Source organism: Gossypium hirsutum, chromosome A04 (genome assembly GCF_007990345.1).
Source record: "Gossypium hirsutum isolate 1008001.06 chromosome A04, Gossypium_hirsutum_v2.1, whole genome shotgun sequence".
NCBI classification, from domain to species: Eukaryota; Viridiplantae; Streptophyta; class Magnoliopsida; order Malvales; family Malvaceae; genus Gossypium; species Gossypium hirsutum.
The window spans coordinates 55,115,438-55,187,526 of NC_053427.1; the positions used below are offsets into that span (position 1 = coordinate 55,115,438).

Below are 72,089 nucleotides of genomic sequence, written 5' to 3' on the forward strand. Positions count from 1 at the left end.
AAATAAGCCAGAATGTTCGCAATGTGGTAGACGTCATTTCAGCGAGTGCCAAGGTGAAAAAGAGAGTGTTTTAAATATGAGTCATTGGACCATTTCATTCGAGACTGTCTCGATTTAGAAGAGGGAGAGAAAAAGTAAGAAGTGAAGGCAAGTAGTGCTCTATTGAGGGGTAGACTGCAAGAAAAACCTGGAAGTGGGGCTAGTAGCAGGGTTGCACCAAGAGATGCTACAGTGAGGTCTGAGGGCAAAGCGCCTGCAATGACTTGCGCTATTCATGCCCGTGAAGAGACAGAGTCTCCCGACGTGATCACTAGTACTTTTTCTATTCATGATATATCTATTTTTTCTTTAATTGACCCGGGGTCGACCAACTTTTATATTTGTATTGAGTTGATACCTTGTATGATAATGATAGTAGAGTCAACTGAATTTGTGATAAAAGTGTCCAACCCTTTAGGAAAACATGTGTTTGAAGACCAAGTGTGTAGAAATTATCCTTTGGAAATTAGAGGTCATTGTTTTCTGGCTAACTTAATGTTATTGTCGTTTAATGAATTTGATATAATCCTTGGCATGGATTGGTTGACTTCTCATAGTATTGTAGTAGACTGTGGGAGAAAAGTTATTGAGTTGAAATGTGAAGACGAAAATTTTCTTCGGGTTGGACCAGATAAGTCGGATGGTTTGCCTGTAATAGTAATGTCTTTGACTGCTGAGAAATATTTGAGAAAAGGATTTGAGGCAAATCTCGCCTTTGTGTTGAACACTCAGGTATCTGAGTCGAAGATTTAATCGGTACCGATGGTTTGTGAATTTATAGATGTATTTCTGGAAGAATTTCTTAGATTTCCTTTAGTGAGGGAAATAGAGTTTAGAATCGAGTTGGTACCAGGCACGACACCTATTTCTATTACTCTATATAGGATAGCTCTTAGGAATTGAAAGAGTTGAAGCTACAGTTGCAAGAGTTAATAGATAAGGGCTTTGCAAGACCAAGTTATTCACTGTAGGGTGCCCCGATACTTTTTGTGAAAAGGAAAGATGGGTCGATGAGGTTATGTATCGACTATAGATAGCTCAACAAGGTAACAGGGAAGAGCAAGTATCCTTTGCCAAGGATAGATGATTTATTCGAATAGTTAAAGGGAGCCAAGGTGTTCTCCAAGATAGACTTGAGTTCTGGTTATTACCAGTTCAGAGTTAAAGAGCAAGATGTACGAAAGACTACTTTTCAAATGAGATACAGGCATTATGAGTTCCTCGTCATGCCTTTTGGCTTGACTAATGCCCTGGCGGTGTTTATAGATTTGATAAACCGCATTTTTCAACCGTATTTGGATAAGTTTGTAGTCGTTTTTATTGATGACATATTGATTTACTCGCGTGATGAGGGTGAACACGTGGAGCATTAGAGAATTGTGTTACAAACCTTGAGAGACAAGAAATTGTACGCCAAGTTCAGTAAGAGTGAATTTTGGCTTAAAGAGTTCGGATTTCTAGGACACATTGTGTCGGGTGATGGGATTAGAGTTGACCTAAGCAAGATCTCAGCTATTGTTGAGTGGAAACTGTCGAGGAATGTGACTAAGGTTCGAAGCTTTTTGGTATTGGTCGAATACTATAAACGATATGTAAAGGGATTCTCTATAACAGCTACGCCAATGACTTGGCTACTGTAAAAAGATGTCATGTTTGAATGGACAGAAAAGTGTGGACAGAGTTTCAAGAAATTAAAGGCTTTGTTGACCGAAACCCCAGTGTTAGTGCAACCTGAGTCGGGCAAGAAGTTTGTGATATATAGTGATGCCTCCTTGAATGGTTTGGGGTGTGTGCTTATGGAAGAAGACAAGGTTATAGCCTATGCCTCAAGACAACTTAAGCCACACTTACAAAATTACCCGACCTATGACTTGGAACTAGAAACTGTAGTGTTCGCATTAAAGATTTGGAGACACCATTTGTACGGTGAGAAATGCCGAGTATTCACCGATCATAAGAGTCTTAAGTACTTGATAACTCAAAAGGAGTTGAACCTATGACAATGATGATGGTTAAAGCTATTAAAGGATTATGAATTGATTATCGACTACCACTCGGGAAAGGAGAATGTGGTTGCCATTGCATTAAGTAGAAAATCATTATTTGCGTTAAGAGCATTGAATGCCAATTTGGCATTATTAGATGATGGTTCAGTTTTGGTAGAGTTGAGAACTAGACCGATGTTTCTGCAAGAAATCCGTAAAGCCCAGAGCAGTGACAAAGATTTGCGAGTTAAGAGAACTCAGTGTGAGTCGGGGATTGAATTAGATTTTTGGATTGGCACCGATGGATGTCTAATGTTCAATGATAGAGTTTGTTACCCAAGGACAATGAGCTTATTCAGAAGATTCTATAAGAAGTACATAGTGGTTGTTTGTCTATCCACCCGGGTAGTGTGAAAATGTACAATGATTTGAGGAAACTGTACTGGTGGTCGGGGATGAAAATAGACATTTCACAGTTTCTTTTCCAAATGTCTAGTGTGTCAGCTAGTGAAGGTTGAACACAAAGTACCTTCGAGTCTACTTTAGCCTATCACGATACCCAAGTGGAAGTGGGATTAGATTACCGTGGAATTGCCATTAACCCTGAAAAAGAAGGATGTTCTTTGGGTTATTATGGATAAGCTAACAAAGTCGACAAATTGCATACCATTGCGTACCGACTACTCCCTTGAGAGATTGGCTAACTTGTATATTTTTGAGATTGTCAGACTACACGAGATACCCTTGTCGATTTCAGATAGGGATCCGAGATTTACCTCGAGGTTTTGGAAAAAGCTACAAGAGGCTTTGGGGACTAAGTTGAGTTTTAGCACAACATTTCACCCGCAAACTAACGGTCAGTCGGAAAGAGTGATTCAACTTTTAGAAGATATGTTACAGTGTTGTGTTCTCGAATTTCAAGGTAGTTGGGAAAAGTACTTTTCATTGGTTGAATTTGCTTATAACAACAATTATCTAGCATGTTCGAAGATGGAGCCTTATGAAGCTTTGTATGGGAAAAAGTGTCGAACGCCCTTATATTGGACTGAGCTTAGAGAGAGTCAGATTCACGGGGTCAATTTAGTCAAAGAGACTGAAGAGAAAGTTAAAGTGATTCGTGACTGCTTGAAGGCCACCTCGGATAGACAAAAATCCTATGCGAATTTGAAATGAAAGTGAATTGAGTTTCAATTTGATGATAAGGTATTTTTAAAAGTATCTCCATGGAGGAAAATCCTCAGATTTGGTAGAAAAGGCAAGTTGAGTCCTCGTTTCATAAGACCTTATGTGGTTACCGAGAGAGTAGGGCCAGTTGTGTAACACCCCAAACCTGGCCTGGACGTTATGACCAGATCTGATGCGCCACATCGAAGCGTTCAAAACATTCCGTATTACTTAGTTTGGAAAAACTTAGTTGGTGCTGTGAAAGACACTTTTAAAAGTAGGTTAAAGTGAATGGAAGCTGTGCACCAGGTAGGAAACCAGGGAGGGAGAAGGTGAGTCCGTCGGACTGCTTAAGTACCAAGCTCCCTTCGGATCCAATCCTAGACATGCACACCGCCATTGCCACACTCTAACATCTCGTATAATTTGGAGAAAACAGTTTGGTTATGTCCATCATAAGAAAATGATTAAGGTTGAAAAACGTTTGCTTAAAATATTTATTTTCTTGGAAAAAAACATTTACTTTGCGGAAACTTTGCGCGTCATCGTGATCTTTTAAAAACAAGTAGTTTTTATAAAACAAACCCTAGTGCTAACCAGTTTAATAATCCCCAAAATAAAGTTAATTAAAAAGAGCGGCCTTATTACAACTTTAAGCATAATAAAAATAATCCAAATTAAATGCTAAACTTATTTAAAATCGGCAATCAATCTTCATGGCCACTCTGAATCCCGCCCAGCTCCAAGTCCACCAACTAGGGCTCACCTGCAAGGATGGAAGAGGAAGGGGTGAGTTTGGGAAAACTTAGTGTATACAGAAACCCATCCAAAGCCCAAATCAGCTCGAGCCCATTGGGCCTAAGCCCTATTCAGATAACAGTACACAGTGGACCGAAGCCCTTTTCAGAATACAGTAGCAAGGCCTTAGCCCTTCTTTTAACATAACAGTGTGGCCCATAGGCCCAATTCAGTAACATAAGTAACCATAGTAGTAATGAATGCAAGCCCAACTGGGGAGACTACTCAACCCACCAACCGCTACACTGCCCCGTACCAGCCCTACACTCCATGTGGGGAATATATCAACCCACCCAGCCCTACACTCCACAGTTGCAGCAACGCTGCTCAAATATCAGTAAGTTGAGGCAAAGCCTCCAGTACGTGGATGAACCACTTTCAATACTTCCTCCATCAATTACCCCAATCCCATGCAACAGATATTAATAAAGCATATCATGTACAATACAGTATTAATCAATCATGCAGTTTAGCCAATTTAAACCCTAGGGGTATTTCGGTAATTATGCTCTTTAGGGGTAATTTCGTACTTACGGAACTACACACATTATTTCAGTAATTTTTAGCAGTTTTATGCAATTTGGTTCCACCATCTAACTAACAGGCTAATTTGCCCATATCTTACCCATATTGGTCCGTAAGCCCATTGGGCCCAGTTTTGGCCCATCTGGCCCCTATTTCCGAAGTACGCTAAAATGTCACACGAACTTACTTACCACTTTGTGGTGCTAGATCTAACAATTACTCTATGTCTTGAGAGCATTCGCATACTCACAAGCCTATAAAATGCCGGAATTTCGGCATTTCGGCTTTTGCCGAATTGAACTAAGGAAGGGTGTTCGGTACACACCTGATTCGCGACGACTGCTACTGAGATCTCTTCCTATGTCCTACAATTGATTAGCACAGTTCTTATTTACAAACCATAATCACTAAACCCACAACCTACTTATCCATGACCGAACCATGTCCCTAAAAGCCTTTGAAACCTTACCTTTTTGCCAAAATCGATAGCTAGCTCCGAATCTGATTGTTCCAATGATTCACGCTTTTGATCCAACGCTTAAGAAGACTCTAATCATCGAAAGAAAACATCAGTTACAAACCCTTAAAGCCTTATGCTCAAATCGACAGCCTCCCTAATTTTTAGGGATTTCGGCTTTTCTTAACATCGTAAAATAAGAACAGATCTGAGATGATAAGTACTTACCCCTTACCCCTTTTTGATATCCACACAATCTGGTGTAGATTTATCTATCAAACGACGGTAGAACTCGACTCCCAAAGTCTTGAAGTTTCGGCTATAAGCCCCCAAATCTATGGTTTTTCAGCTTTTGGGTGATGAAAGAGATGACAATATGGAACTATAACCTTGAAGTAAAATTGCCGTCAGGTAACTAGGATTAAGAAAAGATAATCGTAGATTTAATAAAAACAAAAGAACATAGAAGGACCTGGCTTTGAAGAAATCGGCACAAACAGTGATCACAGGATTTCAGCTTTTGCGACTTCGGCAAAGGTGCTGATGAATAGCAGGTTTGATGAATGGTTTTGAAGAAGAAAAAATATAAAAAACAAGAATAGGGGAGGTGGTAGTTTTGGCTAGAGAGGAAAAGAGAGAAAAGAAAAACCTTAAGGTGTTTAAGCAGAAGAAAACGGCACCACTCATTACCCTAGGTGTCGAAATACTAACCTCATAACCCTCTGCCGATTTTCCCTCTTCAATTCCCAATATTCGGCCAACTCCTATCCCCTTAAGTCTCTCCCCTTATCACTCCTTAATCCAAGCGTTGGGACTAATCCAAACTCTCCTCAAGCAGAATCCACTTGGACTCCAACACTTACCCCTCCTGCACTTAAAATTAAATGCATCTATTTGTCAACACAGGGAATCGATCCCATGCCTCCCTCAAAGCTCCACACGCCACCTTTTTAGGAGCTTAGTGGCGTCACCCTTTCCACTTTACTAAGGCTCTTTTTATGATGCAATTTACCCATCACTCCACTTAAGGCCACTTAGCCAGAACCCCTAACCTTTTAAGTCCAAATTTAAAAAATTCAATCGGGTTTTGGCCAACACATGGGCCTTTTATAAGCCCATTTACCTACCCAAAATATTAATTTCACATCCAAATACAAAATTTTAAAGTCTTTACAAAATATTGAAAATCGCGCATAATTCCAAAAATCAGGATGTTACAAGTTGCTTACCGATTAGATTTGCCACCAAAATTGGAAAAGATTCACGATGTGTTTCATGTGTCCATGTTATGTCGATATAGACCCTTCGCATGCGATTACGCCGTTAGAGGTTGAGATTCTTCTGGACATGACTTATGGTGAACAGCCGATCAAGATTTTAGATCGGGAATTCAAACAGTTAAGAAATAAGAGTATAACACTTGAGAAAGTTTTGTGGCATAAACATGGAACCCGAGGAGACTATGAGAGATCAGTACCTAAACTTATTCACTGGTAAGATTTTTTAGGACAAAAATCCCTAAGGGGGAGAAATGTAATAGCCCAATTTTGGGGGCTAGTCAGAATAGTGGTCTCGAGACCATAATTCCAAATTTGTCTAAAATATTTTATCATTTTTTTGGAATCATTGCATGTTTACATTAGTGTACGAAAATTTTAGAGAGTTAATTTTGACGTTTGTGAGCCCAATTACAAAAGGACTAAATCGAATAAAGTGCAAAAGTTCTAATTTGATAGCTAAAGGTGTTATTTTATTAGAGAATCAAAATTGGGGGATTTTAAAGGGCAATTAGACCCTTAAAAGAAAGCATAGCTGACCATAGAATCAAAGAGGAGACAAAATTTTCAAATTTGGTGAGTTAGGTGGCTTATCTTAGGCTAAAATAGAAATAAATAAAGGAAGGATGATATCATTCCCTTTTCATCTTCTTTCTCTACCAAAAATCAGCCATTAAAGGGGGTTTGAAAGCTTAAAATTTTTAGCAACTTGAAGCACTCACAAGTAAGTGATTTCTATGTCCTTTGTTGATGATTTTTATACTTTTGAGACCCTTGAAGCATGAGCTTTCAAGTCTAGAGCTTTTCCATGAGAGCATCTTGGATGTTTTTTGAAATTTTATGGAAGAATATGAGCCTTGGGTGTGACATAAACAACTTTTGTGAAAGGTGTTGGCATGAAAACACCTAAAGGGACCATTTTGTATAAGTTGTAAAATAGATCAAAAATGTCTGAAATAGTGGGAACTTGGAGTTTCCATAAGAGTCAAAGAGGTTCGGCTAGTCCTGAGGAACAAAGAAATTCGATAAAAATTGATTTTCAGGCCGAGGGGTAAAATGGTCATTTTGCATAAGTCTAAGGGCAAAATGGTCATTTAGCCCAATTGTGAATTGTTGAGTACTTAGTTTGATAAGGTGACTTAATAAGTGCATTTTTTTATTTTAAATCAAGAAATACCGAGTTCGAACCTAGATCGGGTGAAAGCCAAGCTGTAATAGTCTGATTTAGATCCTAATCGGAATGGTGGTATCGGGACCATGAATCCAAGTTGGAAAAATATTTCTAAAAATATTTTTGGTGTTTATAATGTGTGAATTTGTGTGCACTAAATTTTCGTTATAAAATTTTATCGTTTGGATGCCCGATTTAAAGAAAGGGCTTAATCGCATAAAATGGAAATTTGATTGTTTAATAGAAAATGGCCGAATTGAATATGTATTTTTGATATGGAGTATTTAAGTGGCAATTTGACCATATTTAACTAGATGGACTGTAGTGGCCATGTTTTATAATGGTTAAATATTTGTTTATAAAGGTTATTTAGGTAATTCAATAAAACATTATAAGTTATAATATAATAAAACATAAAAAAGAAAACTTGCATTGTTCATATTATTTGACCGAAACTAGTAAAAGAAAATAAAAAGAGAAAGCACATGATATTCGACCATTGTTGATCCAAATTCAATGTTAGTTTGGTTTCGGTTTTTGATAATTTTTACGTTTTTGAGATCGTTGCTTCGAATTCTATTTGACCCATGCTAGAATTTCTGATTTTGATGAATGTTTTGAGTTATGCCATTGATGAATATTTGTGTTTTGTGATGTTTGATGATGAAATATTAAAGATATTTTTTAGATTAACATGTTTTGTTTTGAAGTTTTTGATGATTTTGAGTAATTATGACTAAATTATAAAAATAATAAATTAAGGGACTAAAATGTGAAATAAATGAAATATATGGATTAGTATGAGTATAAGGAAGATTCGTTCTATTTATTTTGTTGTGAGATTTTGCATATTTTGTGCTTTATGCAATAGGGACTAAATTATGAAAAATGTGAAATATTGGGGGTAAAAGTGAAATTTGCCCATTTGTGTGTTTTTGGATGAATTTGGTTGAATATTTGAATTAATAAGTTTAATTTATATTAAATTAGAACAAGAAAAGAGAAAATCAGATTTAGATCTGGGAAAAACTAAAGTTGTCGACTAGCCGATCCGTACTGGTTTTCATTGTCCGAGGTAAGTCTTTAAGCAATTAAACATCGTCTATTTTGAATGCAAAATAGTTTAATATGATGATTTTGAATTTATGGATTTAAAGTAGAGTTAGCCGAATATGATTAAGTATGAGAATAATGTATTTGAGCCTAATTCGACTGAGTTATAACATTTGAAAGTCCGTATGAATTATATGGCATATTTGGAATTTTCGATATATGAATTGTTTATGAGACAACTTTATAATAGTGATACTCAGGCTTTGAGCCTAGCACGCCTCGTGCTGGTGAACTTAATCGGGCTTTATGCCTAGCAGGTTTATTGCCGGTGTATAAAAATCAAAATTTGAGTTTAGCAGGCCTTGTGTCGGTGTGTGATACATGCTTAGGCCTAGCAGGCTTTATGCCAATGATTTATTATAAGTTTATGCCTAAAAGACTTCATGCTGATGTGGTATTTGAGTAAGTAAATCAAGCTAAATGGCCAGGTATGAATTGACTTGTTACCTATGTGAGATAAGGTAAGTAAGTACTTTAAATATTTGTGTTAAATCATGTATGATAGAGATGAAAAATATATGTGAGATTAATATGTGTATTCGGCCTTGTGACTAAACAATTTGAACATCAAGTAAATGATTCTTCACTATGTGTATATGTGTGACTATGTATATTCAGCCATATAGGTAATGTACATATGTGATGTTATATATGACCTTGTGTATTCATCCAAATAAGTGATGTTTGAATATGAAGTTAAATCTTGTTTTGAGAGCTTGTATAAATGAGTGGAAGTATATTCACATGTGTAATGATATTTAGCTTTGAAAGTTGGATGAAAATTTTTAAAATTTAACTTTATAAGTATTCGGCCAAAGTGATAGTTATGTTAAACATGTGTGGTTATGGAATGTATAAGTTATGACTAAATATGGCATTGATATAGTAAATTGGTTTAGTTTAAATTTAAGGAGTTGACTATATTATTGAGTTGTTATTTGCTTATGACTTACTAAGCTATGATAGCTTACTCTGTGTGTACATGATTACTTTGTTTTCTAGATTTTGGATTTACGTTACAAGCTCGAGAATCGTCAGCAAAGGTCATCACACTATCTACAGCTTCGGTATTTAAATATTTGAACTCGAATTATGGCATGTATAGGCTGGAGTGTGTGTTCAGTAAAGTTGAATTTTTGGAAATGTATGTTTACTAGCCATGCGAAAATGGCTTAACTATTTTGCTCGAATTTAGTTTTGGTTTGGATATGTTTTAAGTTCATTTTGGCCAATATGCTATGTGGTTCGAATAATTATAAATAAGTTACCTAAGTGTATGTTTTAGGTTATGGTTTTTAAGTGTGATATGAATTGATAATGGTTGAGTGAACTTGGTTGTGATCTAAGCATGTTTCGAAAGTAATGAGTATATTATATATATATGACATGTTTGAGTTATGTTTGATGTTGTGATCTTGAATTGTGAATTGAATAATTAAGTAATATGTTTGAGGTATTATAAATAAAAAAATGATCGGATTTAGTTTACATGATGTAAGTATAAATGATGGTTTTGGTTTATATGCTTCAGCAATGTGAAGTTCTAGGAACGTGATCGCGAGGTTTCATGATAGGTTTTAAATATTTATAATTACTCATTCTTGGACTAACTATTATCGCGATGTAGGCAAGTGTACCTATCAAACAGTAGTATAGTTTTAGCAAGACCGGATTACCGAACCCAAAGGAACTAAAAGTACTAGTAATAACTGTCTTTTTATTATCTAGCCTAAGAATAAACAGATTTTGTTTTAATTAACTAATTATCTAAAATAAGAACTCACAGAGAAAAGAATTGGGGAATTGCTTTTCGAAAAGTTGATTGAATGAAGACAATACCTAAAGAAAAACCACCTAGACTTTACTTGTTATTTTGGATCCGAATTGGATGATTTATTCATTCAACTTGTTCCGTAGAGATCCTTAAGTTATGTTATTATCCCTATTCAAGACTAATAACGTCTAATCCCTAGATTGAATAACCGAGACTTTTCTCTAATTAACACTCTAGGGTTGCATTAACTCAATCTATGGGTCCCCTTATTAGGTTTCACCCTAATCCAGCAAAATCTTGTCACCTATTTATAGGCGCGCAATCAACTCCGCTTAATTATGACAAAAGTACTCTTAGACAGGGTCTATTCCTCCTCTGAATAAGAGAATGTCTTGAATCAGTATCCTGGGATATCAAAACAGGAATTAAGAACACATAATTAAGAACAAGTTAAATATTTATCATACGATTCAGAAAATAATAACAAGGTTCGTCGTAGGTTTCATTCCCCTTAGGTATTTAGGGGTTTTAGTTCATAACTAAATAAGAAAACATCTCAGAAGAATAAAGAATACAAAACATAAAGAAAACCCAAAACTCCTGAAGGGAAATTGAGGAGAGATCTTCAGTCTTGATGATGAATCCTGGCTTCCGAGATGGATCAATTGGCTTCCTTGGAGTAATTCCTTACCCCCTCTTCTCCTTCCCCCTTTTCTCCTCTTCTAGAGTGTATTTATAGGCTTTGGAATGCCTATAAGCCCTTAAAAATGGCCTTTTTCGAATTGGACTCAACTTGGGCTCGGCAGGGACACGCCTGTGTGACACGCCCGTGTGCGATTACTTCAGGCCGTGTTCGAGCTTGTTAAAATAGCACGGGCGTGTGCTATTCCCGTGTGAATGCGCTTTAATTCTGCCAGATTGACACGACCGTGTGGTCTGCCCGTGTGAAAAGGTCCAGGCTGATTTTGTACTTTGGCCCATTGTTTCTATTTTTGCCCCGTTTCTCATTCCTTTCGCTCTCCTATGCTCTCCTAAGTATAAAATATGAAATTAAAGAATTAGGAGCATTGAATTGACCAATTCTAATGAGAAATCATCCATAAAATGCATTAAACATGGGGTGAAAATATGTATAATTTACGGTTTATCAAATACCCCTACAGTTAGGCATTTGCTTGTCCTCAAGCAAATTTCTCAAGTCATAATCAAAATAAATTCTTTTCAACTTATAATTTCTATCGATAATATCTCAGAATAATCCATAGATAATCATACATTGAGAATTCAACTAAAAGAATATAAAAGTTTCAAACATTCCAAGTTGAGTATTTAATCATGCAAACATAGGTGTCTCTCCGCATCTAAGTAATTACCTTTGATTCAGGATATCACAGAGTTTCACATCCTCACTAAAGATTCACTCAAACTAATCGAGGTGTTCAAGGACAATAAATGAAGCACTCAATAGTCAATAATGAAAAGTCATTACCATAGGCTTGCATGAAAGTCAAATCTCCACCACTATAATTTAAGATGATACATCAATCAAAAGGTCTTTAGAGGGTTGTAATGAGGCTTGGTTAGGGGTGTGGTCACAAGCTGAAAGAAAGGGTTAGAATTGAGATTGAATTGAAAAATTTCCTAACTAGAAAAAGAGTTAATCTTCACTTGCGTACAACAGAGCTTCTTCTCAGAATATGAAGTTACAGATATGTATACATAGTTGTTTTTTTTAATTACAAGTTAAATAATATAGACTAACTATTGAGAACAAAACATAGCTAGGCAATCCATTCAACTCACATCTAGACAAAAATAGGGATTAATTTAGGGGATTTCAACAATAATGTGTTAAAGGTTAATATTAAGGGTAATACAAGAAATGGCTTGTTAGGCTCAAGGGGGTTTACTAGGGGTTAATCGCGGAGGTAGGCTTTCATGGCATGAGTGGGTTAATCCTAAGTGCCTTAATCATTTTGACATATAAAATCAACTGGTGTGGTCTTGACATGCATAATCAAGCAAGTTCTATAATAACAGTTCAATACTGACGCGCTCAAAGCAATAATAAAAGTGAGCATGAAAGAATTAATAGATGCTTAAAAGACTCAAAACTCTCACAAAAATTATGGCTTTTTGATGTTTAGACTCGTGAATTCCAATTCAAAGTAATACCTAGACTTGGGGAAACAACCTATAATTTTAAATTCTTAACAATCAACTTATTATGCTTGATTCTCTAATGTTTTAAAGTTTAAACAATCAATGCATAAATTACTATATTTTAATTCAAGAAATATCAATCAAAATCATAAATCAATTAAAATTTATCCTAAATATGATATGAGAGTTTTTCAAGAGAACAAGGAGATTATTCAGGGATTTTTCTAATAATGAATGAATGCCCCCCACACTTAAGATGTACATTGCCCTCAATGTACAAAGATAGATATTAGATTATAAAAATAAGATAGGGTGTAACACCCCTTACCCGTATCCGAGGCCGGGCTAAGGTACGAGGCGTTACCAGACAAACATACAAACATTAAACTAAAATACGAGCCATAAAATTTTATTCATATTTCAAAGCGTTCATTCTCTTACACATAATCCCTTATTTGAGTCTACGGAGCCCAAAACATACTTTAGAAAGGGTTTGGGACTAAACTGAGAACTTACGAAAATCTTGGAAATTTCATGCTTTAAGGCTCCACACGCCCGTGTCCCAAAGTCGTGTTCCATACACGGCTGAGACACATGGTCGTGTCTCTGCCTGTGTGGAATATACCTAGGCTATTTTCCAAGCTTTGGTCAACCTTGATCTCTTACACACTTATACAAAATCAAAAGCATATAACATGGTATTCATTTAATGATTAAACATCCTCAATTAAACCACAAACATAGCATTTGTATGTCATCATACATGTGTCTCTCATACTCATTTTACCTTGTTTATTATAATACCACTTATACATTTATACCAAGATTATCATCTTACCAAATATCTTCAGCTTAATCATCAAGCATTCATATTTAAAGCTAGATCATATCTTTATAAAATACCACGATTCAGATGCGTAGAGTAACATGTTTGCCTGAAACATTTCAATTCAATTCCATACCCAACAAGCATTACATTGAGACTAGTCATATATATATATACATGTCATGATACATAACATTCTCTTTTTGTTTTCTTATAAACACATATCATTTATCTCATTATATCAATATTTCATATACCATAGTTTCCATGTATTCCAAATATATTTATTTTCCTCCTCCTCCTCTCCATTCCACATCCTTAATGTATATAGCATTCTTGTAAGTACGATTTCACAATTTACTAATAAATGTTCACATCAATCTGTCCACTCGAGTCATAGTCACTTAATTATTTATAATTAGAGCTACAGAGCTCCAAATTAAGGTCCGTAAATTTTTTATGAAACTAGACTCATATATATTTCCACCATAAAATTTTCATAATTTTTGATTCAGCCAATTAGTACAGTTTATTCATTAAATTTCCCTGTTTCACTTTCTGACAGTTCTGACCTCTCTTCACTAAAAAATAATTATCTCACAGTACAAAACTCGGATAATGTTCTTGTTAATTTATCTTGAAATTAGACTCATTATGGATTTTAAAAATATAATTTTGAGACTCTAATTATTTTTCTCCAAATTTTTGTGATTTTCCAAAGTCAAAACAGGGGATCACGTAATCATTCTGTATCAGTCTCACAAAAACATAAATATATCAAAATATAGAACTCCTTTGCTTTGTATGTTTATTTTATATGAAAATAGACTCATTAAGATTTAATTTGATATCCCATTCAGTCTCTGATTCAATTTATACTATTTTTGGTGATTTTCTAAAATCACATCACTGCTACTGTCCAAAACAGTTTTATTGCTAATTCACTCTTTCACACTTTCTTTGTATTAACCTCATTTTAACATACATATCACAAATAATTTTCACCACATTTCATACATCACAAGTATAGGTCCATGATCACAAGGTCACCATAAAATCATCCTCATGTATAACTTACTTGTTTATAACCTTACCACATCCTGGTCACTTAATGAACACATCATTCACATAACCAAGTTCCTGCACTTATTCATCACAAAACTCACAAAGCAATACATAGAGAGTCTCCCGTTGAACACTTCGGATCAATCCTCGATACTTGGTGGTTTCAGCACATAGCTCCACCCATCATATAGTTCGGCTCTCTTGTACACATGGTGAACACTTAGTACCACCCATGTGACCTAGCCAGTTTATCTCGTAGCTCTCTTGTCTACATGGTGTCCTTCACTTGGAACCACACATGCGACCTAGCTACATATATCCCGTAGCTCTCTTGTCTACATGGTGTACACATAGTATCACCCATGCGACCTAGCTACACCATAATGTCTTGTAGCTCTCTTGTACACATGATGTGCACTCAACGCTATACATGTGACCCAGCTACATACCATCTGTATCATCCAATCTTTCTGAAGGTTCAACCGGGATTTCTCTCTCTTTCGCAACAATTTCACCAATCAAGTAATTATCCACAAACATATTTCCAATATTTTTATAAAATATCATAATACAAGTAATAGTGATGTATTACTTACATATAAACTTACATCTCATTTAATATCAACGCAATAACATTAAATTACACATTGTCTTATTAAAAATCATATGAACTTACAAGTTCCCATAATATCCATAATCATAGAAATCACATTTATGTATGATAATTCAATGCACTTCATGTACCATAGACATATTTTTAAATCAATTCATAAACTTGGCACCATAATCATTTAATTTAACATAATTCAATTAATTCACTAAATTTAACTTTCAAATATAAATTACAGCATTATTGTTGTATTATTATCATACCAACTTACATACTTTCAACACCTCGGAGATCATAGTAAATATATCAATTTTACATTGAAACATGCATAAATTAATGCTTATTATATATATGAACTTACCTTGATATTAAAACGGCCATTTTACCAACTTTCCCAATTTTTAATTTTTCTCTCATTCTAGGTTCAAATCTTGTTTTCCGGGATCTAAAACATCATATTTTACTTATTTAATTAATGTACTATTCAAAACAGTCCTTAACTCAAACTTTGGAAAAATTACAATTTTGCCCCTAAACTTTTGCATATTTACACTTTTGCCCCTAGGCTCGGGAATTAAACTTCATCCCTTATTCTTATGTTTTATGACATGATGATCACTTTTCCCTTCTATGACAACATCAAATTCTCACTCTAACATATACTTATGACTATTAGGTATTTTACCTATTAAGCCATTTTGCTCGTTTTCACTTAAAACCGAGTAGCACAAGTTGTCTAACATAACTTAAAACCTCATATTGTATCATAAAACACCAGAATACACAAATTTTACCTATGGGTATTTTTCCAAATAGGAACCCTAGGTTGAATTATTGCTAGCATAAGCTAAATCAAGTTACCGGAACTCTAAAAACGTAAAGAACTTGAAAAACGAGGTTAGAACGGACTTACAATTGAGCTTGGGAAGCTTGAAAACCCTAGCCATGGAGTCTTCCTTGGTATACACGTCCATGGTGAAGAAGATGAGCAAAATTGGCTTTTCATTTTGTATTTTAATTCATTTTACCCCTAAATGACCAAAATACCCTTACTACTAAACTTTCCAAAAATTCCATCCATGTCCAATTTTTGTCCATAACTTAGAAATTGGTCAAATTCTATTTAAGGCCTCCTAATTAATTTTTCAAATCAATTTCATACTAGAAACTTCTAGAATGCAAGTTTTGAAACTTATTCAATTTAGTCCCTAACTTCGAATTTAGCACTTTATGCATAGAATTTCTTCACGAAATTTTCACACAATCATGCAATCATATCATAGACCTCAAAATAATCATAAAATAATTATTTATATCTCAGATTTTGTGGTCCCGAAACCTCTGTTCCAACTAGACCCAATTTTGGGCTATTACAACTCTCCCCCCTTCAGAGATTTTCGTCCTCGAAAATCTTACCGGAGTGAGGTTTAGTATCTTTCTCATAATTTCCAGCATTACTAACTATTTGTTTTCAAGACGATACTTTCAGAAACACTCTATCATCAATTTGAATCCCAAGATAACTCAGTAAACTCTGATATTTCTCTAACTCTATCCTTCACTTGTCAACCATTCTCAGACTCTAGTCATATCTATAATTATTTTATCATTGAACTCTTTGATTCCATAGTTAGGAACATAGTCAACATGATTCTCATGAATTTCCATTATATACACCTCATCGGTAAGGGGGTGAGGTCGTACAGTCTCTAACTCGATTCTGACATATATCTATATGACACATTTTTTTCATTATCCACATATGTCATTATAATCATACTATCCACTTCAAATAATTTATTATTCATACCTGTCTTACATAAAATTTCCAATTATCTCATTTCAAACAAGTGCACTCACTCATACATTCTATGAATTTTGAATAACTTTAATCATCACATTTACTAATTAATTTAGTCAAGCATGCAACAGCATATGAAGGCCAAACAAATATGAATAAATATATCACTATATAAACTTTCATCTCACATATTATCACATACACATATATCACGAATTCTTATTCATACCTTTCCGAGTTTAACACATCATAGCTACATTTTATTCAAATACTTCAATATCGCTATCAAATGGTCAAATGTAGCTCGGTTGGAGAATATTTCATTTTAAACAAAATAGTCCTTATTAGTGTCGGGAGACATCACACTATCACATATTTGTGGCATGTATAACTAAACTCTTACACTTGCTATGTTAGTCCGAGAATCGACTAAACCTACTCTGATACCACTAAATGTAACACCCCTTACCCGTATCCGAGGCCGGGCTAAGGTACGATGCGTTACCAGACAAACATACAAACATTAAACTAAAATACGAGCCATAAAATTTTATTCATATTTCAAAGCGTTCATTCTCTTACACATAGTCCCTTATTTGAGTCTACGGAGCCCAAAACATACTTTAGAAAGGGTTTGGGACAAAACTGAGAACTTATGAAAATCTTGGAAATTTCATGCTTTAAGGCTCCACACGCCCGTGTCCCAAAGTCGTGTTCCATACACGGCTAAGACACATGGTCGTGTCTCTGCCTGTGTGGAATATACCTAGGCTATTTTCCAAGCTTTGGTCAACCTTGATCTCTTACACACTTATACAAAATCAAAAGCATATAACATGGTATTCATTTAATGATTAAACATCCTCAATTAAACCACAAACATAGCATTTGTATGTCATCATACATGTGTCTCTCATACTCATTTTACCTTGTTTATTATAGTACCACTTATACATTTATACCAAGATTATCATCTTACCAAATATCTTCAGCTTAATCATCAAGCATTCATATTTAAAGCTAGATCATATCTTTATAAAATACCACGATTCAGATGCACAGAATAACATGTTTGCCTGAAACATTTCAATTCAATTCCATACCCAACAAGAATTACATTGAGACTAGTCATATATATATACATGTCATGATACATAACATTCTCTTTTTGTTTTCTTATAAACACATATCATTTATTTCATTATATCAATATTTCATATACCATAATTTCCATTTATTCCACATATATTTATTTTCCTCCTCCTCCTCTCCATTCCACATCCTTAATGTATATAGCATTCTTGTAAGTACGATTTCACAATTTACTAATAAATGTTGATATCAATCTGTACACACGAGTCATAGTCACTTAATTATTTATAATTAGAGCTACAGAGCTCCAAATTAAGATCCGTAAATTTTCCTTGAAGCTAGACTCACATATCTTTCCACCATAAAATTTTCATAATTTTTGGTTCAGCCAATTAGTACAGTTTATTCATTAAAATTTACCCTGTTTCACTTTCTGACAGTTCTGACCTCTCTTCACTAAAAAATAATTATCTCATAGTACAGAACTCGGATAATGTTCTTGTTAATTTATCCTGAAAATAGACTCATTATGGATTTTAAAAATATAATTTTGAGACTCTAATTTTAATTTTCTCCAAATTGTTGTGATTTTCCAAAGTCAGAACAGGGGATCACGTAATCATTCTGAATCAGACTCATAAAAACATAAATATCTCAAAATATAGAACTTCTTTGCTTTGTCTGTTTATTTTATATGAAAATAGACTCATTAAGCTTTAATCTTATATCTCATTCAGTCTCTGATTCAATTTATACTGTTTTTGGGGATTTTTCAAAATCACGTCACTGCTACTGTCCAAAGCAATTTTAATGCTAATTCACTCTTTCACACTTTCTTTATATTAACCTCATTTTAACATACATATCACAAATCATTTTCACCACATTTCATACATCACAAGTATAGGGCCATGATCACAAGGTCACCATAAAATCATCCTCATGTATAACTTACTTGTTTATAACCTTACCACATCCTGGTCACTTAATGAACACATCATTCACATAACCAAGTTCCTGCACTTATTCATCACAAAACTCACAAAGCAATACATAGAGAGTCTCCCGTCGAACACTTCGGATCAATCCTCGATTCTTGGTGGTTTCAGTACATAGCTCCACCCATTATATAGTTCGTCTCTCTTGTACACATGGTGAACACTTAGTACCACCCATGTGACCTAGCCAGTTTATCTCGTAGCTCTCTTGTCTACATGGTGTCCTTCACTTGGAAACACGCATGCGACCTAGCTACATATATCCCGTAGCTCTCTTGTCTACATGGTGTACACATAGTATCACCCATGCGACCTAGCTGCATCATAATGTCTTGTAGCTCTCTTGTACACATGGTGTGCACTCAGCACTATACATGTGACCTAGCTACATACCATCTGTATCATCAAATCTTTCCGAAGGTTCAACCGGGATTTCTCTCTCTTTCCCAACAATTTCACCAATCAAGTAATTATCCACAAACATATTTCCAATATTTTTATAAAATATCATAATACAAGTAATAGTGATGTATTACTTACATATTAACTTACATCTCATTTAATATCAACGCAATAACATTAAATTACACATTGTCTTATTAAAAATCATATGAACTTACAAGTTCCCATAATATCCATAATCATATAAATCACATTTATGTATGATAATTCAATGCACTTCATGTACCATAGACATGTTTTTAAATCAATTCATAAACTTGGCACCATAATCATTTAATTTAACATAATTCAATTAATTCACTAAATTTAACTTTCAAATATAAATTACAACATTATTGTTGTATTATTATCATACCAACTTACATACTTTCAACACCTCGGAGATCATAGTAAATATATCAATTTTACATTGAAACATGCATAAATTAATGCTTATTATACATATGAACTTACCTTGATATTAAAACGGCCATTTTACCAACTTTCCTAATTTTCAATTTTACTCTCATTCTAGGTTCAAATCTTGTTTTCCGGGATCTAAAACATCATATTTTACTTATTTAATTAATGTACTATTCAAAACAGTCCTTAACTCAAACTTTGGAAAAATTACAATTTTGCCCCTAAACTTTTGCATATTAACACTTTTGCCCCTAGGATCGGGAATTAAACTTCATCCCTTATTCTTATGTTTTATGACATGATGATCACTTTTCCCTTCTATGGCAACATCAAATTCTCACTCTAACATATACTTATGACTATTAGGTATTTTTACCGATTAAGCCCTTTTGCTCGTTTTCACTTAAAACCGAGTAGCACAAGTTGTCTAACATAACTTAAAACCTCATATTGTATCATAAAACACCAGAATACACAAATTTTACCTATGGGTATTTTTCCAAATATGAACCCTAGGTTGAATTATTGCTAGCATAAGCTAAATCAAGTTACCGGGACTCCAAAAACGTAAAGAACTTGAAAAATGGGGTTAGAACGGACTTACAATTGAGCTTGGGAAGCTTGAAAACCCTATCCATGGAGTCTCCCTTGGTATACACGTCCATGGTGAAGAAGATGAGCAAAATTGGCTTTTAATTTTGTATTTTAATTCATTTTACCCCTAAATGACCAAAATACCCTTACTACTAAACTTTCCAAAAATTCCATCCATGTCCAATTTTTGTCCATAACTTAGAAATTGGTAAAATTTCTATTTAAGACCTCCTAATTAATATTTCAAATCAATTTCATACTAGAAACTTCTAGAATGCAAGTTTTGCAACTTATTCAATTTAGTCCCTAACTTTGAATTAAGCACTTTATGTATAGAATTTCTTCACGAAATTTTCACACAATCATGCAATCATATCATAGACCTAAAAATAATCATAAAATAATTATTTATATCTCAGATTTTGTGGTCCCGAAACCTCTATTCCAACTAGACCCAATTTTGGGCTATTACATAGGGAGAGAAGTGAAACTTCTTGTATGATGAATTCCTCGAACTAGAGTTTTGGAGAGTGATTGGTTCGAGAGTGGAGGAGGATACTCCGGCGGTCGTAGAGGTTTATCAGGCCATAAGTCCTGCGCCAAAAGAATATTATATCTAGTGGTGGCTATGGTCGTGGTCGAGCAGGACATGGCAGTCGTGAAGAACCTTTCCCGGTGGAGTTTTAGTTCTGTGATGATGAGCTTAAGAGCTATATATAACTGTGATAAAATCAGGAACTTTTTAGGGGATATTAAGAAAAATAATTACTCAAAAAGAAAAAAAAATTTGATAATTAAAATAAAATTTCTAAAATCTAATAAAAATAAAGAGTAATTTCAATAAAAATTAAACATATAAAATAATAAATAAATATTTCTAAACATCTTCATCGCTGGATGGTTCGCGAGGTCGGACTGGTGATGAGATGTGGAGGTGCTGACAAATTTGTTATAGGGTAGCATCAATGTTGTTAAATTGTTGAAAACACTGATACTCGAATCTGGTAAGGCGCTCAGAGATGTCAGCATATGAAGCTGCCGCATGAACTGGACGAGAGGGTGGTGGTGGCTGAGTCGGTGGGTCCTCGTGCTGTAGGGGGACATCATCAGGAATGTCCTCGTAGGCTTCCTCCTCGGTAGATTGGGCGAGACGATAGGTTCCTCAGTGCCTCTCGATCATCCTCATGCTAAGCATGCTCGAGATGTCTTGTGGAGACATCTGGCCGATGTGGGTGAGGGATGATTCTTGGGCCGCGGTGTTGAGGAGCTCGAAGTGTCATGCCAGCCTAATCACGTAGGGGCCAATGGAGATGACCTGCTTCCTATGCCGCTCTGTCTGGTGCTAAATTGCAAGGGCGATGAAATAAGCAAGGTCGATGACGTGCCCTTACAACATGCACCCTAAGAAGTAGACGTCTGGGTGTTGACGATGCCAGTGCTCTCTCACCTCCCTGTAATCGTGTGAGCTAAAATAGCGTGTAAGTACCTCAGGAATGGTGGGAGAACTGATTCCTTGGAACAGCTAGGATTGTACGAGGCCGTGCTAGGGGCCAAAGTAATGCCAGCACTTTGAGGAAGAGAAATGCATGTGGCGACTGAGAGCATGTAGTTCATTCTCCTCTCGAAACTCCTCCTCTGTATATAGGCATAGAGTAGCACCAAACTCTAGGATGCTTAGCTGGCGGATTAATCCACCTAGGCGAAAATGGACTGTGCCGGGATCATCATACCTTGTTATTACGGTCTGGAGATGGAACGTTGAGCATAGTTCCATCGTGAGCTCGAGGTATGTCGGCTCGATAATCCCGAAGAACAGCTTCCAAAGGTAGGTGGTTAGGAGAGCCTAAGTCGCGTCAGCCATCTGGACTTGTTCTACAGCAGCCCAGTCGATACAGCGGCCCGCAATTAAGGGTCGGGCCCAAAGTATTTGGAACAGTTCTTCTTAGGGCCCTCGGGGAAACTGTAGAATAGGGTGACGGATTTCCACGGTTGGGCCCGTGGAAGAGGATGCCCCCTTCCTCTTCTACGAAGCAGGTATGACAGTTTTCTTTCCTCTTGACGATGACATGGTACGCTAAAGGAGAGAGATTGGGCGTCCAAAACGAAGTTGAAGGCGGCGCACGGGCTTGGCAGGGGGCCGTGTGGAGTTGCAGCGGCTAGAGTTAGGGTTTTTGAATAGGGAAGAAAGTGAATAGTGCAGGGTATTTATAGATTTTGGGGCACACGGCCATGGCACACACCTGTGTCCCCCAATTTCAGCCCGTGTGATTCTCGAATTTCAAATTTGGGTGCGTTAGACATTTAGTACACACCCGTGTTCCTCGGGCTTGTGGGTTCACGGCCGTTCTAGCTTTGTTCGCTTCTCCCACGCCTGTGTGTTCAAGCTCCACGCCCGTGTTAAGTTAATAGGTTCAACCACGGGTGTTAGACACGGGCATGTCGCATGCCCATGCTAGTTTCTCAGTTTCAACCACGGGTCTTCAACATGGGCGTGTCACACGCTCATATTATTTTGGCAGGCTCGACCACGGCCATGTCGCACAGCCATGGCGTTTTATTGTAGCCTGTGTTGGGGAAATCTTTTCCCTTGTTTTCACACAGCCTTAAACACGCCCGTGTGTTTGGCCGTGTCTCTGTGGAAACACCTGTATTCAAGATCTCTATTGGTAGGTTAGGAGTTGAATACAAAAATTTAAAGAAATTAATAATGTTAGTGCTCGGGTTGCCTCCCGAGAAGCGCTTATTTATAGTCTAAGCTAGACTTACCTCTTCAGTGAATGGTCATGGCAGTTTGAGGAGTTTATACTCCTCATTCCTCCTATCAATATCATAAAAATAAGGTTTTAATCGGGTGTTGTTTACCTTAAAAGTGCCGAACTTAGGATGACTCACCTCCACCATACCGAATGGAAAAATACTGAGTACCATAAGAGGGATTTCCTCATTCGGTGTGGTAGTGACAATGTGGGGATCTGCGGCATCTAGTAAGACTTTATCACCCACCTTAAGTTGATTTGGAGAGGTATTGGGCTCATTTTGGCGTAGTTTCGATTTATCGTGTATTCTCGATTTATGTGCTCGCCATTTGTCTAGCTCCTCTATCCGTAGCCTTCATTCTCCATGAATGTGTCCTCTATCATTTCTGGAACATGGCTCGTGAACTTATTTGAAGCTCAATTTCTGCAAAGTCATAGTCAGTTTTAGTAGATTGGTGTGGACTATTACCTTCAATGTTCGATGTGATGCCAGAATTACGAGCTTGAAGGGTGATCGTTTCGTCTCCCACACGAAGTGTAAGCTCACCTGTGCCAACATCAATAATTGTTTTAGCAGTTGTTAAAAAGGGCCTCCCTAAAATCAAAGGGGTGTTATTATCCTCCTCTATGTCTAGAACAATGAAATCGACGGGAAATATGAACTTATCTACTTTCACTAGTACATCTTCAATAATACCCCTAGGAAATCTTATAGTTTTATCTACCAATTGAATGCTCATCCTAGTTTGTTTAGGTTTCCCAAGACCTAGTTGCTTAAACATTTTGTAAGGCATGACGTTAATACTAGCCCCTAAATCAGCTAATGCATGACTTATATCTAAACTACCAATTAAGCAAGGAATTGTAGAACTCCCTGGATCTTTCAATTTGTGGGGTAGCTTATTCTGTAGAATAGCTGAGCAGACTGCGTTTAGCTCCACATGTGACGCTTCGTCCAACTTCCGCTTATTTAATAAAAGCTCTTTTAAAAATTTCATTGCATTTGGCATCTGCGACAAAACTTCAATAAACGGTAAGTTAATATGTAATTTTTTCAAAAGTTTGACGAATTTACCGAATTGTTCGTCTGAGCAATCTTTCCTTATCGCGTTAAGGTATGGAACACAAGGTCTATATTCTTCATTCAACTTTTTGTTATGACTTACCTCACTTTTACCTTTTCTCACCACAGTTTCTTACATCAATTCTGGCTCAGGCGCATTGAATCCTTACTTATCTTGAGTACTAATTGCGTTGAGGTGTTCCCTTGGATTAGGTTCAGTATTACTTGGTAAGCTACCTTGTGGTCGTTTGGAGATTAGTTTGGATAGCTGGCCTATCTGAGTTTCGAGCCCTTGGATCGATGCTTGTTGATTCTTAAGTGCTGTCTCGGTATTTTGGAAACGGGTTTTTGATACCGAGATTAATTTAGAGAGTATCTCTTCAAGGTTTGGTTTCTTCTCTTGTTGATAAGGTGGCTGTTGAAAACCCTGAGGATTTTGTGGCTTTTGATTCCCTTGACCACCCCAAGAGAAATTTGGGTGGTTCCTCCAACCTGCATTATAAGTATTACTGTATGGGTTATTTTGTGATCGAAAGTTATTGTTACCCATATAGTTGACTTGTTCCTCTTTGGTTGTAGGATTGAAGGATTGATATTCTATATGCAAACCTCCTCTACTTGAGTCATACCTCATTACTGGATGTACCTGCGTAGAACCAAGTAAACCATCAATCTTTTTATTGAGAAGTTCTACTTGATTTGACGGTATAATAACTGAGTCGACGTTATAAACGCCGGTTGATTTTGTTAGCTTAGTCCTCATGACTTGCCACTGATAATTATTTAATGACATTTCTTTAATGAATTCATAAGCCTCTTCAGGTGTTTTGTTGTTGATGGTTCCTCCAGCAACTGCATCAATCATCTATCTTGTTGCGGGATTCATAAGATTGTAAAATGTTTGAACTCGCAGCCATAGAGGTAACCCATGGTGAGGGCACCTTCGCAATAGGTCCTTGTATCTCTCCCATGCATCGTAAAGTGCTTCTAAGTCCATCTGCACAAAAAAAGAGATATCATTACGTAACTTAGTCGTTTTACCCGGCGAAAAATATTTTAGTAGAAAATTTTTGGTCATTTGTTTCCAAGTAGTGATGGACCCTCGTGGTAATGAGTTCAACGACTGTTTAGCTTTGTTTCTCAGTGAAAAATGGAATAACCGAAGGCGAATGGCATCATTAGAAATGCCATTAATTTTGAAAGTGTCGCAAGACTTTAGAACATTAGCCAAGTGAGTGTTGGGATCCTCATCCTGCAAACCATCAAACTGAACAAACTGTTGTATCATCTGAATTGTGTTAGGTTTCAGTTCAAAATTATTCACAGCAATAGCAGGTCTAACTATACTTGACTCAGTTCTTGTTAAAGAAGGTTTAGCATAGTCATACATAGTACGTGTAGAAGGATTTTGATTAGCCGCAATTGCAGGAGGTAGCTGATTGCCTTGGTTTTCAGCAATCTCTTCGGTTGGGGGTTGAGTATCATCTTCTTGCTCGTTCTTCGTGTATTTTAAGCTTCGCCTTATTTCTCTTTGGTTTCTACGAACTGTGCGATCGATTTCTTCGTCAAACAGCAATGGTCCCGACGGGTTTCTTCTAGTCATAAACTATGAAAACCTGTCAAGAGAAGGAAAAAGGAAGTTAATAAATAATAATAAAAGTAAATTAAATTGCAAGAAAGATAAATTGCTAAAGTAATAAAGATTGAGTGTTCCTAATATTTCAGATCCCCGGTAACGGTGCAAAAAACTTGATAGCGAGGTTTCATGATAAGTTTTAAATATTTATAATTACTCGTTCTTGGACTAACTATTATCGTGATGTAGGCAAGTGTACCTATCGAATAGTAGTATAGTTTTAGCAAGACTGGATTGTTGAACCCAAATGAACTAAAAGTATTAGTAATGACTGTCTTTTTATTATCTAGCCTAAGAATAAAGAGACTTTGTTTTAATTAACTAATTATCTAAACTAAGAACTCACAGAGAAAAGAATTGGGGAATTGCTTTTCGGAAAATTGATTGAATGAAGATAATACCTAAGGAAAAATCCACCTAGACTTTACTTGTTATTCTGGCTCCGAATCGGACGATTTATTCATTCAACTTGTTCTGTAGAGATCCCTAAGTTATGTTATTATCCCTATTCAAGACTAATAATGTCTAATCCCTAGATTGAATAACCGAGACTTTTCTCTAATTAACACTTTAGGGTTACATTAACTCGATCTATGGATCCCTTTATTATGTTTCACCCTAATTTGGCAAAATCTTGTCACCCTATTTCTAGGCCCGCAATAAACTTCGCTTAATTATGACAAAAGTACTCTTAGACAGGGTCTATTCCTTCTCTGAATAAGAGCATGTCTTGAATCAGTATCCTAGGATATCAAAACAAGAATTAAGAACACATAATTAAGAACAAGTTAAATATTTATCATACGATTCAGAAAATAATAACAAGATTCGTCTTAGGTTTCATTCCCCTTAGGTATTTAGGGGTTTTAGTTCATAACTAAATAAGAAAACATCTCAAAAGAATAAAGAATACAAAACATAAAGAAAACACAAAACTCCTGAAGGGAAATTGATGAGAGATCTTCAGTCTTGATGATGAATCCTGGTTTTCGAGATGGATCAATTGGCTTCCTTGGAGTAATTCCTTACTCTCTCTTCTCCTTCCCCTTTTTCTCCTCTTCTAGGGTGTATTTATAGGCTTTGGAATGCCTATAAGCCCTCAAAAGTGGCCTTTTCCGAATTGGACTCAACTGGGGCTCGTCAGGGACACGCCTATGTGACACGCCCGTGTGTGATTACTTCAGGTTGTGTTCGAGCCTGTTAAAATAGCATGGGCGTGTGCTATACCTGTGTGAATCATGCTTCAATTTTGCCAGATTAACACGGTTGTGTGGTCTGCTCGTGTGAAGAGGTCCAGGCTATGTTGATTTCGTACTTTGGCCCATTTTCTCTGTTTTTGGCCCGTTTCTCACTCCTTTCACTCTCCTATGCTCTCCTAAGTATAAAATATGAAATTAAAGCATTAGAAGCATCGAATTCACCAATTCTAATGAGAAATCATCCATAAAATGCATTAAACATGGGGTCAAAATGTGTATAATTTACGGTTTATCAGAACGATATTATAATATGTGAATTAGATGTTATATGATTTATTATTTGTATTTATGTAATGAGATGAATTGGCTTGATTTCATGACTTTTTTATAAGCATGTTGTATTGATTATTTTATTAAGGTATAAGATATATTTATATATACATATGAATTAATGCGTTGTAAAATGTAAATTATAATATATATATATATATATGCTTTCATGTGTGATTGCATATTTGTTTAGTAATGGAGTAAAATTTTAAAATGAAAATGGTATTAAGCATATGTACATTCGGCAAATGAGATAAGAATTGACCAAATTAATTGTATCTTTTGCTAATTAACATTAAAATGCTTATATATGAATTTGTTAAAGAGATATGAGTTTTGTGTATCTATGTTAAGATAAGTTTAATATTTAATTGGTCATATGATTTTTGTAATGTGAACATGACTTGTATAAATCATTGAATGTTAGTAAACTATGTTTTTTGGTAATGCCTCATAACCCCATTCCGGCGACGAATAAGGGTTAGAGGTGTTACATTTTATTAGTATCAAAGCTACAGTTTAATCGATTCTAGGACTGACGTAGCTTGTGAATCTAGCTATACATGCCATAATATATGCTGCGATAATGTGATGACCTCTGACATTTAAAAATGCGTTTTCGTATAGTATATGGATCCTAACAGAGCTGTAGCTGATGATGTCGAGAGCATAGCGCCTGCTCCCGCACAAGGGACAATGCCGGTTGATTCTAAACCGACCTCGAGTAACCAAGATGGAGAGGCTAAGTAAGCCTTTTACCAAATGATGAATGATTGGTTTACTCAATATATCTGAACTAACTCGGCTACACAATAACCTCCACCCCCGAATAATCCATCTCCAATACTTGTGGTACCTCCGATGATTGATCGATGAGATTTAACAAGCCTCCTGTTGATAAAATCAAAAAACACGAGGCTGAAGAATTCAAAGCTACTGATGTTGATGATGCTAAGCAAGCTGAATTCTGGCTTGATAATACTATCCGTGTGTTTGATGAGTTATCTTGTACCCTGGATGAGTGTTTAAAATGTGTCATATCTCTGCTACGAGACACTGCATATCACTGGTGGAATACACTAGTATAAGTGGTTCCGAAAGAGCGGGTGAGCTGGGAATTCTTTCAGACTGAGTCTTATAAGAAATATATCAGCCGAAGATTCGTTAATCAGAAGTGCAAGGAATTTCTCGAATTAAAACAGGGTCATATGACTGTGACAGAGTATGAGTGAAAATTTGTGAGACTCAATCGATATGCCCGTGAGTGTGTTTCAACTGAAGCTATCATGTGTAAAAGATTCGAAGACGGTTTGAACGAAAACATTAAATTGCTAGTTGCTATACTTGAAATTAAAGAGTTCGTAGTACTTGTTGAGCGAGCTTGCAAAGTTGAAAGCTCGGGAAAGAGAAAAGAAAAGCTGATTTTGAAGCTAGAGATTTTCGTAAAAGATCATCGGGTAAGACTTTTCAATTAGCATCGAAGAAGTTCAGAGATGATTCTAGTCGATCTAAGGATACTGTGGGCTTTTTTAGACGAGATCGAGACCGACCTCCTGTAAGTTCAAGAGCCACTTCGATAGCTAGTGCTGGTAATGTTTGACAGAATGGAGTCGAGTGCAAGCATTGTAGTAAATGGCATTCTGGAGATCGCAGATTGCATGATCTGTCTTGTTTTAAATGTGGATCGATGGATCATTTTATCCGAGATTGCCTGATGTTAGCCGAGAAAACACTGTTCAGAATGTGAGACCGAGTAATATGTCAGTACGAGGCATACCACACAGACATTTGGGTAATATAGGTGGTGGTGGCAGCCAGAGTGGAACGAAAGATACAATAGTTCATTTGAGGCTCGTATACCTGCCAAAGCATTTGCTATACACGTTCGCAAGGACGCTTCTTCCCCAGATGTTATTACCGGTATTTTCACTCTTTATGATACTAGTGTTATTGCATTGATTGATCCTGGTTCGACTCATTCTTATGTGTGTAAAACATTAGTATCCAGTAAGACTTTGCATGTTGAGTCTACTGAGTTTGTGATTCGAGTATCAAACCCTTAGGTCGATGTGTTCTGGTTGATAAAGTGTGTAAAAATTTCCCGTTGATGGTTCAAGATTCGTATTTTTCAGTCGATTTGATATCATTACCCTTTGATGAGTTTGATATAATTTTGGGTATGGACTGGCTGACTTTGCACGATGCAGTTGTTAATTGCAAAAGAAAGACCATTGATTTGAGATGTCAGAACGATGAGATTATTCTGATTGAATTTAATGATCTAAGTGGTTTACTAGCAGTAATATCTTCGGTGTTAGCTCAGAAGTAAGTGAGAAAAGGTTGTGAAGCTTACTTTTCTTATGTGCTTGATAGTAAAGTGACTGAAAAGAAGATCGAATCCGTACCAGTTGTGTGCGAGTATCCAGATGTGTTTTCTGAAGAATTTTCGGGTTTGCCACCTGTCCGAGAGGTAGAGTTTGGTATTGAGTTAGTACCAGGGATGACTCCAATTTTGATAGCTCTGTACCAGATGGCACCTACTGAACTAAAAGAGTTGAAAGTACAGCTGCAAGAGTTGACAGATAGAGGTTTCGCGTAACTGAGTTTCTCTTTCTAGGGTGCACCTATGTTATTTGTGAAAAGGAAAGATGGAACTATGAGAACGTGCATCGATTATAGATAGCTTAATAAGGTGACTATAAAGAATAAGTATCCGTTGCCACGAATTGATGATTTGTTTGATCAGTTGAAAGGGGTTACAGTGTTTTCAAAAATAGATTTGAGATCAAGCTATTATTAGTTGCGAGTTAAAGACTTCAACATGCCAAAGACTGCTTTTCGAACAAGGTACGGACACTATGAGTTTTTAGTCATGCCTTTTGGACTTACTAATGCACCTATTGTTTTCATGGATTTGATGAACCGGATTTTCAGACAGTATTTGGATTGGTTTGTAGTTGTGTTTATCGATGATATTTTGATTTACGCCCGTGATGAAACTGAACATGCTGAACATTTGAGACTGGTGTTACAAACTTTGTGAGATAAGCAATTATATGCGAAGTTCAGTAAATGTGAGTTCTGGTTACATGAAGTTAGCTTTCTAGGACATGTTGTTTCAACATTAGGTATTCGGGTTGGTCCGAGTAAGATTTCAACAATACTTGACTAGAAACCTCTGAGAAACATTTCTGAAGTCTGAAGTTTTTTGGGACTTGCTGGTTACTATAGACGATTCGTGAAAGGTTTCTCTATGATTGCAACCCCGATGACGAAGATATTACAAAAAGATGTTAAGTTTGAATGGTCAAAAAAGTGTCAGAAAAGTTTTGATCAGTTGAAAGCTCTTTTGATCGAAGTTCCAATGTTAGTTCAGCCAACCAGAATTGGGTAAAGAATTTTTTTCTATAGTGATGCATCTTTAAATGGTTTGGGCTGTGTTTTGATGCAGGAAGGTTGACTTATAGCTTATGCCTCGAGACAATTGAAGCCACATGAAAAGAACTATCTGACACACGACCTAGAGTTGGCAGCTATTGTATTTGCATTAAAAATTTGGTGTCACTATCTATTTGGTGAAAAATGTCATGTTTATTCTGATCACAAAAGCCTGAAGTACTTGATGACTCAGAAAGATCTGAATTTAAGGCAGCGTCGATGGCTAGAGTCACTAAAAGATTACAAACTTGTGATTAACTATCACCCAAGAAAGGCTAATGTTGTTGCTGATGCTCTAAGTCGAAAATCATTGTTTGCTTTGCATGCAATGAATGTGCATATGGCTATGTCTGATGATGGTTCGATAATAGGTGAATTGAAATCAAGTCCGTTATTTGTTCAACGAATATGTGATGCCCAGAAGGTTTATAAAGATTTGATATCAAAACGGGCTCAATGTGATTCAAATGTTGATTCAGAGTTTTGAGTTGATGCTGATGACTGTTTGAGATTTAGAAACCGAATATCCATTCCTAGAAATATAGAGTTGATTTAGATGATTTTGAACGAAGCTGATAACAGTCGGCTATCTGTTCACCCGGATAGTACGAAGATGTATAATGATCTAAAATAGCACTATTGGTGGCAAGCTGTGAAACAAGACATTTCTAACTTTGTATAGAAATTTTTAATTTGTCAGCAAGTAAAAGCGGAGCATCAGGTACCTTCTGGATTGCTTCAACCGATCATGATACCTGAATGGAAATGGGACAGAGTCACGATGGATTTTGTATTCGGTTTACTGATAACACCGAGCAAGAAAGATGCAATCTGGGTTATTGTAAATCGATTGAGTAAATCTGCTCACTTTGTTCTGTTTCGTACAGATTACTCACTTGATAAGCTGGCTGAATTGTACGTTTCTCAGATCGTGAGGTTACATGATGTACCTATTTTTATCATTTCGAATAGAGATACAAGGTTTACATCGCGATTTTCGAAGAAACTACAAGATGCACTAGGTACTAAACTGCATTTTACCACTGCTTTTCATCCCCAAATAGATGGTCAGTTCGAGCGAATCATTCAGATACTCGAAGATATGTTGAGATGTTGCATTCTCGAGTTTGAAGGTATGTGGGAACGATACCTACCTCTAATTGAATTTGCGTACAATAATAGCTTTCAGTCGAGTATCAAAATGGCACCTTACGAGGCTTTATATGGCCATAAATGCCGTACACCATTGTATTGGACTGAACTCAGTGAAACAAGATACACGAGATTGATTTGATCAGAGAAACTGAACAGAAAGTGAAAGTGATTCGTGAAAGTCTAAAAGTAGCATCAGATCGTCAGAAATCATATACGGACTTGAAACGTAAAGATATAGAGTTTCAAATCAGGGATAGAGTGTTTTTGAAAGTCTTACCATGGAAGAAAATACTCAGATTCAGTCATAAAGGCAAATTAAGTCCGAGGTTTATTGGGCTGTATGAGATTATAGAACGTATCGGACCAATTGCTTACAGATTATTGTTGCCAACTGAGTTAGAAAAAGATCCACAATGTATTCCATGTTTCGATGATTCGTAGATATCGATATGATCCTTCACATGTAATTAGCCCAGTTGAGGTTGAGATTAAGCCTGATTTGACGTACGAAGAAGAACCGATTCGCATTCTAGCTTGTGAAATTAAAGAGTTACAAAATAAGAAAATTCCATTGGTTAAAGTACTGTGGCATAAACACGGAGTTGAGGAAAAAAAGTGGGAGCCAGAAGTTGCAATGAAAGAACATTATCCCAACCTATTCACCGGTAAGTTTTTCGGGGACGAAAATCCCTAAAGGGGAGAGTTGTAACAGTCTGATTTAGACCCTAATCAGAACGGTGGTCTCGGAATAGGAATCCGAGTTAGAAAAATATTTTTAAAAATATTTTTGGTGTTTATAATGTGTGAATTTGTGTGTGCTAATTTTTTTTAAAATTTTATCATTTGGATGCCCAATTTAATGAAAGGGCTTAATCGGGTAAAATGGAATTTTGATGGTTTAATAGAAAATGGCCAAATTGAATATGTCTTTTTGATATTGATTATTTAAGTGGCAATTTGACCATATTTAATTAGATGGACGGTAGTTCCATGTTTTATGATGGTTAAATATTTGTTTATAAAGGTTATTTAGGTTATTTAATAAAACATTATAAGTTATAATATAATAAAACATAAAAACAAAACATGTATTGTTCATATTATTTGACTGAAACTAGTAAAAGAAAAGAAAAAGAGAAAGCACATGATATTCAGCCATTGTTGATCCAAATTCAAGGTTAGTTTGGTTTCGATTTTTGATAATTTTTACATTTTTGAGACCGTTGCTTCGAATATTATCCGACCCATGCTAGAATTTCTAATTTTGATGAATGTTTTGAGTTATTCCATTGATGAATATTTGTGTTTTGTGAGGTTTGATGATGAAATATTAAAGATATTTTTTAAATTAACATGTTTTTTATTGAAGTTTTTGATGATTTTGAGTAATTAGGACTAAATTGTAAAAATAATAAATTGAGAGACTAAAATGTGAAATAAATGAAATATATGGATTAGTATGAGTATAAGGAAGATTCGGCCTAACTATATTGTTGTGAGATTTTGCATAATTTGTGTTTTATGCTATAGGGACTAAATTATGAAAAATATGAAATATCAGGGGTAAAAGTGAAATTTTCCCATTTATGTAGTTTTGGATGAACTTGGTTGAATATTCGAATTAATAAGTTTAATTTATATTAAATTAGATCAAGAAAAGAGAAAATCAGATTTAGATCGGAGGAAAACTAAAATTGTCGACTAGTCGAACCGTACCGATTTTTCATTGTCCGAGGTATGTCTTTAAGCAATTAAAAATCGTCTATTTTGAATGTAAAATGGTTTAATATGGCGATTTGGAATTTATGGATTTAAGGTAGAGTTAGCCGAATGTGATTAAGTATGAGAATAATGTATTTGAGCTTTATTCGACTGAGTTATAACATTTGAAAGTCCGTATGAACTATATGGCATATTTGGAATTTTTGATATATGAATTTTTTATGAGAAAACTTTATAAAAGTGATACTTGGGGTTTGAGCTTAGCAAGCCTCGTGCTGGTGAATTAAATCGGGCTTTATGCCTAGCAGGTTTATTGCCGGTGTATAAAAATCAAACTTTGAGTTTTGCAGGCCTTGTGCCAGTGTGTGATACAGGCTTAGGCCTAGCAGGCTTTATGCCGATGATTTATTATAAGTTTATACATAAAAGACTTCATGCTGATGTGGTGTTTGAGTAAGTAAATCGAGCTAAATGGCCAAGTATGAATTAACTTGTTACCTATGTGAGATAAGGTAAGTAAGTACTTTGAATATTTGTGTTAAATCGTGTATGATAGAAATGAAAAATATATTTGAGATTACTATGTGTATTCGGCCTTGTGACTAAATAATTTGAACATCAATGAAATGATTCTTGTACATATGTTATGTTATATATGATCTTGTATATTCGACCATATAGGTAATGTACATATGTGATGTTATATATGATCTTGTGTATTCGGCCAAATAAGTGATGTTTGAATATGAACTTAAATCTTGTTTTGTTAGCTTGTATAAATGAGTGGAAGTATATTCGCATGTGTAATGATATTTGGCTTTGAAAGTTGGATGAAAATTTGTAAAATTTAACTTTATAAGTATTCAGCCAAAGTGATAGTTATGTTAAACATTTGTGGTTATGGAATGTATAAGTTGAGACTAAATATGGCATTGACATAGTAAATTGGTTTAGTTTAAATTTAAGGAGTTGACTATATTATTGAGTTATTATTTGCTTATGACTTACTAAGCTATGATAGCTTACTCTATGTATACATGATTACTTTGTTTTATAGATTTTGGATTTACGTTACAAGCTCAGGAATCGTCAACAAAGTTCATCACACTATCTATAGCTTCATCTTTTAAATATTTGAACTCGAATTATGGCATGTATAGGCTGGAGTGTGTGTTCAGTAAAGTTGAATATTTGGAAATGTATGTTTACTAGCCATGCAAAAATGGCTTAACTATTTTGCTTGAATTTAGTTTTGGTTTGGATATGGTTTAAGTTCATTTTGGCCAATATGCTATGTGGTTCGAATAATTACAAATAAGTTACCTAAGTGTATGTTTTATGTTATGGTTTTTAAGTGTGATATGAATTGATAATGGTTGAGTGAACTTGGTTGTGATCTAAGCATGTTTCGAAAGTAATAAGTATATTATATATATATGACATGTTTGATGTTGTGATCTTGAATTGTGAATTGAATAATTAAGTAAGATGTTTGAGGTATTATAAATAAAGAAATGATCGGATTTAGTTTAAATGATGTAAGTATAAATGATGGTTTTGGTTTATATGCTTCAACAATGTGAAGTTCTAGGAACGATATTATAATATGTGAATTAGATGTTATATGATTTATTATTTGTATTTATGTAATGAGATGAATTGGCTTGATTTCATGACTTTTTTATAAGCATGTTGTATTGATTATTTTATTAAGGTATAAGATATATTTATATATACATATGAATTAATGCATTGTAAAATGTAAATTATAATATATATATATGCTTTCATGTGTGATTGTATATTTGTTTAGAAATGGAGTAAAATTTTGAAATGAAAATGGTATTAAGCATATGTACATTCGGCAAATGAGATAAGAATTGACCAAATGAATAGTATCTTTTGCTAATTAATATTAAAATGCTTATATATGAATTTGTTAACTAGATATGAGTTTTGTGTATCTATGTTAAGATAAGTTTAATATTTAATTGGTCATATGATTTTTGTAATGTGAACATGACTTGTATAAATCAGTGAATGTTAGAAAACTATGTCTTTTGGTAATGCCTCGTAACCCCATTCTGACGACGAATAAGGGTTAGAGGTGTTACACAAGCAAACCGACTAAATCGACTAGTTGCCAAATTTTGTAATCCGAGGTAAGTTGTATGTAAATAATACAACTACATTGATGATATATGTGTTTCAATTGCATCGAAATTATTATAGCATGAATTGCTTGACTTGTTGAAATGAAAAAATGTGATGAGAGTAAATATAGTAAAATTTTCGTTGGAACCCTAGGGAAATAAATCAGATATTCATACCATAACGATGGGGTCATTTGTGAGAGCTAGTGTAAGACCATGTTTGGGACATGGCATCGACATTGAGACAAGTGCTAGTGTAAGACCATGTTTGGGACATGGCATCGACATTGAGACAAGTGCTAGTGTAAGACATGTCTAGGACATGCATCACCCTCGAGACGTAAGCTAGTGTAAGACATGTCTGGGACATGCGTCGACTACGAGATGCTAGTCAGTGTAAGACCATGTCTCGAACATGGCTTCGATGTGAGATATAAGCTAATTGAAGACCATGTCTGGGATATGCCATCAGCACCTTACCCCACGTTTGAGGCTATGGTATATCCGGTAGCATTCCGAATGGTTCAACGATAGAAGTTTTGATTTCTAGTTAATGAGGAAAGTATAACCGTGTTGTGAGTGACACAGGTACCTATTTGGTAGGTATAAAATGTGTGCCACCTTATATGCTATATGATGTGTATTGAGTATTGATAAGTAAGTTTTGCTTATGCCCACTTGTGTATTATGATACTTGTTGATGAATGGCAAAGTATTGTTGTATAATTATTAATATGCAACTTACTAAGCTTTATGCTTACTTCCTCTCCTTTCCTTTTTGTTATAGTACTGCCTAACTAGCTTAAGGATCACCGGAAGTCAGAGATTCAATCACACTATCAACTGAAGCATTTGGTATAGTTGGATATATATTTTTGAATATGGCAAGTATAGGACTTAGACTTTATTATTTTGTGTCATTGAAGTTTCGCCATATGTATTGGCTTAGGTTGGAAATCCTTCAATTTGTATCAAGCCTTTAATGATGGCTAACATTCATTTTGAATTTATAAAAGATTCATTATCATGGTTGAATGAATGTCTATTGTGGCTGATTTGGTTATAAGAATTATGATTGTTTTGGTATTGGTTAGTATTTGTATAGAACTGCATATGTAAGGGTGGCAATGGGGCTTGGTAAGTACCCTTATATTGTCCACACGGGTAGTCACACGATCATGTGTCCTGGCTGTGTATGACACACGGCCTACCCCATGGGCATGTGGTCCGGCCATGTGTCCCCTGCACGTCAAAATATTAAGTTAGTATGCATGATAATAAACACACGGGCAGAGACACGACCATGTGTCTCAACCGTATGAAGGGCACGGCCTAGCACACGAGCGTGTGCCTTGGCCGTGTGACACTTTGGGGTTGCTGACGTCAAAAATAGAATGTCCATGTTTTTGTACACGGGCTAGTACAGGGCATGTCGTGGCCATGTAAAGGACACGGGCCAGGCACACGGACGTGTGCCAGGCCGTGTGAAAACCCCTGTAGGTGTGATTTAGAATAAATTCCACACGAGTGGAGGACACAGGCGTGTACCTATATTGCATAGGCCATGTGAGCCACACGGGCCATCAACACGACCATGTGGAATTGGCCACATGGGCGTGTGCCCCTTTCACATGAGCGTGTGCCCCTATGTCAAGTGACATTTTTCTATAGTTGGCAAAGCTACCCGAGTTGGTTCCGAGTGATTTATGATGTGTGTTTTGGACCTCGAAGGCCCATATTATGGATATGTTGATAAGTTTGAAAAAGTTCTAAATTTGTCCAAGTCTTGGAGATTCAGAAATAATTGTAAGCACGAGTTTAAGTGAGGTAACGCCTCGTATTGCATCACAGTGTAGGATATGGGTATGGGGTGTTACATGTTAATGGATGAATTATTCATATATACTTGCCAAAGTTCAAAGAAAAAGAGAAGAAATGAAAGCATTTAGTGTTTGGCTAAGTTAAAGCTCAATTAAGGTATGTGTTTTGATCGGTTTTTGATAATTTTTACGTTTTTGTAATTGTTTCTTCGAATACTATCAAGCCCATATCTCAATTTCTGATTCTGTTGATGATTCTGAAATGTTCCATGGATGAATTCATGAGCTTTATGTTGTTAATTGATGAAATATGAAAGTTTGATGTTGGGTTTATATGTTTTGTCTTTGGATTTTAGACGAAATTGAGTAATTTGGGCTAAATTGTAAAAATGTTATTTTGAGGGACTAAAATGTGCAATAAATGAAATGTGTGGACTTGTATGAGAGCTATGAATATTCGGCCAAGCATGAGTATATGCAAATTATGTGTATTTTTTGATTTTGTGAATTAGGGACTAAAGTGTCAAAATGTGCAAATGTGAGGGATAGGTTGCAAATTGACCTAAATTTGTGTTTTTGGATTGTTTTAAATGAATGTGTGATTAAATGAGTAAAATTTGAATTTATATAGATCAAGAATTAAAGAAAACGGAGTTAGATTGGGGAAAGTCGAATGTCATCAAGTAACCGATTCCATTTATCCGAATCCTTGAGGTAAGTCGATATAAAATTAAGCTTGTTTAAATTGAATTATTATTATTCATTTGATATTGAATTGTGATGAATGAATGTCTGAGCTAAATATATATGTTATCCGATAAAGTATCGATAAAGTTCCGACATCTAAAAAGCCTCATACGAACCCTAGGAATAGTTAAGATACATATGTCATGACATAGGATTTCGTTATGTGACTTCGTGTAAGACCACATTTGGGACGTTGGTACCGACTTATGTTTTACATGTAAGACCATGTCTGGGACATTGGCTTCATATATGATTTTGCGTAAGACCCTGTCGGGGATAGTGGCATCGATGTTTGATTACATGTAAGACCACGTCTGGAATGTTGGCATTGTATTTACTTTCTGATATATCCGCGTATCCTTATGTTTCCGAACAGTTCAAACAAGCATTCTGAGAAAATGAATAACTTTGTGAAATCATATCAGATTCAAGTATGTTTACTTTGTATAGCCTATTTGAGAATGAAAGGTAAGTATTTGAATATGAGATTTGAGTTAACATTAGTATACAAAGTATAAATGATTTGACGATACTTATTTGCTTTGAATGATATGTTTATTTGTATATGGCTTACTAAGCTATTGAAATCTTACTTTGTGTGTGTTTGCATTGTTTTTTTAGACATCGAAGCTACTGTGAGCTCGGGGATCGTTGAGGATCGCCATCGCACTATCGAACCTTAGTTTGGTACTTTAAAAATGTATATATTAAAGTATGACATGTATAGGCTAGAAGTTGTGGGAATATGTTTTGTGATGTATATATTTAGCCATGTGATATGGTTAGTCTGTGTTTGAACTTATAGTTCGATAATGGTATATGATATGTGTTGCTAATGTGAAATTGTGGTATGTTTTGGTTGGCCAAAAGAAATGGTCAATGTTGAGAAGTTTTGGTAAGTTTTGAGCATTTGATTGAATGTTGTACTGATCATATGTTTAGGTATGATTTTAGTTTAAGTTCTGGTATGAATTGATTGATGAATTGAGATTTGAAATGATTAGTAATGTTATAGCATAATTAAGTATGATTTGGTATAGATATTGGCTGAAATGGTTGTGCATATATGCTTGGTTTGGTGCTTGTAGGTTAACCCAAATTGGGGTGGCCAATTGCCTATTTAAATGGCCTATTTTTTTCCACACGGGTAGAGACACGGGCATATGTCTCAGCCATGTGCGACACACGGCCATGTTACATGGCCGTGTGTCCCCTGGGGTACCCTACGAATTAAAGTCGGTATACCCTCCAGTTTTGACACGGCCTAGACACACAAGCGTGTCTACTAGTCATGTGTGGCACACAGGCTGGCATACGGGCCTGTGGTCAACCGTGTGGCCAAGTCAGTAGCCTCCTTAATTTTTACATGGCCTAGAACATGGGCGTGTCTTGTGGCCATGTGTATAAATCAGTATGTATGTCATGTTTTACCACGGCTTAGACACAAGGGCGTGTGTAAGGCTGTGTGAAGCACATGGCCTGTTCATACGGGTGTTTGACCTTTTAAAAGTTGAAAATTTTCTAAGTTTCTAAAACTTTTATATGTTATTAAATTGGTCTCGAATGCATAAGTTAGGTTTTGTATGCTCGAGTTAAGTTTTTATTGAATGTGTATGAATGACATTTACTGTAATGATATGATTATTTGATAATGATTGTTCTGAATGTTATTATAAGTCTGATATGCCTTTTAACCTATTCCCGCAACGGTTACGGGTTAAGGGTGTTATATTTTATTGGTATCAGAGCTATGGTTTAGTCGGTTCTAAGACTAACATAGCGTATGTAACACCCCGAACCCGAGGCCGTCGCCGGAGTCGAACACGAGGTGTTAACAGACTTCAAACCACTTATTAAAATTTTTCCAGACAAGCTGTCAATCTGCGTACTAGTCACTTTAAAAATCATATCTTGAGCTCTGGAACTCAAAATCCAGTTCCGTGAATTTTCCCTGAAACTAGACTCATATTCCCATCTACATATTTTTTCTAGAATTTTTGGTCGGGCCAATTAGTACAGTTTATTAGTCAAAGTCTCCCATGTTACTGGGGTCGACTACACTGACCTTTGCATATTACGATCTGGATATCTCCCTGTACAGAACTTCCATACTGATGCCGTTTGTTTCTATTGAAACTAGACTCAGAGAGGAATCTATACATATATGGTATGACTCCTAATTATCTCTGGTTAATTTATAATGAATTTTCAAAATCGGAGCAGGGAATCCAGAAACCGTTCTGGCCCTGTCCCACGAGAACCTGATTATCTCTTAACATACTGTCCATATGATCCTTTCGTTACTTCTATATGAAAATAGACTCATCGAACTTCGATTATATAATTTATTCATCAATTAATTTCACTCCTACTATTTTTAGTGATTTTTCAATCTCATGTCACTGCTGCTGCCAGCATCTGTTACGAAAGCAACTATGCCCTCTTCGTGTTTACTCCTTGATCTAACTAATAATTCATCATGCATATCACAAATTATGATCATGACTAACCATGCCAAAGGCTAATCATTTTCAAACTTCCCCCTACTACACTATTGCCATATCATGAATTTTAACACCAAAATAATCAACCATGACGTATGGCATAAAAAGGTCGAATTATCAAGATTTGCGACCTAATGTTATGAATCCAAACCCAACCGAACATTTATGCCATTTTCGCATGGCTAAAAGATTACATACCAAAGTTCAAACACAACATAATAGCCTATACATGCCGAAATGTTCTCCTAAGCCAACTATGAAGAAAGTACCAAAACTTGCTATCCGGTGTGATGACTTCGATGACGGCCCGACCACGCAAAAGGAGATGAGTCCAAGAAACCTAGAATAGGTGACAAGGAAACACCGAGTGAGTTTATAACTCAGTAAGTCATAAGCAATACACTACCATCCATTAATAACATTATCACAAGAGGAAACAAAATGGAACGAGGCTAGTTACTCCATCCATACCGAACCATACCATAGTTCCTCCGACCTATCGGTTCAATCTCATACCAAATCATGCATTCACATTCCATATACTCATCAATAGAATATTCGAGGCATTTTCATAAATCATTTTATTTTCGTTACAATCATACAACTAAACGGCCTTTCACCCATTCCACGATAAATCTTATGTACGTGACTTCAAGTATATTTGTCACATAGGTTCAACTTACCAAGCTCAACTCCAAATATAAACATAGCACCTATTAGCCATGAACTCAAGATACTTACCCGATCCGCTATCCGTGATTGACTCAATAGTGTCGCACACTTAGTGTCCATAATGATTCAAGAATATTTATTAAGTCCGCACACTCAGTGCTATATAATCAACTCGCACACTTAGTGCTACATAATCATACTCGCACACTTAGTGCTACATAGTCAACTCGCACACTTAGTGCTACATAGTCAAACTCGCACACTTAGTGCTACATATTCAATTCGCACACTTAGTGCTGCACAATTTAAACCCGCACACTTAGCGCCAATCTCATGGTCATAAATGTTTATACTCGCACATTTAGTGCCGAGATCAACAACTCAATACATCTCACCTCTTTTCTTTTCATTCAACACTTTCATCACCACATACGTACATGCATATATATATTTATTCATTCCATTCAGCATCATTACATAAACGTTATGACCATTTGAATTAATACCAACTATATGCTTAATGACTTACTTTATGTTGGGTAAGACGGTTCCAACTCGGCTACTCGATGATCTTTTCTTTGCCTTTGCTTGATTCTCTCCCTTTGATGTCTTGATCTATAATAAACACATTTAGTAGTTTAATTTTCTTGCTGGATACTTATGTATAATTTAACGGTTTTCACTCCATTTCACAATTATCCTTGTTCAAAATATCAAAACCTTAACCATATTCGATTAATGCTTCAAGGCCGAATGCATTATCGCTATTATGGTAACCTAGTCTTGAGTATTTTTGATTCTAATATACAACATCATGAATCAACTCAACCTTATAAGCCAATATTACTCCCTTAATCGGTTATCAAGAGTTAACAAAAATAGTATCACAAACATATACACCTATATGGCCGAATATACCAAATTAAATTTGACCTTACATATGTGATTACCTATAGTTAATATACATCAAATTTCATACATTTAACCCTTAATTTCCACCACATAACAAGCATAAATCGGGTTTATGGATATACCATGGCCGATTCAATCTAATCACTTCCAAAATCATCAACCATTTTCAATGCATATAACATATATAAACATGAATAAGTTTCATATAATCTCTTAACACATTAACTTCTTCCATCAACAACCTTTTGTTTCTTTATCCATCAAAACTTAAAGGAAATAATCAAATTCCTTCTTTAATAGCCATAGCCGAATGGTCCATCCACCCATCAAAGTTTTTTAAAAAGAATTAGCATGGTCTAAGTAAGAACCATGATAATTAACCTAAAACAAGCTAAAATTTCACAACTTTAACACAATATACTAACCTTATTAAACATTCAAATGGCCGAAAGTTCTTTTCCCCTATTCCTTCCTTCAATTCGGCCAAGAAGACAAGAATGAAGCCTTTTTTTTTTCATCACATTTTCATTCTTTTCTTTTATTTATTAAATCCCATAACCCAATATCAATTTCAACAAATATTTTGCCCATCATCAACCCACCTTGGCCGGCCACTATAAGGAAAATTGGGCAATTTGACATGCAAGTCCACCTTTGTGTTGACATGCACTAATAAGCCCCTTTAAAATTAACCTATCATTTTTCACCATGTCTCATGTTGATCCCTATTTAATAATTCCTCATGCAATTGGCAAAATTAAGGCATGAAACTTCCACATATGCATGGACACACATAATAAACATAGAATATAACAATTAATTATCTTCATAACTCGGTTTTGTGGTCCCGAAACCACTTCCCGACTAGGGTAAATTTTGGGCTGTTACAGCGTATGAGAGTTTAGCTATACATGTCATATTTATGAACTGTGATAGTGTGATGAATCCTAACATTGAAATGTGCTTTTATATAGCAAATGGATCTCGAATGAGCCGTAGCGGACAATGTCGAAAGTAATGTGCCTGCTCCCATGCAAGGGACAGTGCAATCTGATTCTAGACCGACTACGAGTAGCCATGATGGTGAGGCTAGACAAGCCTTCTATCAGATGATGAACTATTGGTTTAGCCAATATATTAGAACCCATCCGGCTGTTCAACAATCTCCACCCCCAGTCAATTCTCCGCAAGCTCTTGCTATACCATTAGTGAATCTGGTTTAGTTAAGTAAGCCTCTGGTAGATAAGATTAGAATGTATGGGGCCAAAGGGTTTCGAGCAACAACAAATGATGATGCTAAAAAGGCTGGGTTCTGGTTAGAGAACATGATAAGAGTGTTTGATGAATTGTCTTTGAATCTCGAGGAATGTATAAAATGTGCCATCTCACTTTTGAGAGATACGACGTACCATTGGTGGAAAACTTTGATATCGATAGTTCCGAGTAAGCAAGTCACTTGGGATTTCTATCAGGACGAATTTCGAAAGAAATACATCAATTAGATATTCATCAACCCAAAACGTAAATAATTTCTCGAGCTTAAACAAGGCCATATGTTTATCACAGAATATGGGCGGGAATTTGTAAGATTGAGTTAATATGCTCGTGAATGTGTATCTATAGAAGAAATAATGTGCGAAAGATTTGAATATGGCTTAAACGAGGATATCCGTTTGTTAGTCGGGATTCTTGAAATTAAAGAATTTGTTGTGCTTGTTGAATGAGCATGTAAAGCTGAAAATCTTGGGAAAGAGAAAAGAAAAGCTGATTTTGAAGCTAGAGAGGTACGAAAGAGATGATCGGGCAAATCATTTCAGTCTGCATTAAAGAAATTCAAAGATGATAATAGCCGTTCAAAGGCTAATGTGGGGCATTCGAATAAAGATCGTGCTAGATTGCAGTCAAATTTCAAAGCTCTAACTACATCGTTGCTAGTGTTGGAAATGCTAAATCTGATCGCCTTGAGTACAAGCATTACAGTAAAAGATATCCTGGTAATTGTAGACTATATGATCAGGCTTGTTTTAGATGTGGATCGTTATATTATTTTATCCGTGATTACCTTGAATCTTTTGAGCAAGAAAGTGTGCGAAATTTGAGACCAAGTGGCAATGTTTCTCAGGTAGACCTTTCAGAAATATGTTAAATGTAAGTGGCAATCAGAGAGGAAGAAAAGATACAGTTATTAGATCCAAGGCTCGTGCACCTGCCAGAGCTTATGCTATCTGAGCTCGTGAGGAAGCTTCATTGCCAGATGTGATTACGGGTACATTTACTCTTTATGATGTTTCTGTGATTGCTTTAATAGATCCTGGATTAACACATTCGTATATATGTATAAACTTAGTGAACAGCAAGACTTTGCCTGTAGAGTCTACTAAATTTGTAATTAAAGTTTCGAACCCCCTAGGTAGATTTGTTTTGGTTGATTAAGTCTACAAGAATTGTCTGTTAATGTTTTGAGACATTTGTTTTTCGGCTAATCTGATGCTGTTACCTTTCGATGAATTTGATATAATTCTGGGTATGGATTGTTTAACTTTGCATGATGCTGTTGTGAACTGTAAATAGAAAACTATTGATTTAAGATGTAAGACTGATGAAATAATCCGAATTGAATCTAGTAATTTGAATGGATTGCTTGCTGTAATGTCTTCAATGAAAGCTCTGAGTATTTCGAGAAAAAGGGTGTGAAGCCTACTTTGCTTATGTGATTGATTCAAAAGTGTCAGAAAAGAAAGTTGAATCTATGCTTATTGTTTGTGAGTTCCCTGATGTATTTCCTAAAGAACTTCTGGGATTACCTCTGGTTAGAGAAGTTGAATTTGGCTTTGAATTGGTACCTGGTACTACTTCGATTTCAATAGCTCCGTATAGAATGGCTCCAACTGAATTGAAAGAATTAAAATCTCTGTTGCAAGAGTTGACTGATAGAGGATTTGCTAGACCAATTTTCCCACTTTGGGGTGCTCCGGTTCTATTCGTGAAAAGAAAGATGGTACAATGAGAATGCGTATAGATTATTGTTAGTTAAACAAAGCGACTATCAAGAATAAGTATCCTCTACCCCGTATTGATGATTTGTTTGATCAGTTGAAAGGAGTTGTTGTGTTTTGAAAGATAGATTTGAGATCAGGCTATTATCAGTTGCGAGTGAAAGAATCAGACATTCCGAAAATTGCTTTTAGAACGAGGTACGGTCACTCTGAATTCATAGTTATGCCTTTCGGATTGACTAAAACACATGCTATATTTATGGATTTGATAAATAGAATTTTCAGACCGTATTTAGATTGATTTGTTGTCGTATTCATTGATGACATATTAATTTATTCACGAGATGAAACTGAACATGCCGAGCATCTAAGAATAGTGCTACAGACTCTGTGAGATAAATAGTTGTATGCGAAGTTTAGCAAATGTGAATTCTAGTTGCATGAAGTCGGTTTTCTGGGTCATATTGTATTAGCATCTGGTATTCGATTTGATCCGAATAAGATTTCAACTATTCTGGATTGGAAACCTTCGAGGAACGTCTCTGAAGTTCGCAATTTTTTGAGACTTGCCGGTTATTATAAAAGGTTCGTAAAAGGCTTTTCTATGAATGCAATTTCGTTAACAAAGATGCTTCAAAAAGATGTGAAGTTTGAATAGTCTGAAAAGTATTAGAGTAGCTTTGATCAGTTGAAAACTTTGTTGACTGAAGCTCTGGTATTGGTACGACCCGAATCGGGAAAAGAATTTGTGATTTATAATGATGCTTCAATGATCGGTCTGGGATGTGTTTTGATGCAAGAAGTCAAAGTCATTGCTTATGCTTCGAGACAATTAAAGCCGCAAGAAAAGAACTATTGGACACACGATCTTGAGTTAGCCGTGATTGTGTTTGCTTTAAATAATTGGCATCACTATCTATTCGGTGAGAAATGTCATGTATATTTTGATCATAAGAGTTTGAAATATCTCATGACTCAGAAAGATTTGAATCTGCGACAGAGAAGATGGCTTGAATTGCTAAAAGACTATGAACTTGTGATCGATTATCATTCGGGTAAGGCAAATGTTTTTGCTGATGCTTTGAGTCGAAAATCATTGTTTGCTCTGCGTGCGATGAATGCTCATTTGGTTCAGTCTGATGATGGTTCTTTTAGCTGAATTAAAAGAGAGACCTTTGTTCTTACAATAGAATTATCGAAGTTCAAAAGATTGATAAGAAGATTTTAGTAAAATAAGCTCAGTATGATTTAAAGCCTGATTCAGAATTCAGAGTAGATGAAGATGATTGTTTGAGATTCTGAGATCAAATTTGTGTCTCGAGAAATTTAAAGTTAATCCAGAAGATTTTGAATGAAGCTCATAAGAGTCGGTTATCTGTGCATCCAGGTAGTACGAAAATGTATAATGATCTGAAACAGCATTATTGGTGGTCCGGAATGAAAAGGAATATCTCTGACTTTGTTTCTAAATGTTTGATCTGTCAACAAGTTAAAGCTGAACATCAGGTATCATCTGGTTTGTTACAACAGATTATGGTTTTGGAGTGGAAATGGGATCGAGTAACAATGAATTTTGTTTCGGGTTTGCCCCTATCTCCGAGAAAGAAAGATGCTATTTGGGTCGTAGTAGATTGATTAATGAAATCAGCCCATTTTATTCTGGTGCGATTTGATTATTCATTAGATAAATTGGCTGAGTTATACATTTCTAATATTGTGAGATTGCATGGTGTGCCACTGTCTATAGTGTTAGATAGAGATCCGAGATTCATATAACGATTCATGAAGAAATTACAAGATGCTTTGGGTACTAAATTGCACTTCAGTACTGCTTTTCACTCGCAAACGGATGGTTAATCTGAGTGGATTATTCAGATACTTGAGGATATGTTAAGATGTTACATTCTTAAGCTTGAAGGTATGTGGAAATAGTATTTGCCCTTGATTGAATTTGCTTATAATAAGAGTTTTCAGTCAAACATTAAAATGGCACCATACGAAGCTTTATATGGTCGCAAATGCCATACACCTTTGTATTAGACTGAGCTCAGCGAAAATAAGATTCACGGAATTTGATGTGATAAAAGAAATTGAACAAAAAGTAAAAATGATCCGAGATAACTTAAAATCAGCTTTTGATCGTCAGAAATCTTATGTGGATCTGAAAAGAAAAGATATTGAGTTTGAGATCGGCGACAGAGTGTGTTTGAAGGTGTCTCCGTGGAATTAACTACTTTGGTTTGATAGAAAAGGCAAATTGAGTCCGAGGTTCATTGGGTCATATGAGATTACCGAGCGTATTGGGCCGGTAGCATATAAATTATTGTTGCCATCAGAGTTAGAAAAGATTCATGAAGTGTTTCACGTATCGATGCTTCGACGATACAGATCCGATCCTTCGCATGTGATTCCTCCGTCTGAAATTGAAATTCAATCTAATATGACTTACGAAGAAAAGCCAATACGTATCTTAGCTCGAGAGGTTAAAGAGCTGCGAAATAAGAAAATTCTATTAGTAAAAGTGATGTGGCATCGACACAGTACTGAAGAGGCCACGTGGGAGCCTGAAGATGCTATGAGACGACAATATCCAAATCTGTTTAATGGTAAGATTTTCAGGGACAAAAATCTCTAAAGGGGGAGAATCGTAACAGTCCGGTTTAGACCCTAATCAGAATAGTGGTTTTGGGACCACATATCCTAGTCAAAAAATATTTAAATATTATTTTTCGTGTTTATGATATGTGAATAAGCATGTGTGAAAGTTTCGTATGAAAATTTAACTGTTTGTGTGCTCAATTTGATAAAAAGGACTTAATCATGTAAAATGTAAAAGTTGTTGCTGTTTGTTAAAAGTGCCTATTTGATTTGGGTCATTACATGTGAGGTCCTTATGTGGTAATTTGACCGTTGTAAGCTTGAGTGGACATTAATGACCTTGTATATAATGGTTTATTAATGTTTAATGAAATGACAAACTGGTAAGATGTTTATTAGTTTAAATATAATAAAACAAAACATGTTAATGGATGAATTATTCATCCATACTTGCCAAAATTCAAAGAAAAAGTGCAATAGAGAACTTTTTTGAAAGGTGTTACCATGGAAACACCTAAAGGGACCATTTTGCACAAGTTGTAAAATGAATGATAAATGTGTAAAATAGAGAGAATTTGGGGTTGCTATAAGAGTAAAAAAAGTTCAGCTAGGCTTAAGATGTTAAGAAATTCTATAAAAATCAATTTTCGAGCATAGGGGTAAAATGGTTATTTTGCCAAAGTCTAAGGTAAAATGATTATTTTGCCAAACTTTAAGGGCAAAATGGTCATTTTGCCGAAGATGTGAATTTTTAATTGCTTAATTTTATTCAGTGATTAAATAAGTGCATTTTGCTATTTTAGATCAAGAATTGCCAAATTCGAACCTAGACTAGGGAAAAGCTAAGCAAATTGACTAAACCCACTAGTCGTGTACGTTTTGCAATCCAAGGTAAGTTGCATGTAAATAGTAAAACTACATTGCTAATGTATGCGTTGAATTGTATTTGGATTTATATATCATGAATTGCTTGACTGTGGAGTTGAGAAGGTATGATGATATTAGAGACAATAGAGTTCCCGTTTGAACCTAGGAAAGAAATCGGATATTCATGCCATGACATACGGGTTATTTTTGGCTAGTATAAGACATGTCTGGGACATGCATTGGCCATATTATGAGAGCTAGTGTAAGACCATGTCTAGGACATGGCATCAGCATTGAGATCAGTGCTAGTGTAAGACATGTCTGGGACATGCATCGGCCTCGAGACATAAGCCAGTGTAAGACATGTCTAGGACATGCATCGGCTACGAGATGATAGTCAGTGTAAGACCATGTCTAGGACATGGCATTGACTTGAGATATGAGCCAGTGTCAGACCATGTCTGGGACATGGCATCGGCACCTTACCCATATTTGAGGCTTAATGAATATTCGGTAGTGTTCCAAATGGTTCACGGTGAATGTTATGTTCTTAAGCTAATGAGGAAAGTATAACTGTGTTGTGAGTGGTATAGGCACCTAATTGGTACGTATGAGATATGAGCTCATTGAACAATATCTGACTAGTGTGGATGGTAATGATTAATTTAAACTTATGACTACCTTGGTATCTTGAGCATGTGGATTATTGATAAAATGTTATTGTTGTATACTTATTTATATACAACTTACTAAGCTTTATGCTTACTCTCTTTCCTTTTCATTTCCTTTCAGTGTCGTCTAACTAGCTCAAGGATCGCTAGAAGTCAGAGATATCGATCACACTATTGACTGAAGCTTTTAGTATAGTTAGATTTATATTTTTGAATATGGCATGTATAGGACTTAGACTTTATTATTTTATGTCTTTGAGTATTGGCCAAATGTGTTGTCTTGGGATTGGAAATCCTTCAATTTGTAATAAGCTTTGAATTATGGCTAAAATTCATTTTGAATTTATAAAAGATGCATAATCATGGTTGAATGAATGTCAAATGTGGTTGATTGGATTATAGAATTTGTGCTTGTTTTGGTATTGGTTGGCATTTGTATGAAAATAGGTAGATAAGGGTGGCAATGAGGCTTGATAAATAGCCTTATATTGTCCATACGGATAGGCACACAGGCGTGCGTCTAGGCCGTGTGTGACTCATGATCTATCCCATGGGCATGTGGTTCAGCTGTGTGTCCCTTGCACGTAAAAATTTCAAGTCAGTATGCATGGTAATAAACACACGGGCAGAGACACGACCATGTGTCTCAGTCGTATGGAGGACACGGCCTACACACGGGCCAGCACACGGGCTTGTGCCTTGGCCGTGTGACATTATGAGCATGCTAACGTTATAAATAGAACGTCCATGTTTTTGTACACGGGCTAGGATACGGGCATGTCATGGCTGTGTGAGGGACACGGGTGTGAACGTTAGAAATAGAACGTCCCTGTAGGTGTGAACTAGAATTTAATTCTACACAGGTGTGGGACACGGGCGTGTCTCACGGTGCTTAGGCCGTGTGAGCCACACGGGCCATCAGCACGACCATGTCAAAATGGTCACACAGGCGTGCTACTCTTCGACAGTGGTGTGTGCCCTGTTTTAAAGGCAAATTTCATAAGGTTAGTTTAAGGACCTAGAATAGTTCCGAATAGTTTTTAATGATCGATTTGGGGCTCGTAGGCCCATAATAAGAAGTTTAATGTACAAATTGAAAAACTTTAATTTGGACCGAGTCTCGGTGACTTGAGATTGTTTGTATGCATGAGATCAAGTATAGGTAATGCCTCGTACCCCACCCCGGCATAGGTTACGGGTATGGGGTTTTACATTTAGTGGTATCAGAGCTATGGTTTAGTTTGTTCTAGAATTAACCTAGCGGGAGTACGAGTCTAGCTATACATGCCATGACTGTATATTGATAGTGTGACAATTTCTGACGATTATAAATTATGTTTTTATATAGTAAATGGATCATGATAGAACCATGGCGGATGACGTGGAAAGTAATGCGCCGGCTCCCACCGAATGGACCACGCCAGTAGAGAGTGAGCCTGTAACTATAGGCCAAGGCGGAGGGGCTAGAGAAGCCTACCTCCAAATGAAGGATGCTTGGTACACGGAGTTTGTTCATGTGAATCCGAACAATCCACCTCTCCATCTCCTCCGATCCTCAGTATGCCCCAGTAGCTCCGCGAAGTGCAGATATGTTTAGAAGAGAGAAACCTCTGGTAGACAAGATCTAGAAACAAGATGTCGAAGAATTTTGGGCTACCATAGATGATGACCCGAAGAGAGTAGAGTTTTGGCTAGAAAATACCATTAAGGTATTTGATGAACTATCTTGCACACCTGAAGAGTGCGTGAAATGCGCAGTGTCGCTTCTACGAGATTCGGCTTACCAGTGGTGGAACACTCTCGTATCTGTGGTACTGAGCGAGAGGGTAACTTGGGAATTCTTCCAAGAAGAGTTTCGAAATAAGTATATTAGTCAGCGGTTTATAGACCAAAAGAGAAAGGAATTCCTATAGCTAAAGTAAGGCAGAATGTCAGTGGCAGAATATAAGCGTGAATTTGTGAGGCTCAGTAAATATGCGCGGGACTGCGTGTCTATAGATGCCACTATGTGTAAGAGATTTGAGGATGGGCTTAATGAAGGCATCCGAGTGTTTGTTGGCATTTGAGAGCTACAGGAATTTGTAGCACTTGTTGAAAGAGCCTGTAAAGCCGAAGAGTTGATTAAGGAAAGATGGAAAGTGACTTTGGAGTCTCGAGACTCAAAGAAGAGATAGATAGAGAAATCACATCAATCCTCATCTAAAAGATCGAGAGAGTTCACTACTCAATCGAATGCTTCAGTGGGGTATTCAAATAGGAACAAGAACTGGCAGAACACAACTTCTAAAGCCCCGACCACTTCGGTCGTAAATGTTGGTAGCACTCGGCCACATAGGCCAGAATGCTTGCAATGTGGTAGGCGTCATTTTGGTGAGTGCCGAGGAAACGAGAGGGGCTGCTTCAAGTGTGGATCACTAGACCACTTTATCTGTGATTGTCTTGAGATGGAAGAGAGGGAAAAAAAGCAAGAAGTGAAGGCAAGTAGTGCTCCCTTGAGGGGTAGACCGCAAAGAAACCCCAAGAGTGGGGCTAATAGTAGGGGCATACCAAGAGATGCTGTGGTGAGGTCCGAGGGCAGAGCTCCTGCAAGGACCTATGCTATTCGTGCCTGCAAAGAGGCAGAGTCTCCTGATGTGATCACGGGTACTTTTTCTTTCCATGATATATCTGTTGTTGCATTAATTGACCCGGGATCTACCCACTCTTATATTTTTATGGAATTGGTACCTCGTATAAGCATGCTAGTAGAGTCCACTGAGTTTGTAGTAAACGTGTCCAATCCTATAGGCATCTATGCACTATTGAACCAAGTATATAGAAAATGCCCTTTGATAATTAGAGGTTATTGTTTTCCGGCTAACTTGATGTTATTGTCGTTTAATGAGTTTGATGTAATCCTTGGGATGGACTGGTTGACTTCTCATAGTGTTGTAGTGGACTACGAGAAAAAGATATTTGAGTTTAAATGTAAAGACGGGATTGTTCTTCGAGTTGGGCTAAGTGAGTCAGATAACCTGCCTGTAATAATATTGTTGTTGACTGCTGAGAAGTATTTGAAAAACGGATATGAGTCCAACTTAACTTTCGTGCTGAAAACTCAAGTGTCTGAACTGAAGATTGAATCGGTACCAGTGGTTTGTGAGTTTAAGACATGTTTCTGGAAGAATTATAAAATTCAAAATTGAGTTAATCCCTGGTACGATAGGCATTTCTATTGCTCCATATAGGATGGCCCCAACGGAGTTAAAAGAGTTAAAGGCATAGTTGCAAGAGCTAACCGATAAGTGCTTTGCAAGACCGAGTTTTTCACCGTGGGGAGCTCCAGTACTTTCTGTGAAAAAGAAAGACGGGTCGATGAGGTTATGTATCGACTATAGACAACTCAATAAGGTAACTGTGAAAAATAAGTATCCTTTGCCAAGGATAGATAATCTATTTGATCAATTGAAGGGAGCCACGGTGTTCTCCAAGATAGACTTGAGGTCTAGTTATTATCAATTGAGAGTCAAAGAGCAAGATGTATCGAAGATTGCTTTTCAAACAAGATACGGGCATTATGAGTTCCTCGTCATGCCCTTTGGTTTGACTAATGCCCCGGTAGTGTTTATGGATTTGATAAACTGCATTTTTCTACTGTATTTGGACAAGTTCGTAATGGTTTTTATTGATGACATGCTGATTTACTCGCGAGATGAGAATGAACACGCGGAGCATTTGAGAACTATGCTACGGACTTTGAGAGATAAGCAGCTTTACGCCAAGTTCAGTAAGAGTGAATTTTGGCTTAAAGAGGTCAAATTTTTAGGACACATTGTGTCGGGTGATGGGATTAGAGTTGACCCAAGCAAGATCTCGGTTATTGTTGAGTGGAAACTTCTAAGGAGTGTAACTGAAGTTCGAAGCTTTTTAGGTTTAGCTGGATATTATAGACGATTTGTAAATGGATTCTCTATGATAGCTACGCTAATGACAAGGCTGCTGCAAAAAGATGTCAATTTTGAATGGACACAAAAGTGCCAACAGAGTTTTGAGAAGTTAAAGGCTTTATTGATCAAAGCCCCAGTGTTAGTGCAACCGGAGTCAGGCAAGGAGTTTGTGGTATATAGCGACGCCTCCTTTAATTGTTTAGGGTGCGTGCTTATGGAAGAAGGTAATGTTATAGCTTACACTTCAACACAGTTAAAGCCACATGAGAAGAATTACTCAATGCATGATTTAGAGTTGGCTGTCATCATATTCACATTGAAAATTTAAAGACACCATCTATATGGCGAGAAGTGTCGGGTGTTCACTGATCACAAGAACCTTAAGTACTTGATGACTCAAAAGGAGTTGAACCTAAGGCAACGACGATGGTTAGAGCTAATAAATGATTACGAGTTGATTATCAACTAGCACCTGGGAAAAGCGAACGTAGTTGCTGATGCATTGAGTAGATGGCTTTTTCTAATGATGGTTCAGTTCTAATAGAGTTGAAATCTAGATCAACGTTTCTTCAAGAAATTCGAGAAGCTCAGAAAGGTGATGAGAAATTGCAAGCCGAGAGAACTCAGTGTGAGTCGAGAATTGAATCAGATTTTTTTATTGGTACCAATAGATGTATATTGTTTAAAGATAGAGCTTGTATACCCAAGGACAATGAGCTTATTCAGAAGATTTTGATAGAGGCACATAGTGGTCGTTTGTCTGTCCACCTAGGTAGTGTGAAAATGTACAACGACCTAAAGAAAATGTATTAGTGGTTGGGTATGAAAAGAGACATTTCAGAGTTTATGTCTAAGTGCCTAGTGTGTCAGCAAGTGAAGGCTGAACACCAAGTACATTCGGGTCTACTTCAGCTATTACGGTCCCCGAGTGGAAGTGGGATCGGATCACTATGGATTTTGTGATGGGTTTACCATGGACCCCGAAGAAAAATGATGCTATTTGGGTTATTGTGGATAGGCTAACAAAGTCGGCACACTTCATACCTGCGCATACCTATTACTCCCTTGAGAGATTAGCCGACTTGTATGTTTTCGAGATCATGAGACTGGACAGGGTACCCGTATCGATTATTTCATACAGAGACCCAAGATTTACCTCGAGGTTTTGGAAAAAGTTACATCAGGCATTGGGAACAAAGTTGAGTTTTAGCACAACTTTCCATCCGCAAACTGATAGTCAGTCAGAGAGAGTAATTCAAATATTAGAGGACATGTTACAGTGTTGCGTCCTTGAGTTCCAAGGCTATTGGAAAAAGTATCTACCGTTGGTTGAATTCACCTATAATAATAGTTATCAGACAAGTCTGAAAATGGCACCTTATGAGGCTTTGTATGGGCGAAAGTGTCGAACGCCCTTATATTCGACTGAGCTAAGAGAGAGTCAGATTCACGGGGTCGATTTAGTCAAAGAGACTGAAGAGAAAGTTAAAGTAATTTGTGACTGCTTGAAAGCCGCCTCGGATACATAAAAATCCTACACGGACTTGAAACGAAAGGAAATTGAAATTCAAGTCGGTGATAAGGTATTTTTAAAAGTGTTCCCGTGGAGGAAAGTTCTCAAATTTGGTAGAAGAGGTAAATTGTGTCCTCATTTCATAGGCCCTTATGAGATTATCGAGAGAGTAGGACTGATTGCCTATCGATTGACTTTAGCACCAGAGTTATAGAAGATTCATGACGTGTTTCATGTGTCCATGCTACGTTAATATAGATAGAACCCTTCGCATGTGATTACGCCGTCAGAGGTTGACATTCGTCCGGACATGACTTATGGTGAAGAGCTGGTCAAGATTTTAGCTTGGGAAGTCAAACAATTGAGAAATAAGAGTATAGCACTTTTGAAAGTTTTGTGGCATAGACATGGAGTCGAGGAAGCCACAAGGTAACCCGAGGAGACTATGAGAGATTAGTATTCGAACTTATTCACCGGTAAGATTTTCGAGGATGAAGATCCCCAAGGGGGGAGAAATGTAACAGCCCAATTTTGGGGTTAATCGAAATAGTGGTCTTGGGACTACAAATTCGAAGTCAGAGAAATTATTTTATTATTTTTTTGGAGTCATAGCATGTTTATATTAGTAGATAAAAAATTTGGTGAGTTAATTTTTGATGTTTGTGAGCCCAATTGCGAAAAAGAACTAAATCGCATAAAGTGCAAAAGTTCTATTTTGATAGCTAAATGTGTTATTTTATTAGCGAAGAAAAATTGGGGGATTTTAACGGGCAATTAGACCCCTAGAAATAGAGATATTGATCACACTATCGACCAAAGCTTTCGGTATAGTTGGATTTATATTTTTGAATGTGGCATGTATAGAACTTAGACTTTATTATTTACTGTCTTTGAGTATTGGCTAAATGTTTGGCTTGGGATTGGAAACCCTTCAATTTGTAGTAAGCTTTGAATGATGGCTAACATTCATTTGGAATTTATAAAAGATGTATTATCATGGTTGAATGAATGTCTAATGTGATTGATTGGATCATAGAATTTGTAACACCCCGAACCCGAGGCCGTCGCCGGAGTCGAACACGAGGTGTTAACAGACTTCAAACCACTTAAAAAAAAATTCCCAGACAAGCTGCCAGTCTGCATACTAGTCGCTTTAAAAACTATATCTTGAGTTATGAAACTTGAAATCCAGTTCCATAAATTTTCTCTGAAACTAGACTCATAAGCCCATCTACATATTTTTTTCTAGAATTTTTGGTCGGGCCAACTAGTACAGTTTATTAGTCAAAGTCTCCCATGCTACAGGGATCGACTACACTGACCTTTCGCATTACGACTTGGATATCTCCCTGCACAGAGCTTCAATACTGATGCCATTTGTTTCTATAGAAACTAGACTCAGAGAGGAATCTATACATATATGGCATGACTCCTAATTATCTCTGGTTAATTTATAATGAATTTCCAAAGTTGGAACAGGGAATCCAGAAACCGTTCTGGCCCTGTCTCACGAGAACCTGAATATCTCTTAACATACTGTCCATATGATCGTTTCGTTACTTTCCTATGAAAATAGATTCATCAAGGTTCATTTACATAATTTATTCATTATTTAATTCCAATCCTACTATTTTTAGTGATTTTCCCAAATCTACATCACTGTTGCTGCCAGCATCTACCTTTAAGGTAGACTTTACCTATTTCATAGTTTCCATGATTCAACTAGCCCATTTAGCATAAATAGCACAAATTATGATAGTGATTAACCATTCCATACCAAATGATTATAACATTATGCTCAAACATATATAAGCCATTCTCGCATGGCTATATACATTAACCAAAATATTCTTCCGCCACTAGTCTATTTTATACATGCCATAAGATAATCCAAAACATAGCAGTACCAAACAGTGGATAGTGATAGTGTGACTAGTTGCTGACGATCCCCGAGCCTGTAGCTTCGCAATGAGATCTATAAAACAGAGGAAACAGAGTAAACAGAGTAAGCATTACAATGCTTAGTAAGTTTTAAGCAGTGTCAACAGATAACAATCAAATTATAACATAGTTGTTCGTATTTTTATTTCACTCTTCCTTCGGGCATACCATCCCTTTACCGAATATGCACATCTCATCATATACAATAGGCAGATAAACTTTCACATAATAGTGAGCTCATGTGACATAGATATATCGTATGATTTCACATAACCTCTCACTCTGATCCGATGTCACATAATCATAGGAATATTCTCATAGATTGCTCTCGTATGCGTCACATAACTACCTTATGATTTAGTGCAAATCAAGCTCACATATAAACTTAGAGTACATACCTGTTTAACCTTTCGCATTGAATATATTTATAAGCAATTCTTATTACGAAGTCTTACCCGGACATAATCTCCACACGAAGTTATCGGGTCTTACCCGGACAAAATCCCCACACGTAGTCATCGGGTCTTTGGAGCTCGGATATAGTACGAGCACGAAGCTTACGGACATTAATCAGTGATAATATTCTCGCATAAAGCCTGCGGGGTTTTAACCCGGATATAGTACTGACACAAATGCCCTTCGGGACTTATCACATTGATCACATCGGCCATTAGGCCCTATCACATATATATACACTTTCACATTCATCACATCGGCCATTAGGCCCTATCACATATATATACACTTTCACATTCATCACATCGGCCATTAGGCCCTATCACATATATATACACTTTCACATTATCACATCGGCCATTAGGCCTTATCACATATATACACTTTCACATTCATCACATCGGCCATTAGGCCTTATCACATAAATACACTTTCACATTCATCACATCGGCCATTAGGCATTATCACATATATACACTTTCACATTCATCACATCGGCCATTAGGCCTTATCACATATATACACTTTCACATTCATCACATCGGCCATTAGGCATTATCACATATATACACTTTCACATTCATCACATCGGCCATTAGGCCTTATCACATATATACACTTTCACATTATCACATATATACACTTTCACATTCATCACATCGGCCATTAGGCCATACTATCATTTCATATTCGAATACTCATAAACTTACAATATCACGATTTAGAATTCAAGTATGGGTTTAATCAATAGCTTGTGAGCAACTAAAACAAGTTTATCAAGGTTCACAACATAATCTCAAATTCAGCACAAGCTGTTTTTCCTGAGCAATAGTCACTAAATTATTTATGACTGGAGCTACAAAACTCCAAATCACTTTCCGTTAATTTTTCCTGAATATAGACTCGTATATCTTCCATCCATAAAATTTCCAGAATTTTAGGTTTGGCCAATCAATACCAGATTTTTCTTAAAGTTTCCCCTGTTTCACTGTTTGACTAATCTGACCATTCTTCACTATGAATCAAATTTCTCATTTTACTGAATTCAAAATGTATTGTATTTGATTTCATTTGAAACTAGACTCATTAAGGAGTCTAAGCATATAAATTTTATCTTATAACCATTTTTGTACAATTTATAATGATTTTCTAAACACAGAACAGAGGATTACAATGTTATTCTGCGCTGTCTCACACAACTTTAAGTATCTCATTATCGGAAATTCCTTTGCTTACACGGTTTCTTTTATAAGAAACTAGACTCATTAAGCTTTAATTTCATGTCTCATTCAGCCTCTAATTCAAATCCATAATTTATGGTGATTTTCTAAAGTCACGTTACTGCTGCTGTCCTAAGCAGACTATTTCAAATTACCCTTGAATTCCCAAGCTCAAACACTTAAGAACTTACCATTTGAGCTTAGAACATATCATGGCCACATCATATCTTATTAAATCAACTCATCATGTCCTATTATAATTGAATTTACTCAACGTTTAATCACTTAAAACTTACCTCGGATGTGGTCGAACAATTTCGGCGGCTATTCGATCACTTTTTCCTTTCCCTTGTTGGACGCCTCTCCTTTAGAGTCTTGAGCTTAAACAAATAAATTAACTCATTTAACCGCTTTGCTACATATATTGGTATCCACATTTTAATGATTTTATGACATACGAAACGACATGGTAAAATTTTCATCTTGCTACTTTATGTTCTTAGCTATTCGGCTAATAACCTCATGCAATTACCATACTATCAATAATCTAATCACACATGCATATGCATACTTGGACATTCGGTAATCACCTTTGATAATTTTAAACTCAACATCACATAAGCTCCCAAGTGATGGCTGAATGCTTCATTTGTTACCCAACTAACCATTCAACAACCTCAACCTCATTACCACCCTTTTATGCCTAATTATCTAAGTCAAGATAAGATCATCAACATGCCTAACTATAGCCGAATGTGCAACATTAATCTATCATTTCTATCTCATTTAACACTTAACATTTACCACATATCGATACACCAAACTCTCCATCTATTCATGCTCTCATATTCGGTCACCCATACCCATACTAACCATATAACTAATTAATCCTAGGGTTAAACACAAGTGCAATATTGAAGCACCATGGCCGAACCTTCATGAAGTTGCTAAGACCCCTCATTTCTACTCCTCACACACTCTCACATCCAAACCTTTTTATTAAACACTCAAGCTCAATCATCTTCATGCCTCATCACCACAACATCAAAACACCAACCAAGAAAGACAACACCCATGGCCGAATATCATCTCCATCACATAGCAAGATTTAGACCATGGGCTAGGTAGAACTCAAACTAACAACTAAAACATGCATGCATCTCATGGAACATCATCAAACATACCTTAGTCTAGTTACATGCATGGCCGAATCTCTTCAACCTTTCTTCTTCCTTCCTCCTTCAAATTTTCGGCCAAGGTGTTAAAGGATGAACACCCTTTCTCTTTTTTTTTCTTTTCTTTGTCTAGTTACGGCAAATGGAGGGGGGGATGGATGAGACAACTTTGTTTTCATCACCCCTCCCTTTTCATTACTTAATTACTAACCCTTTATTTATTCTTTCGAACATAACACACTAGGCCAACATGTTCCCAACATGTTTCCACCCATAGCATGGCCGGCCACTAGCTCAAATTTTGGGTAATTTGACATGCAAACCCATCATTTTCATAACATGCATTAATAGGCCACTTCACATTCTCCTAGCACATTTCTAATTTTTCTCACATAAGTCCTATTTAATAAAATTCACTTACAATTAACAAAATTCAAACATGAAATTTTCACACATGCATATATACATATAATAGACATAAAATATTATATTCAATTATTTCTGCAACTCGGTTTAGCGGTCCCGAAACCACTTCCCGACTAGGGTCAAATTAGGGGTGTCACAACTCTTCCCCCCTTTAGGGATTTTCGTCCTCGAAAATTTCTACCGATGCATAGTTTAGGATAACATCCTCTTATTGAATTATATCCTTATAAGCATTAGCTCATCGATAGCAATTGTAATTCATTACTGATTTCGCATCGATCCATAAAATCATTTTCTTATCTTAAAACAAATACATAAACATTTCTACAAGTATGCACATATATCTCATTTTCTTGATTTCATAAGCAATAATCACTTAACTTAATTCACAAATGCATTTCAAACACATATTGAGCACATATTAACATGTATAATTCACATCATCAACCCACATATTTGTAACCCACATTTTCATTCATGAATAAGCTGTAACCTAACCGAAAGTACACATATACTTAAACATCCCAATAAATATCCTTTATAACTTTATCACATCTCAATATTCAACTAAACTCATTTCCAAAAGAAAAGTCAACTTCCACGTACCTGAACATTTAGTTCATTTAGCACATTCAATCATAGTTAACGTTACCCGTATACAGTAGAATAGGCATAAAGCCTAATATAATACACTGGCATGAGATTTATTCTAGCGCATAACTCGTATATCCAAAATTATCAACATTCATCAAAAATTCTTTCAAACTTTCGAATGTCGAAACTTAATCAAAATAATTTCTTGAACAAGATTAACAAAATAGTGTCCATTCAGCAATAGCACATATAGCTCTTACAATGCCATATCCTAGATATGGTCTTACATATTCTCACATATCGAGCCGATGCCATGTCCCAGACATGGTCTTACACACTATCTCAAATCAATGCCTTCGTCCCAAACGAGGTCTTACATGAACTCCACTTCACACACTTAGTGCCCACTGACCGATCTCGCACTCATAGTGCTCGGTTAAAGGAATTCGCACACACACAGTGCCTCTAATCATTCACATACATAGTGCTCTTATTCATTAGTTAATACACATTGAAATGACTTAACCAAGTCTATAAACATCATGTATGTACACTTTTAAACATATCATCTCATTTAAATTTGAATTCGTATAGTAATGAGCACTTAAACTTTGCTCAAATTACCGGCACGAAGGCCCGAATACACGTCACCAGCATGATTACTCTTCGGGACCTAGCCCGGATATAACACCAGCACGAATGCTCTTTGGGGTTTAGCACGGATATATCACTAGCACGAATGCTCTTTGGAACTTAGCCCGGATACATCACTAGCACGAATGCTCCTCGGGACTTAGCCCGGATATATCACTAGCATGAATGCTCTTCGGAACTTAGTCCGGATATGGTCACTTAGCACAAAGCCTTCGGGACTTAGCCCGGACATCATTCGAATAACCATGCACATTTAACAATAAATCATGACACATTCGTATTTCATTTTCATTAGCAAAACTCAAACACAAGACACTTATCATTCCTGCAATTTCGGCTCAATAGCCACACACAAAGAGCATGATTTTGATTTGCTTAAAGCATGATCTAATCAAATCATAATTTAAGCTCTATTACTCAAGAACTTACCCCTTTCCGCTGTCCGAAATCGACTTGGTAAGGTCCACCCTTAATATAAATAATTGATAGAAAATATATATATATGGTGGGTTCACACACGTAGTGCTTAATAATCAACCACGCCCACTTAGTGCCATGTACTTTAAACTCGCACACTTAGTGCCATGCATTTCAAGCCCGCACACTTAGTGCCAATCTCACAACCGTGAACACTTCTTGCCCACACATTTAGTGCCAATCTCACAACCGTGAACACTTCTTGCCCGCACACTTAGTGCTGAAAACCAACCACTCTATACGCTTCACTGCCTTTTTACATTCGACAATTTCGTCTCTACATACATATACACATATAGCAATACACATTAGTATATCATTTACATTACTTGAATACAAACACAACATGCTTATCGACCATTCAACTTCCAGTTCCATAGCCACATACAAAAATCACATTTATAGTCATAACACTCCTTCAAAATTGCATCACTTATACCCTTATAATTCAATCCAAATCGAAATTCAAATACGAGTACATGATACGTACCTGATCAACTTAATAATTTAGGCATATCTAAATGAAGTTATATCGCAAATTCTCATAGTCAGAAGCTTGCTACAGCTCGATCGGGATCAAGATTCATTACAATACAGCAAACACATTTTAATAGCCAAAAATCATCACACTATCATTTTATCACTTTATGGCATGTATAAATAGACTCACGCGTGCTACGTTAGTCCTAGAATTGACTAAACCGTAGCTCTGATACCAATCAAATGTAACACCCCGAACCTGAGGCCATCGCCGGAGTCAAACACGAGGTGTTAACAGACTTCAAACCACTTAAAAAAATTCCCAGACAAGCTGCCAGTCTGCGTACTAGTCGCTTTAAAAATTATATCTTGAGTTCTGAAACTCGAAATCCAGTTCCGTAAATTTTCCCTGAAACTAGACTCATATGCCCATCTACATATTTTTTCTAGAATTTTTGGTCGGGCCAACTAGTACAGTTTATTAGTCAAAGTCTCCCATGTTACAGGGATCGACTACACTGACCTTTGCGCATTACGACTTGGATATCTCCCTGCACAGAGCTTCAATACTGATGCCGTTTGTTTCTATAGAAACTAGACTCAGAGAGGAATCTATACATATATGGCATGACTCCTAATTATCTCTGGTTAATTTATAATGAATTTCCAAAGTCGGAACAGGGAATCCAGAAACCGTTCTGGCCCTGTCTCACGAGAACCTGAATATCTCTTAACATACTGTCCATATGATCGTTTCGTTACTTTCCTATGAAAATAGATTCATCAAGGTTCATTTACAGAATTTATTCATTATTTAATTCCAATCCTACTATTTTTAGTGATTTTCCCAAATCTACATCACTGCTGCTGCCAGCATCTACCTTTAAGGTAGACTTTACCTATTTCATAGTTTCCATGATTCAACTAGCCCATTTAGCATAAATAGCACAAATTATGATAGTGATTAACCATTCCATACCAAATGATTATAACATTATGCTCAAACATATATAAGCCATTTTCGCATGGCTATATACATTAACCAAAATATTCTTCCGCCACTAGTCTATTTTATACATGCCATAAGATAATCCAAAAATAGCAGTACCAAACAGTGGATAGTGATAGTGTGACTAGTTGCTGACGATCCCCGAGCCTGTAGCTTCGCAATGAGATCTATAAAACAAGGAAACAGAGTAAACGGAGTAAGCATTACAATGCTTAGTAAGTTTTAAGCAGTGTCAACAGATAACAATCAAATTGTAACATAGTTGTTCGTATTTTTATTTCACTCTTCCTTCGGGCATACCATCCCTTTACCGAATATGCACATCTCATCATATACAATAGGCAGATAAACTTTCACATAATAGTGAGCTCATGTGACATAGATATATCGTATGATTTCACATAACCTCTCACTCTGATCCGATGTCACATAATCATAGGAATAGTCTCATAGATTGCTCTCGTATGCGTCACATAACTACCTTATGATTTAGTGCAAATCAAGCTCACATATAAACTTAGAGTACATACCTGTTTAACCTTTCGCATTGAATATATTTATAAGCAATTCTTATTACGAAGTCTTACCCGGACATAATCTCCACACGAAGTTATCGGGTCTTACCCGGACAAAATCCCCACACGTAGTCACGGGTCTTTGGAGCTCGGATATAGTACGAGCACGAAGCTTACGGACATTAATCAGTGATAATATTCTCGCATAAAGCCTGCGGGGTTTTAACCCGGATATAGTACTGACACAAATGCCCTTCGGGACTTATCACATTGATCACATCGGCCATTAGGCCCTATCACATATATATACACTTTCACATTCATCACATCGGCCATTAGGCCCTATCACATATATATACACTTTCACATTCATCACATCGGCCATTAGGCCTTATCACATATATACACTTTCACATTCATCACATCGGCCATTAGGCATTATCACATATATACACTTTCACATTCATCACATCGGCCATTAGCCTTATCACATATATACACTTTCACATTCATCACATCGGCCATTAGGCCTTATCACATATATGCACTTTCACATTCATCACATCGGCCATTAGGCCATACTATCATTTCATATTCGAATACTCATAACCTTACAATATCACGATTTAGAATTCAAGTATGGGTTTAATCAATAGCTTGTGAGCAACTAAAACAAGTTTATCAAGGTTCACAACATAATCTCAAATTCAGCACAAGCTGTTTTTCCTGAGCAATAGTCACTAAATTATTTATGACTGGAGCTACAAACTCCAAATCACTTTCTGTTAATTTTTCCTGAATATAGACTCGTATATCTTCCATCCATAAAATTTCCAGAATTTTAGGTTTGGCCAATCAATACCAGATTTTTCTTAAAGTTTCCCCTGTTTCACTGTTTGACTAATCTGACCACTCTTCACTACGAATCAAATTTTCATTTTACTGAATTCAAAATGTTTGTATTTGATTTCATTTGAAACTAGACTCATTAAGGAGTCTAAGAATATAAATTTTATCTTATAACCATTTTTGTACAATTTATAATGATTTTCTAAAAACAGAACAGAGGATTACAGTGTTATTCTGCGCTGTCTCACACAACTTTAAGTATCTCATTATCGGAAATTCCTTTGCTTACACGGTTTCTTTTATAAGAAACTAGACTCATTAAGCTTTAATTTCATGTCTCATTCAGCCTCTAATTCAAATCCATAATTTATGGTGATTTTCTAAAGTCACGTTACTGCTGCTGTCCTAAGCAGACTATTTCAAATTACCCTTGAATTCCCAAGCTCAAACACTTAAGAACTTACCATTTGAGCTTAGAACATATCATGGCCACATCATATCTTATTAAATCAACTCATCATGTCCTATTATAATTGAATTTACTCAACGTTTAATCACTTAAAACTTACCTCGGATGTGGTCGAACAATTTCGGCGGCTATTCGATCACTTTTTCCTTTCCCTTGTTGGACGCCTCTCCTTTAGAGTCTTGAGCTTAAACAAATAAATTAACTCATTTAACTGCTTTGCTACATATATTGGTATCCACATTTTAATGATTTTATGACATACGAAACGACATGGTAAAATTTTCATCTTGCTACTTTATGTTCTTAGCTATTCGGCTAATAACCTCATGCAATTACCATACATCAATAATCTAATCACACATGCATATGCATACTTGGACATTCGGTAATCACCTTTGCTAATTTTAAACTCAACATCACATAAGCTCCCAAGTGATGGCCGAATGCTTCATTTGTTACCCAACTAACCATTCAACAACCTCAACCTCATTACCACCCTTTTATGCCTAATTATCTAAGTCAAGATAAGATCATCAACATGCCTAACTATAGCCGAATGTGCAACATTAATCTATCATTTCTATCTCATTTAACACTTAACATTTACCACATATCGATCACCAAACTCTCCATCTATTCATGCTCTCATATTCGGTCACCCATACCCATACTAACCATATAACTAATTAATCCTAGGGTTAAACACAAGTGCAATATTGAAGCACCATGGCCGAACCTTCATGAAGTTGCTAAGACCCCTCATTTCTACTCCTCACACACTCTCACATCCAAACCTTTTTATTAAACACTCAAGCTCAATCATCTTCATGCCTCATCACCACAACATCAAAACACCAACCAAGAAAGACAACACCCATGGCCGAATATCATCTCCATCACATAGCAAGATTTAGACCATGGGCTAGGTAGAACTCAAACTAACAACTAAAACATGCATGCATCTCATGGAACATCATCAAACATACCTTAGTCTAGTTACATGCATGGCCGAATCTCTTCAACCTTTCTTCTTCCTTCCCCTTCAAATTTTCGGCCAAGGTGTTAAAGGATGAACACCCTTTCTCTTTTTTTTTTCTTTTCTTTGTCTAGTTACGGCAAATGGAGGGGGGATGGATGAGACAACTTTGTTTTCATCACCCCTCCCTTTTCATTACTTAATTACTAACCCTTTATTTATTCTTTCTAACATAACACACTAGGCCAACATGTTCCCAACATGTTTCCACCCATAGCATGGCCGGCCACTAGCTCAAATTTTGGGTAATTTGACATGCAAACCCATCATTTTCATAACATGCATTAATAGGCCACTTCACATTTGCCTAGCACATTTCTAATTTTTCTCACATAAGTCCTATTTAATAAAATTCACTTACAATTAACAAAATTCAAACATGAAATTTTCACACATGCATATATACATATAATAGACATAAAATATTATATTCAATTATTTCTGCAACTCGGTTTAGCGGTCCCGAAACCACTTCCCGACTAGGGTCAAATTAGGGGTGTCACAACTCTTCCCCCCTTTAGGGATTTTCGTCCTCGAAAATTTCTACCGATGCATAGTTTAGGATAACGTCCTCTTATTGAATTATATCCATATAACATTAGCTCATCGATAGCAATTGTAATTCATTACTGATTTCGCATCGATCCATAAAATCATTTTCTTATCTTAAAACAAATACATAAACATTTCTACAAGTATGCACATATATCTCATTTTCTTGATTTCATAAGCAATAATCACTTAACTTAATTCACAAATGCATTTCAAACACATATTGAGCACATATTAACATGTATAATTCACATCATCAACCCACATATTTGTAACCCACATTTTCATTCATGAATAAGCTGTAACCTAACCGAAAGTACACATATACTCAAACATCCCAATAAATATCCTTTATAACTTTATCACATCTCAATATTCAACTAAACTCATTTCCAAAAGAAAAGTCAACTTCCACGTACCTGAACATTTAGTTCATTTAGCACATTCAATCATAGTTAACGTTACCCGTATAAGTAGAATAGGCATAAAGCCTAATATAATACACTGGCATGAGATTTATTCTAGCGCATAACTCGTATATCCAAAATTATCAACATTCATCAAAAATTCTTTCAAACTTTCGAATGTCGAAACTTAATCAAAATAATTTCTTGAACAAGATTAACAAAATAGTGTCCATTCAGCAATAGCACATATAGCTCTTACAATGCCATATCCTAGATATGGTCTTACATATTCTCACATATCGAGCCGATGCCATGTCCCAGACATGGTCTTACACACTATCTCAAATCAATGCCTTCGTCCCAAACGAGGTCTTACATGAACTCCACTTCACACACTTAGTGCCCACTGACCGATCTCGCACTCATAGTGCTCGGTTAAAGGAATTCGCACACACACAGTGCCTCTAATCATTCACATACATAGTGCTCTTATTCATTAGTTAATACACATTGAAATGACTTAACCAAGTCTATAAACATCATGTATGTACACTTTTAAACATATCATCTCATTTAAATTTGAATTCGTATAGTAATGAGCACTTAAACTTTGCTCAAATTACCGGCACGAAGCCTACTAGGCACGAAGCCCGAATACACGTCACCAGCATGATTACTCTTCGGGACCTAGCTCGGATATAACACCAGCACGAATGCTCTTGGGGTTTAGCACGGATATATCACTAGCACGAATGCTCTTGGAACTTAGCCCAGATACATCACTAGCACGAATGCTCCTCGGGACTTAGCCCGGATATATCACTAGCATGAATGCTCTTCGGAACTTAGTCCGGATATGGTCACTTAGCACAAAGCCTTCGGGACTTAGCCCGGACATCATTCGAATAACCATGCACATTTAACAATAAATCATGACACATTCGTATTTCATTTTCATTAGCAAAACTCAAACACAAGACACTTATCATTCCTGCAATTTCGGCTCAATAGCCACACACAAAGAGCATGATTTTGATTTGCTTAAAGCATGATCTAATCAAATCATAATTTAAGCTCTATTACTCAAGAACTTACCCCTTTCCGCTGTCCGAAATCGACTTGGTAAGGTCGCACCCTTAATATAAATAATTGATAGAAAATATATATATAGTGGGTTCACACACATAGTGCTTAATAATCAACCACGCCACTTATGCCATGTACTTTAAACTCGCACACTTAGTGCCATGCATTTCAAGCCCGCACACTTAGTGCCAATCTCACAACCGTGAACACTTATTGCCCGCACACTTAGTGCCAATCTCACAACCGTGAACACTTCTTGCCCGCACACTTAGTGCTGAAAACCAACCACTCTATACGCTTCACTGCCTTTTTACATTCGACAATTTCGTCTCTACATACATATACACATATAGCAATACACATTAGTATATCATTTACATTACTTGAATACAAACACAACATGCTTATCGACCATTCAACTTCCAGTTCCATAGCCACATACAAAAATCACATTTATAGTCATAACACTCCTTCAAAATTGCATCACTTATACCCTTATAATTCAATCCAAATCGAAATTCAAATACGAGTACATGATACGTACCTGATCAACTTAATAATTTAGGCATATCTAAATGAAGTTATATCGCAAATTCTCATAGTCAGAAGCTTGCTACAGCTCGATCGGGATCAAGATTCATTACAATACAGCAAACACATTTTAATAGCCAAAAATCATCACACTATCATTTTATCACTTTATGGCATGTATAAATAGACTCACGCGTGCTACGTTAGTCCTAGAATCGACTAAACCGTAGCTCTGATACCAATCAAATGTAACACCCCGAACCCGAGGCCGTCGCCGGAGTCGAACACGAGGTGTTAACAGACTTCAAACCACTTAAAAAAAATTCCCAGACAAGCTGCCAGTCTGCGTACTAGTCGCTTTAAAAATTATATCTTGAGTTCTGAAACTCGAAATCCAGTTCCGTAAATTTTCCCTGAAACTAGACTCATATGCCCATCTACATATTTTTTCTAGAATTTTTGGTCGGGCCAACTAGTACAGTTTATTAGTCAAAGTCTCCCATGTTACAGGGATCGACTACACTGACCTTTGCGCATTACGACTTGGATATCTCCCTGCACAGAGCTTCAATACTGATGCCGTTTGTTTCTATAGAAACTAGACTCAGAGAGGAATCTATACATATATGGCATGACTCCTAATTATCTCTGGTTAATTTATAATGAATTTCCAAAGTCGGAACAGGGAATCCAGAAACCGTTCTGGCCCTGTCTCACGAGAACCTGAATATCTCTTAACATACTATCCATATGATCGTTTCGTTACTTTCCTATGAAAATAGATTCATCAAGGTTCATTTACATAATTTATTCATTATTTAATTCCAATCCTACTATTTTTAGTGATTTTCCCAAATCTACATCACTGCTGCTGCCAGCATCTGCCTTTAAGGTAGACTTTACCTATTTCATAGTTTCCATGATTCAACTAGCCCATTTAGCATAAATAGCACAAATTATGATAGTGATTAACCATTCCATACCAAATGATTATAACATTATGCTCAAACATATATAAGCCATTTTCGCATGGCTATATACATTAACCAAAATATTCTTCCGCCACTAGTCTATTTTATACATGCCATAAGATAATCCAAAACATAGCAGTACCAAACAGTGGATAGTGATAGTGTGACTAGTTGCTGACGATCCCCGAGCCTGTAGCTTCGCAATGAGATCTATAAAACAGAGGAAACAGAGTAAACGGAGTAAGCATTACAATGCTTAGTAAGTTTTAAGCAGTGTCAACAGATAACAATCAAATTATAACATAGTTGTTCGTATTTTTATTTCACTCTTCCTTCGGGCATACCATCCCTTTACCGAATATGCACATCTCATCATATACAATAGGCAGATAAACTTTCACATAATAGTGAGCTCATGTGACATAGATATATCGTATGATTTCACATAACCTCTCACTCTGATCCGATGTCACATAATCATAGGAATAGTCTCATAGATTGCTCTCGTATGCGTCACATAACTACCTTATGATTTAGTGCAAATCAAGCTCACATATAAACTTAGAGTACATACCTGTTTAACCTTTCGCATTGAATATATTTATAAGCAATTCTTATTACGAAGTCTTACCCGGACATAATCTCCACACGAAGTTATCGGGTCTTACCCGGACAAAATCCCCACACGTAGTCATCGGGTCTTTAGAGCTCGATATAGTACGAGCACGAAGCTTACGGACATTAATCAGTGATAATATTCTCGCATAAAGCCTGCGGGGTTTTAACCCGGATATAGTACTGACACAAATGCCCTTCGGGACTTATCACATTCATCACATCGGCCATTAGGCCCTATCACATATATATACACTTTCACATTCATCACATCGGCCATTAGGCCCTATCACATATATATACACTTTCACATTCATCACATCGGCCATTAGGCCTATCACATATATACACTTTCACATTCATCACATCGGCCATTAGGCCTTATCACATATATACACTTTCACATTCATCACATCGGCCATTAGGCATTATCACATATATACACTTTCACATTCATCACATCGGCCATTAGGCCTTATCACATATATACACTTTCACATTCATCACATCGGCCATTAGGCCATACTATCATTTCATATTCGAATACTCATAAACTTACAATATCACGATTTAGAATTCAAGTATGGGTTTAATCAATAGCTTGTGAGCAACTAAAACAAGTTTATCAAGGTTCACAACATAATCTCAAATTCAGCACAAGCTGTTTTTCCTGAGCAATAGTCACTAATTATTTATGACTGGAGCTACAAAACTCCAAATCACTTTCCGTTAATTTTTCCTGAATATAGACTCGTATATCTTCCATCCATAAAATTTCCAGAATTTTAGGTTTGGCCAATCAATACCAGATTTTTCTTAAAGTTTCCCCTGTTTCACTGTTTGACTAATCTGACCACTCTTCACTACGAATCAAATTTATCATTTTACTGAATTCAAAATGTGTTGTATTTGATTTCATTTGAAACTAGACTCATTAAGGAGTCTAAGAATATAAATTTTATCTTATAACCATTTTTGTACAATTTATAATGATTTTCTAAAAACAGAATAGAGGATTACAGTGTTATTCTGCGCTGTCTCACACAACTTTAAGTATCTCATTATCGGAAATTCCTTTGCTTACACGGTTTCTTTTATAAGAAACTAGACTCATTAGATTTAATTTCATGTCTCATTCAGCCTCTAATTCAAATCCATAAATTTATGGTGATTTTCTAAAGTCACGTTACTGCTGCTGTCCTAAGCAGACTATTTCAAATTACCCTTGAATTCCCAAGCTCAAACACTTAAGAACTTACCATTTGAGCTTAGAACATATCATGGCCACATCATATCTTATTAAATCAACTCATCATGTCCTATTATAATTGAATTTACTCAACGTTTAATCACTTAAAACTTACCTCGGATGTGGTCGAACAATTTCGGCGGCTATTCGATCACTTTTTCCTTTCCCTTGTTGGACGCCTCTCCTTTAGAGTCTTGAGCTTAAACAAATAAATTAACTCATTTAACCGCTTTGCTACATATATTGGTATCCACATTTTAATGATTTTATGACATACGAAACGACATGGTAAAATTTTCATCTTGCTACTTTATGTTCTTAGCTATTCGGCTAATAACCTCATGCAATTACCATACTATCAATAATCTAATCACACATGCATA

At 36.2% G+C, this 72,089-nt stretch overlaps 1 non-coding gene across 1 annotated transcript; it reads left to right on the forward strand.

Annotated features, from left to right (window-relative positions):
- Positions 1–25,058: 25,058 nt before the first annotated feature.
- Positions 25,059–25,165, forward strand: LOC121228740 (small nucleolar RNA R71). The gene has a single exon (XR_005926315.1). It is a non-coding gene; the product is annotated as a small nucleolar RNA R71 (small nucleolar RNA).
- Positions 25,166–72,089: the final 46,924 nt, after the last annotated feature.